Below are 56414 nucleotides of genomic sequence, written 5' to 3'. Positions count from 1 at the left end.
ACGGAGCCCACCAGGGAGACACTGGGGCACATCTGGGCTTATGTAGCCATACTAGGAAGCCTTAGCTTGCTGAGGCTCTGGGGATCCCAGAGATACGCAATTTAGCTATGGTGCAGCTGCCCCAGAAGTCATGAAGGGGTGGAACAGGAGTGAGGTAACCTCTACTCCTAAGAAAGGCATTTCCATGGTGAGGCACAGAAAGATAGGAGTATTATATTGTAAATTCTATAGCACAGTCCCTGCCCTTGGTTCTTACCTTTTGACCAGAATTGCTTCACACAGGAATTATTGGTGATTTTTTTTTTTTTTTTTTTTTTTTTGCTCGACAGCCTCACTGCCTGCTTCCGGCTATGGGCTAAAGGAGTTTTGCACTAGTTTTATAAATGGTGGGTCCACTCCCCTGCTTGGTGTCAGTCAGAGAAAGGCCTGGGTCTAGTGCGTACACAGACTCACACAAAGATGCCAACACACATCCTTTCACATAGTCTAGCTTGTATCTGAAAGACAAAGCAATCTACTCAGCTGCTAGAAGTGTCAATGGATAGCCACTTGCCACAGTGCTGTGTGATGACAGAGAACGTATCAATTCAAACACAGTTGTTAGCTTATAAACCCAAGAGGAAGTAAAAGCTGGCTGGGCAAGACTTCTGCCAAAAGAAGCTTTCATCTTTACCCTACATTACACAATTCTGGGGAACTTGAACCTCCCTTCCCAGCCCCATTTTTATAAAGCCCTTTTGCCCCTTGTGGCTGATTTGACAGGTGAGGAATGTGGACAAGGAAGCTGTTGCTGGGTTGGCCATTGGGCTCCAGTACTAGGGCAAAGATCCTGTTTGTAAATAGGGTGACTGGCAGGAAACAGATACCTTGTGAGGCACACGTAGGGTGGCCATCATAGAGGACATTCCAGTTTTCTGCTACTCTGTCCTCTATTGATACAAAACCAGACTCCTTTATGTCCTCTATTTTTCTTGTCAAGACCAACAGGATCATTACACATTCAAAAGAAACATAGAGGACATAAAGGTGCCTGGTTTTGTATCAGTAGAGGTGAGAGGACAACCAGACTGTCCTCTACGATGGTCACCCTCACTGGAATTAGGACCCTTTGTCTGTACCACAGCCCAGGAGCCTGTGCTGCTGTGTCTTCTTGCCAGCTTAATTGGAGCAGGAGTAAATCAGTAGGCATGAGGTGTGGCTGGAAAAGACAACCCCTGGAGTAGGTTGGGGGAGAGCTAGAGATCTGTGTCTGTAGCACCAGGGAGAGAGTGAAAGCAGGTGCTGCCCTGGCAGGAGAATTAAGGTAGTATAACTGCCCTATTTGAGAAACAGCTTTCCAAAGAAGACAAATGCACCAGCTCCAGTTGCTCCACAGGCTTGAAGGCAGAGGACTAGACAGCCTGTAGTGGTCCCTTCCAGCCATGCTTCTCCATGATTTGGATGTGCTGAAAGTCCCCAGGATCAACCCTGGAAGCAAACCTTCCAAGGCAAGCAGCTCTTCCAGCTGAGGGCTAACATCAAAGCAAGGTCTTTAGCCTCATTGCAAAGGACTCATTCAATTAGAGCAAATGTACCTTCTCTTTCTGGGTCATACTCCTTCCCCATCTGCACTGGAGGCCATTTCAAAAGTGAAAAGGGTAATCCATGGGTCTTGGGAGCCTGAGTGTTTTATCATCCCTGCCTAGGGGTAAACTGTAAGATGGCATATCTAAGATCCCTGCAGGACTGTCCTTGCTAATTTGCTCAGTCTAATGTTACCCTGAGAAGGGAGGAAAGAGTCCTGTTAGGTTCACACATGTATAATCTTTGCATTTGCTGGCCAATGAATGGTGCACACTTAGTAAATACTATGTTTCCCTCCAGGCAGTGATGCCCCTTTTATTATTATTTAATTGTATAATCCCACTTTACAATAGCAGCAGTTTACAATAAGAGGAGAACCACTGGCAAGATAACAAGCTGACACCCTGAAACTCCATGCAGACTCCTGCTTCCCTGCCTATTATACAAAGCAAACCCTTTCCCAACTGCCATTTACATTGACAGATATAGAAAGGTACTGCAAACCAAAACCCTCATTTCTTTCTGAAGTCAAAATTAATTTAAACAAAAATGGCTTTAAAATGCAGGCAGAAGGCAGGGTAGGCTATAGACTATAAACTAAGTAAATCAGAGATGTCCAGCATACAGTTTCATTATCAGATGGCTTGTTTCATAAGGTGCTGAAGTAAGCCCTCTGCTTATGAATGCTTATGCAATGCCTTTCTGATTTAGTTCTATAAGGTGCATCTGTCTTTTGCCTGACTTTAGACTAACATGGCTAAGTATAGAGGTACTGATTTTAGACTAACATGGCTATTTTAGAAGAACTATTTAGTTTTTAAAAGCACAGGTGAACCTTTGGGCAAATAATAGATTTTCCAATTTGGTAGCTGAAATACAAAAGGGAAAAATAGTTTGGCTTGAACTGAAAAAGATTGGGGTTTAAAAAAAAAAATCTCATTGAAATACAGTCAACATAAAAAATTCGGTTTGGGTCAATCCAGAAAGGTTTGTTTGGAAATGAAGGAATAGGCCTCATTTTACTTTTAGGGTTTTTTTTTTTTAAATCCTCTTATACAAACAAACACACAAACAAACCTTTCACTCCCCACAATCCCTCCCCTGAAATTTAGGGCAACTTTTAAATGAAAAAATGATATTCTGGAATATTTTCTAAATGAAAAGTTCTGGTATCTTCAAAATCTAGCTCTTCACTATCATGGGGTTTCCTCCCCTTAAAGTCAATTTTCCAGAATAGTTTCAGCTGATCTCATCAATAGCGTCAGACCTTCTGAAATACTATTCTGGTCCATCTGTCTCCATTTAGATTTTACTACAAAATCATGATTGAACAAATCATTGCACAAATAAGCAAATGGATATGTTAACTTCATGCCTTTGCAGTCATATATTTATAATATTAGGAGCAGCATAAAAATCAAATGCTGGATTATATTCACACATGAACAACAGCATAAACCCTGGAATCCTTTTTTACACTCAATTTATGATGAACAAAGCCATAAGAAGTGAAAGTTTTATTTAAAGTATTAGAATAATACCTGAAATACAAGATAACATTTCTGGAGATATTAGTTGAATCGTGAGCAGTTATAGCACAACATTTGGAAAGACAGTTTTATATCCTGGCCTAGTTAGTTTGTCATGGACAACCAAAAAGCAAAGACATATCACATCACCTATTTTGAATAACAAATGCTTTCTACAAATTGATTCCAAGCCGGCTGCAGAAAATAATTATTTGGTGGTAATGATGAAGAAAGGAATAAGGGAAGCATAAAATTAAGCAGAGAATCTGATTGCAGAGAAAACCTGGGTAAAAATGGAGGTGAAATTAATGGAATAAATTATTGGTCATGCATTAAATTCCCATGATCTTTTGATACCAAAGAAGCTACTACAAAGTAGGAGGTTCACACCTCTAAGGTGTTCTTGCTCTACTTAGATAAACTTGTGTTACATTGAATGCCAAGCTTCCTTCATTTATTAAACTCAGTGGCACAGGTGCAAGAGGAAGCAGACTCAAATCCCTTGTTTGTTTGTAGCAATAAGAAAATCAGTAGCTTGATAACCAGCCTTTCTCAAACCTTTTCTGATAACAAGGCCTGGCTGTAGTTTCCTTATCCACCTAGTCCTAACATACCGCTATTGTTAATAACAGATGATTAATCCACCTGGTTTCTTGGAAGCATCAGTGAGGCTAAGGCAGGTATTCAGTTGCCATCCACAACCTTTGAGCTCACACATACTACTTTGTGGAGTCTCTAGAAGTATGTAGGAAGTTGCATGAGTGGTCTGGATGTTACCCATCTCCTCCAGCCAAGTCCAGCATTTCCCAGGAGCATGTGGGATCACTTTCTGTGAAGGAGACATTAAGCCCTCTGTAAGCTCAGCACGGGGTTGGGGCAACGCACCTCATCCCTATGTGGACAAGGCCCTGATTCAATATGGACAGTGTCCCAGCACTTCATAGCCTGCTTTCTGTAACTAAGACAGTAGATGGACTTTGGGGGCTTTCAGGGCTGGGAATACACTTTAATTAGACACAGCAGGGGGCTATGCCTGAGGGAGTCTTTCTGCTTCTGTGGGCTCAAACTCAGCTGTAGCTCCCAGTGCAATTGGAGCAGCTCTGACTGTAGCCCCATGGCTCTCAATTGCTAGCTGGGGAAGGGAGACCACATGCCAGGGAGATGTACCAGAAGGAGAAGTCAAGGAGACTGGCCTTCTGGAGGGAGAAGCAGGTGCAAGGGAAAGCAACAGTCATCTGGGAAGACACAGAGGGGAGTTACTGGAAGAGTGATGTGCATGCGTGGTGGGGAAGACAAAGATACATCACCTCTTCCTGGTGCCCCAGTGAAAAATGGTCTCCATCCTGCATCAGGTAGGTTGGCAAATCCAAAAAAAAGCCCAGCAAGACAATCTGTAACAGGCAAATGCTTCCCTTCAGCTTCCAGGTAGCCTGCATGTTGTTCTACTATTACCCTATCTGCTCCATTCCCCAAGCAGCAGGCCAAGAAAGTCCAGCTGGGATGCCCAGCCAAATCTGCTGTAGAGTTTGATTGTCCTTCCTGACACCTGAAGTTACCCAGCAATAGCCAAGACCAGTAGATGGCATGATGGCACACTTGACCCCATGTGAAGGGATCAAGAGACGTACATTATTCTTGCTGGCATTTATTGGGATCTACCACCTTGGGAACTGTGGCTAGGAGTGAAATTTAGGAAGTATATTTGCAACATTCTTCCCATCTTGCAACGATTTCTGAAAAGTCACCACATTTATTTCCCTGTCCCAAATCTGGTTGAAAAGTTGATATCTCCTAAAATTGTAGCATAGAAACGTAGGACCAGAAAGGTCCCCAGGAGGCTGTCTGGTCCAGTTCCCTACCCAAGGCAGGATTATCCCTATCCAAACCATCCCATGCAAGTACTTATCTAACCTGTTCTTAAGGCCACACAATCAATCCTGTCACACAACTACTAGGTCCATTGCCCAAAAACAATAAGAACACCCGAACCACAGGCAAAGCAGGGGGATGAGGGCACTGTCACTGTCCTGCCTTTTTGTGAATGAGAAACTAAATGTTTATATAAATATTTATGTAATATAAGATACAAATTAAAGTTAGATCAAGTGAAATGTCTTGTCGCGTCATGTTGCCTTTTTTTAGTCTAAAGTTTTTGACCAACATTTCTACACAAAAAGGTTCAAAACGCCTCTCATTTTCTGAGTTGAAAAGTGAAAATAGAACTTTTTTTGTATAGAGGATGTTCCCAGTCTGGTGGGGAAGGGGGTTTTCATAAAGACAATAGGGTAGGTCTGCACCTTATAGACTAACCAAAGTTGATATATACAGCACAAGCTTCCGTGAGCTAAAAGCTCACTTTATCAGATGCATCCAATGCAGTAAGCTTCAGCTCACAAAAGCTTGTACTATATATCAACTTTAGTTGGTCCAGAAGGTGCAAATCTGCCCTGCCTTTTATTTGATTTCAGACTAACATGGCTAACTATGCATCTCCGCTTGTGAGTTTATCAAAAACCAGCCCTGATTCAGAAACCACTTTAGTTGAAATGACCTGGCTTTTTTCTGGTGAAAAATTGTTCCTCCAAAAAATCCTGTCCAGATTAATTGATCTCTGGCTTCTCCCTGGGAGTAATGGGCTGCCTTGCTGCCAGGACCCATCTGCACAACATTTTTCCTCACCTTGTAACGCTGTAATCTCCCCCTGGCAAAGAACTCCTGAGCCTTGATTGTGATGGTGAAGTGAGGAGAGCCTCAAGGGGGCGGCAGGGTCTAGCTTAGCTATTTCAGCATTGGCAGAGTTTGTCTGCAGGATCAGAGATGCAGCATTAGTGGGATGTGAATATGCAGAGACCACAGCAACTCTGGGAAGCTGATGGATTTCTCTTCTCCTGGCTTCAGGGGAGCTTCCCTTTCACTTCCAGACCTGCTTGACAATGAGTTTCTACAGCTTCCAGCCTAGCCACAGGGTTCCTCTACTTGGGGTCTGTGGGAGGTTGTTGGCTCAGTGAATCCAAAGTCAGGCTGTTTGCCTTTCCCCTGTGATGGGGAGCTGCCCCCTTGCCTTTTATCTGCTGCTGTTTCTTCACCTTTGCAGCACTTGTGGCTGGAGATTTCCCTTGGTCCTGCTCACAGCAGCTTTTGCAGATCCATCTCTCATTGACCAAGGCGTGTGCTATGACCTGCCTCAGGGCTTGCTGGCTGTTTGTAGTGACAGCAGCCTCCCCACAGGCTGATGTATAGCCCAGCCTGCCCTCAGCCTCCCCTTTCTACCCTGCTACTGCCCTCTTTGGCCCAACCTGCCACTAAGCTATCACACTCCAAGGCAAATCTACCTCTCTGCCCCTTCGTGGTTCTCTTTGCAGGGTTAACGACCAGCATAGCAAAGAAAGTTTGGAGAATGCATTTGGTTACATCTCACCTCTGGAGACAGGAGACCCTTGCCAGATCCCCCCACAAGTATATGAGGCAGCTTACCCATCATTCCAAGGAAGAAGAGATCCCCTTGTCATCGATCCCCAGACTTTGCTCACCCATGGCCCAGAATACTGAGCAGGTAATACACTGAGGGCAGCATTGTCTTGACAACTTCAGTTTCCATTCTTTAATTCCTGTGGCCACGTGCATTGTGGCAATCTTGCAAGCAATGTGTTACCAGCAAACCCTGGAGTGGAGCCCACTGCCCTAGCAACCTATAGATCACAAAGGTCCAATCTGGGGTGGCAGAGGGGATTCATGGCCTGCAGCTGTGATGTGCTACCCATACTCTTCACAGCATCCCCCCTGCTGCTTTCCCATGCCTGTGCTTATTCTTGCCATAGAATTTGTCCCTCTTCTTTGCCATCGGGTAGTAAGGGTGAGCACAGCTGGCCTGGGCACTCTGGAGGGTGGAGATTTGTGCCTTGTGGCACAGGCTGGGTTGCAAACTGTGGTATGTGGTGGCAAAAGTTTGCCAACCTCTGCCCAAGAGGAATTTTTTTGGTCGTCCCCATATCAGGTAGCAGTCCCCAGCCTCCCAGCAATTGCATACAGCAGTGGAGAAAAGAAAGGCTTCCCCATTTCAGATTCTTATAAATAAATGGCTGTCAAATTGTCTGGAGGCTGAACTTTGAAACGTAGTAATTTGTAGTGTGACAACAGGTTTACAGGACTAGGTCAGGATGCAGAAATTGAATTAAGGGCCCCTTGGCAGCTCTTGTTCTGGCACTGATATGTAATCTTAAAGTGCCTGAGTTGGCAACCTTTGTGTTCTTTCAATGTAGGTTTTTTCCAGTCATCAAATGTAGATGTGATTAAGGGGCACCCATGTAGGCTGTAGTGGACACAATGTTGATAGAGGTCCCATGATGCCAAACCCTTTTGAAGTGTTGGAGGGAATAACAATTTGGGATCAGAGAAATAGGACTGGAAGGGACCTTGTAGATCACTGTGTCCATACAAGCCCCTTCATCAATGTGTCAAGGTCCATTCTAAAAGTACTTAGGGTTTTTGCCCTCACTATTCCTATGGCAAGGATATTCTGGAACCACAATGTTGGTGGCTAGAAACTGTCTAGTTTCCAACCTAAATATACCCATGGCCAGTTTATAAGTATTTGTCTTGCACTATCTTTTAGTCTGAATGGCTCTTCTCTCCCCCTCTGGTGTTTGCCTCCTGGCGTACCTGTATCTAGAGAATATCTCCTCTCACACTTTTTTGCTAGGGAAAAAAAACCAATGTTCTTTAAGTCTCTTCTTGTATGACAGGATTTCTATGGCCGTTATTGTCGTAAAGGTTTTCTCTGTACTGTTCCAGTGTGAGTTCATCTTTCTCGGACATAGGTGACCAGAATTGTTCTCAGTGATCCAGGTAGAATTTCAATTGTGACCTGTACACGAGCACTAGGACTTCTCCAGCTCTGCCTTTTCCAGTGAATCCCAGGATTGTATTTGCTTTTGTCATAGGGGCATCACTTGGTGGGGGAGGGAGTGTGTGTCTCAGAGGTCTAGTGTGATAGTATGAGAACGCACCCAGGTCTTTCTCTCTGTTGGTCATTTCAAACTGAAGAGTTCCCATCTTATACCAGCAGTTCTTGTTGTTGGTTCCTAAGTACCTGTCCTTGCATTTTGTTCTATTTATTAGTACAATAATCCTGCAGGGCAGGACAGTGCACCAAGAGCTTGCAGAACCTTTGCTGGGATGTGTTTAGTGGTTATGTCCAGTGTCTGCTTGATGAGATCCTGAAGTCGGTAAAATCATCCAGTGAGGCAGACAGGGGGCACGTCCATACAAAATGTTTAGTGCAGCGCTGACTAATTAGCTCGGCAGTGAATGCCTCAGTGTCTACATGTGTGCCCCTATTAGGGCACAGGAAACTCATTAACTCCACAGCAGGGTAGTACCTGTAAGTACAAGTATTACTCTGCTGTGGTGCTTTTTTGTGAGCAGCAGCGCCTGTGTTTGACGCTGATGCAACTGGCTGGCGCACCAAGGTGTTTCAGTGCAGGGCCTGCTGGCTAGCCCCATGCTGAAGCACCCTCACACCCCAGCCAGTCCCCCCCCAGCACACTGAGCCTGGTTGGAGCAGCCCCGGGCTGGTGGGCTGACCTTTAGGAGCCCCTGCTAGCTGGGGTTGCTCTGACTGGGCTTCACATGGTGTGCATGAATAAACTCTAGAGTTGACTTCTCTGGAGTTAATTGCTTCCAGGCTCACATTCAAACAGCATGACTGGGAGCAAAAAAAATCTCTGGAGCAATAAGCTCGGGGTTTATTCATGTGCCTAGGGAGGGCTTTCTTGCCCCAGCACAAGAGGGGGTTTAGTCTGCAGCAGGAACACCCATTCTTCCCTTCGCAGTTGTTGCTCTTCAGCACTTTCCACATCTAGCCTGAGTAGGCTGGAGTGGCCCATGTGGCCTCTTAGAGAAGAGGCATAGGCCCTGGAGGCAGTGGGTAATGCAGGCATGTGTGGCAATGGCTGTATGCCCTAGTGTGTCCATCAGGACCAGGGCTGGAAACACTGAGGAGAGACTGGTGTCACCTACACTGACCCTTATCCAAGGAAAATGAAATGGTTGTTTTCAGCCAACAGGCAATCCATGAATGACTTAGTTGAGAGATGTAGTTAGGTTCTTTAGTCTGAAGTTAGGCAGAAGGCAGGGCAGGGTTGCACCTTATAGACTAACTCATTTGGAGAGGCATAAGCTTTCACAGATGACAAACTACTTTTAGATGCTCTGAATGGATTTGCAGAGAGCAAGGGGTAATAATAAGAATACAGTCTTTTAAATACAAAGTATAGGGAAAGGGGGAAGGAAATGTTGAGAGAGGGGAAGATTGGTCAAAGATCAAAAGAGATAAACAAAGCAGTTAACCCTTTGGGAGACATACGGGTTATAAAAGCTAGTCCAGGTAGCAGGATAAGAATCCAGAGTCTCTGAGACTGAACCATGTTAAGTATAGACTGAAATGCCCTCCAGTAAAATACCTCACACACAGGGCAGAGGTATTTCCATAGCTCTTCCCAGACCCCCAGCAGAGGCAGGATGGGTTTGAAATGAGCCCATTGCTAAGCTTTCTCCCCTGGCCCTTGGACAGTGATCGGGTTATTGTTTTATGACTTGCTATCAGAATCATGCCCAAGTCCACCTAGCCACTTAATAAGTGGAGTAAGATCTGGGCTGGGCAGCAATAACCTACCTTATTTTTGTTCGATAGGCCACAACTGTATGGGGCACTGTGGACCCCAGAGTAAGAACCCAGTCCCTGCCTGAGGAACGGTTAGTCCAAGTGAGACCTAGAAGAGCAGGTGATGGCACCTAATGGTGGGAAGTAGGAGAGGCAAGGAAGGGTCAAAGTTACAGCAAGCAAAAGGTGGGTCAGTGCCTAAGGGGGTCCTCAGTAAAATTGCTCAGGGTCCCTTTTGTACCAATTACCATTGCAGGTGGTGAGTAAGTTCCACTGCACCAATCTCCCTTGTTTGTTCAAAAGTCTCATCATAATAGTACATGTGGCCACCATTACCCTCGTGGCTGTGTACCAGGTACATCGGGGAACCCCACCACTTCCTTTTAGTATCCAGTTGCTGGCATAAGAAGGCAGCTAAAATTTGTCACTATGCCAGATCTTGGGCCATCCCACCCTGACAACCATTCACCTGGGCTTTTGATGTGGACTTAAACATGTTAAGGTCTCAGTGCCTCTGGACACCACCAAGAGTGTACCATGAGGACTGACCCACAGAGCAGGAAGGATTGCAGGTCAAAATGTGGACACAGTCCTTAAATTACAAAGTCCATAAGAACCAACAACCAAGTGTTCTAAGAAATAGTCTGTAATCAGGGAGCATTTCCAGCATCTTTTATTGTGAAAGTTTAGTACCAGTCTGAGAAATGGCTCTCAGGTGTCAGATAAGTTTCCTGCTTTCAGAATCAATGTCTTCCTAGGGAGCAAGGTGCAAGGTGCATCTTGGATCCATAAGAGACCTGTGTTAGTTGGTGGAATGGGCTGAGATTTCCCATGTGGATCTGGGAGAAGATTATGCTTCAAATCTGTTTAGTATATAAGTGGATCATATTTATGTGCATATAAACCTGTCAGTTTCCCTACCTGTAACCTTATCTCCTACAGTGTGCTCCACCCTTGTTATACAGTTATCTCATAACACAGTGTGACTACATCCTTGTTCCTCCAAGCATAACATTCCAGGTGATATAATGGGGGAGGAATACTATACTTTATTTCAAGGATTCTGATCGTTGGGGTCACACTTCAGCATGACTTTCACTCCCACACCCTTCTTGGTGGTCTCAAAGGCCTCTAGAGCCTGTTCCAAAGGGAAGCGATGTGTAACCAAGGGTTTAACATTCACTCTCTTGGATGCAAGCAAAGAAATTGCCATGGGCCACCTGGAAGAGAATGCAGAATGGAAAAAAAATGAGGTTAGCCCTTAGAGGTAGGGACCATGTATAGCAGCCAGAAAATCTTCGTACCTGCAGAGAAATCAAACATCCCTAAACTATACAGAAAGAGTTAATGAGAGGAAGGGAGGGCTTGGCAAAGTTGGTACATACCCTGTCTGAAAGCAGGGACTCTCAAACCTCTTCACAGCATGGGTCAAACCTTGATGAAATTGGATCCCTGCCCATCTCCCCACCCATTGTCCTGTGTACCAACTACAAGCAATTCCTCTCATGGAAACTTAGTATCAAGAAAGTTACTTGTGATAAACAGGCCATAAGCAATTTTTTAAGGCCCAGTCCTGTATGTCTTTCACATATGTACTGTCAGAGAATCACTATCTTCACCCCTCGGATGCTCAGTGGATCAGCTTTGAGAGCATTGGCAAGTGTTCTGTGCCATGCCTGATGGAAGTGGGAGATACAAGTTCAAGCCCTTCTAGAACCTGCGTCTTATGCTCCTTGGGTAAGTGCCTTAATCCTCAGTCCATGTATACTTGGGCACCTATATTACACCACAGCTGGCTCTAGAAGCTGGTTAAGTGCCAAAATTTGCACTTACAGAGCTATGTGAGCCACTAATACATGCAAAAATGAAATGGGACTTGGACTTGGCTCGAAAGCTCAACACAGAAGCTAAAGCCAGGCCTGTCAAATCAGTAAGGCCAAGAGACAGATGACAGTACAGGTCAGTCCATCCCACCTGTGTGACTGAACCGTATTTATGCATGTGCGAGGAAAATCACATTAGCAGGTCCATCAACATGATTTCATAGAACAAGACAGCGCTCCAAACTGGTTCATACACAATTTTAGCTCTAGCACAGATAAAGACTAACCGTTTATTCAGGTATTTGTTCAGACTGAAATAACCACGAATGACACAATTCTCTTGACAAACTCAAAAAGGAAAGCTGAATTATGAAACTGCAGCTCTGAGTAAGGGCAAAATCACCAGGGTGGCAGTCAGGATGCGGTGTGTTACAGAACACAAAGCATTAGAATCTTATCGCCATCCCTGGATTTAACCAGTGTGATAATTACCATCTCTCTCTCTGACTCAAGAGGTTACTAAGTGCAATGTAGCAGGATATGAATAGAGCTGGTGAATTCTGTGATCAAAGATTTATAGATATCTGAAGCTGTGGATGAGCATAACTTTTAAATGCTTTAAAAGGGGGAGGGGGAGTTTCATACTACAGGAACATACAGTAAGTGAGATAAATCACTGTAACTTTAATCGGGAAGGAAACCAATATAGGAATATGCCCATGTAACAATTACATTTTAACAGTTTATATCATTCAATCCTGACATGTGTTACATTGTCGTATAAGTGTTGACTGAAATGGTTTAGTCAGAAATGATCCTGCCTTAAGTAGGAGGCTGGACTAGATGACCTCATGAAGTCCCTTCTACACCTACATTCCTATGATCCTATCTATCTATACTGTTTGTTACGGCAGGGAGTCTAAAACTTCTTCACACCACTGGTCAGGCTGTAACAGACTGCCTCACTATGGCAGGGAGTTGCTCTGCTAGGGTGATGCTTTTCGCTGCCCTGTAACTTAATGGTCAGAGATGCAAACAGTGAAGGGGATTCTTCCAATTCCATCTTCACTTGTACAAGTGAATTCTTGGTCTCCTATGGAAGACTGCACTAGGGAGCAGTTTCGCTGGGAGTCCTGCACAGTACTCACGTGTTGCAGTAGCGAAATATTCCCCTGATATCCACCTCTCGCACAGCAGCATTCACAATAGGGACAGTGACCATTTCCTGCCCCAACCCTACCAGGACAAGGGTCCCTCCAGAACGAGTGGCCTGAGAAGGAATAAAAGAAATAAAATAAATACAAATGCCTTCTTACTGCTCTTAAGGCAGTGTCAGTTGTTACTGCAAAGCCCTATTGGCAGTCTATAAAAAGTATTAAATCCCTACAGCCATAAGAAACTCAGGGCAAAGAGGAATCATAGAATCAGAGAATCCATGAGGTGGAAGGGACCTGGACAGATCATCTAGTCCGACCCCCTGCCATTGGCAGGAAGGAGCACTGGGGATGGCAGGGGTCATAAGACCCCAGCCAGGTGCCTATCCAGTCTCCTCTTGAAGATTTCCAGGGAAGGTGAGAGCACCACCTCTCTGGAAAGTCTATTCCAGGCTCTGGCCACCCTTACAGTGAAGTAGTTCTTCCTAATATCTAACCTAAACCTCTCCTCCCTCAGCTTGTGGCCATTGTTCCTGGTGACTCCAAGGGGGGCCCTGGTGAACAGACTTTCCCCAAGTCCCTGCTGGTGGCCCCTGATAAAGTTGTAGGCAGCCACAAGATCCTCCCTCAGTCTCCTCTTGCGGAGACTGAAGAGATTCAGGTCCCTCAGCCTCTCCTCACAGGGCTGGCCACAGAGGCTCTCAACCATACGAGTGGCCTCTCCAGGTTCTCCACATCCTTCTTGAAGTGCAGCACCCAGAACTGGACACAGTACTCCAGCTGCGGCCTGACCAGCACTGCATAGAGGGGGAGCAAGACCTCTCGGGACCTGTTAGTGATGCCCCTGTTGATGCATGACAGGCTGCAGTTGGCTCTGCCTATTGCTTCGTCGCGTTGGCAACTCATATTCATCCTGGAGTCAATCCTGACTCCGAGATCCCTCTCTGCCTCTGTGCTGCTGAGAGGGTCAGCCCCTAACCTATAACCATAATGCTGGTTCCCTCTCCCCAGGTGCAGCACCCTGCACTTGTCCTTATTGAACTGCATCCTGTTCAGATCCGCCCACTTCTCTAACCTATCCAGGTCTGCCTGGATGCGGTCCCTGCCTGTCGGTGTATTCACTTTACCCCACAGCTTGGTGTCATCAGCGAACTTGAACTGGGTGCTCTCCATACCCTCGTCCAGGTCACTAATGAAGATGTTGAACAGTGCCGGCCCAAGGACCGAGCCCTGGGGGACTCCGCTGCCTACACCCTCCCAGGTCAACATCGACCCGTCCACCACCACCCTCCGGGTTTGCCCCTGGAGCCAGTTTGCCACCCATGTGATTGTGCATTCGTCAATGTCGCAGTCCCTCAGCTTGCCCACAGGAAGCACAGCCAAGAGCAAGAGGTGTTGCAATCAGAAGAAAATATGACAATCGCAGAACAAGACAATCACAATCTCAGAAACTCTTCAGCTACCAAGTGACCCATTTTCAAACCTGTAACAGGGGGCCTCCTCAGGACCAGTCTATCAACGGCCCACCCACCTGTTTCTGGGCCAACTGCCCACCTTCTCGCCTGCCATACCTTGTTATTTAATTAGGATGTTAATTAAGTGGGAGGCTGCCCATTTCTTACCCCAATGCCAGGGGGTGCTAGCTGTGGCTCTGTTCCTCCCCTACACTGCAGCCAAAGCCTCACAGATGGCATCCAGAGTTGTTAACATCACCAGCCCCACTCTGGGCCCCAGAATCCGCCAGTCCAGACCACAACTGGATCCCCCCACTCAGATGGCCTGCTCCACGTTAATTCTGGGCTAAGCTCCCTGAGCTGTTTCCCCTTACGGGTGTGGTCCCCCCCAGGACCTCTGGCTACACAGGCCCTGGCCTCACCTCCGGAACAGTCAGAAACCCAGGACCTCAGTTCTGGGTGTCCCTCGCAGTGGGCCCCTGGCCCTTTGACCCTTCTGGTCCTGGCCCCAGCATTGACCAGTCTAGGGATTTCAAGTCAGACTTCCAGGTCTATAGCCCCAACTCCCTCTCCTGGGTCCGCCTTCTGGACCCTACTAGGGGGTAACCCACCCGGTTGTGGAAGCTGGGGTTATTAAGGCACCCTGACCCAACTTTCAGGTGGTAACTGGCCTGGAATTTCCTGGGGGCTCCCACGCCACTGAGAGCACCACCAGGCCACCCACACATGGCAGGGTGGAGTTTTAGGTCATGCCCAGGACCAGGAATCTCCAAGCCATCCCCTACAGCTCCTGCTGTTCCCTCCAGGGTTCTAAGCAGCCTTGTAGCCAGGCAATGTGCCTGCCTGCCTGCCAGCAGTGGACTGTTCTGTTTATATAAGTAGTCAGGGTTCTAAAATGGCTGCTACAATCAAGCACCTGCTGGCTGCTTGGCAGGGCCCTTAAAGTGGCACACATGAACAGTGCCCTGTCACAAAACCCCGCTAAGAGAAGCAGGTGCCTAAGTCCCATTTTCAGTAGTGACTTGGGTCCTTCTGCGCATAAGTCCTATTGATTCTTGATATAATATGGTCTCTTAAATGCCTAGAGTCCAAATTTCTGGCATCTAGCAATGCAGATAGTTACTTAGAAAGACCAGATTTCAGATGAAAGAAAGGAAAAGTCTGAGAGCTGGATTTCACTGCAGAGTAAATGCAGGGAGACCATGCACAGACTACTTCTTTAGTTACCTGAGCTCAGGTGAGAGTGACTATGAACCATGGGCTGTTATGTCAACACTATGCTCGCCTGTGTCTGGCACAAAGCATTCTGGGAACACATCTGAGATGCTCAATGGATTCTTACCACTGAATTGTAGGAGAACTTGTCTGTCCCTTTCGGAAACATGGAGGGGAACTGTAAGAAAGGCCTGGAGGACAAACAGCTCTTGAGTGAGCCAGCCATACTGTAGAGTGGACCAGACTTATGTTAATGGGCTTTTTTTGAGGACGAGACTTAAATTAGGGACTATAGTTGACTATAATTCAAAGTTACAGTGAAGACAAGCTCTGAGAGGTAGCTGGAAAGAGGACAGTCACTAATGTGGGGCATGCTAAGAGGCAGGAGAATGCAGAGGGTAAAGAGCCATTGATGGGACCCTCAATAAGGCAGGAGGATAGAAAAGCACAGACAAGGGAGAAAGCCCATCCCAAGTGGCAGCTGAAGCAACACATTTTCTTTGGGCTGACAATCATCTCTCCTGTGGGGAAGCTGCTGACTCCTTGCCTATCTTCTCCAGGGCTGATACTTCAAGGGATGAAGAACTGCCTGCATCATCAAACTATTAGCATTGCCAGAAAGGGGGAAGGAGCAGTGGGGACAGGACACATTACACAGAGCACTCAAACCCTTTTGATGCTATATTCTGGCGCAGACCACTGCCAGCTTCTGCTAGTGCAGTACACCAGAGATCCCAGCTGGCCAGAAAACCCAAAGCCTGTTTTTCCAAAAATGCCTGTGTGATTTGAGGGCTCCAGCTTGGGGTGGTTCAAAAGGACAAGCTCTACAGAAAGGGTAGAGCTTCTGCTCTCTGAAAAGAAATCCCCTTTAACCTGTGTCCAGTTAGGCTCTCAGGCACAAATGCTGGTTTTGCAACGTGCAGGCCCAGTTCTCCTCTGTGGGGGAGCAAAGCACTTCCAGCCACTGCTAGCTCAGCAAAGACAAGGCTGCTTTAGCCCCAGGTACAGAACCCAGCATTCCTGCACCAGGGAGAAGAGCAAATCTCACAGTTTTGGCCTGTGCACAATGAACCAAATCCTGCTGGTATTCCTGCGCACACAAGTCTTGCTGAAGTCAGAGGGTGTTTCATTCCCATACAGCAATGGAGGCCTGCATTTGTCCTACCATTCACACTGCGTAGGAATACTGACAAGTCTTGATTTGGACATTGCCATAAGGTAAGGTCACCCACAAGACTGTACATGGCTGCCTGGAAGAAGTAGGCTGAAATTACTGTTGGTGTACTCTGACTTTGTTCTGCTGGGAAAGGAGTCTGGGCACTGAAATACTATTATCACACTGTTCAAACCTATTTGCATTCACTCCGATTAATCAACCAGAAAAGAGGGAAACAAACGCCAGCACTGGTGGATGCCCATGGTAGGAACTACTCACGTAAATGCCGGCCTGAATGCAGTCCTGTGCCCCAGTGCACTCCACAGTTATCTCCGGCATACAGCCAAGCAAACCTTGTACCTTGGAGGCCAGCTCCTGTGGTGTCTCTTTTTTCACTACAAGAGTGAAATCTGCCCCAATCTCCTTGGCTTTTTCCAGGCGAGAGGCAGTTAAATCTGGGGGAGAAAGAAACATGTGTCACAAAGCTGGAGCTGGCTGAGGAACATCATACAAAAAAGGAAATTATTGCAAAGGAGCCCTGAAGCAAGTGTGTTCCTGATGAGGGATAAGGGCTTCAAAGATATTGAGGAACAAATGTTGAGGCCTGGGCTAACAAACTGCAGCCATCACTGCTTCCTCCCTCTCTATCCTTTCTGGGCCCAGCCCAGGCATTGTCTTGGCCACCTGAAAGGAGGGAGAAGAACCTGGCTACAGGGGTGACGCGTAGGGGGTGCACCTCCCAAGCATGGCAGTGCACCCCCTACAAAGATTATATTAAGTTAGATCCTCAATCACTCACATTGAAAACAGACTTGTGAAAATTAGGAGATCTGCTATCTGCTGTGTGCTGTGATGCTGGGGCAGGTGGGAGGAGATCACAGAGGAGATAAGGTTTGGTAGTGAACTCAACCTTGTGTTCTTTCCCTCCTTTTTTTTCTGCTAGGTCCCCTTTGCTAGTCTGAGTTTAATAACATCCATTTCCATTTGAGTTGCATGGATGGTCTGGTTTGTCATTTAAGGAATTGTGAGGCAAGAGGTGAATTTGGCTGGAGTGGTTGATAAGTTAAATGGACAGTGATCAACTTACTCCCTCCTCTAAGCAACATTGCCAAAGGCTGTCTCAGCATAATCATTGCCATTTATTATCTGTGCTGCAGTTACAGTCAGGGTAGCCTATCAGTGCAGTACCCTAGCAGGACCTTGCACAGAAACACAAGCTTGCTCTGCACAAGCTAGCTAGGGTACCTGAGTAAACTACATCTGCATCAGTCCAGGCAGAGCACCATCCTAATGCAGCTATGGTGCGTCTAGTACTAAACACTGTTCACAGCTAGCTTGCGTTTTTCTGAATGTCACTGCCTTATGCTTTGAAGGCATATCTTTTGATGCTACAGTGTTAAGTGCTATACAAATATGCAACAAAGGAGCAGTCTCTGTTCCAAAGAGTTTATAGTCTACAGGGAAGTCTACACAGTAGTCAAGAGCTATGCCTGCAGTAGGTGTGAGCTAGTCGTAATCCACCCAGCTCAAGTGACAAGAGCTGTGAAGCCACCGCAGCAAGGAGCTCAAGGCACCTAAGCCACTCTAGTACATACCCAGACTTGCACAATTCTTGCTAATGTAGCTACACTATGTGATGGATTAAAGCTAGCCCAGATAAGTCTGCATCTGCAACTGGCACTTTGGTGGAGATACACCTGGAGTATAAAATGAGAAACCCAGGCACATTGGACAGATGGGGAAACATGATGCAAGAGTGAGACTGGTTAGAAGAATGCAGTACACACTGGTCACGGCATCACAGCCACCAGACCATGGGAGACAAGGACCATTAGCTGATCACCTTCACCATCTGACGTAAAACTGGCAAGTCAGTCAGCACAGCAGAAGTCCTCAACTTAGGAAAGCTGACTTTGACAAGCTCAGGAGGGTTGTTGGCGAGGCCCTAAGCGACCATGACCCAAAGGGGAGGGGAGTTCAGCAAGAGCGGTTGCTCCTCAAGGGAGTGATCCTGAAAGCACAAGCAATTTCTATCCCGTCTCAGAGGAAAGGCAGCAAAAGGGCACAGCAGCTCCCTTAGCTCTGCAGGGAACTAGTTGACCTCCTGTGCCTAAAAAGAAAGGCCTATAAAGGATGCAAAATTGGATCCACCCCAAAGGAGGAGTACTCTGCACTGGTCTGGACCTGTAGGGAGCAAACCAAGAAAGCCAAGGCTGCGACTGAATTCCAACTGGCTACATGTACCAAGGACAATAAAAAGTCCTTTTTTAGATATCCGGGGAGCCAGAGGAAAAACAAGGGTAACATTGGACCCCTGCTAAACTACACGGGTCAACTGACAACCAATGCCCAGGAAAAAGCCAACCTGCTCAACAGGTATTTTGCATCAGTTTTTCACCAGCCCCAAGGGACGGCCCGGCCCAATATAGTATGGGATGGCCAGGACGAGGAAGAATTATTACCCCACATCAAAGTTGACCACATGAAGGAACACCATAAGAGGTTGGACACCTTCAAGTCTTCTGGCCCAGACACCCCAGGGTACTTAAGGAGCTGGAAGCATCATAGCTCGGCCACTGGCATGGATCTTCAAGAACCTGTGGCACTCAGGTGAAGTGCCCGAGGACTGGAAGAAGGCCAATGTGGTGCCTATCTTCAAGAAAGGGAGGAAAGTAGATCTGGGGAACTACAGGCCCATCAGCCTGACCTCAATCCCTGGAAAGATCTTGGAGAAAATCATCAAAGAGACCATCCTTGATAAACTGGCTGAAGGTAACATCCTGAGGGATAGCCAGCACAGATTTGTTGCGGGTAGGTCTTGCCTGACCAATCTCATCTCCTTCTATAACCAGGTGACCTATCACCTGGATAAGGGAGAAAAGATTGATGTCATACATCTCGACTTTAAAAAAGCTTTTGATCTGGTATCCCATGATCGTCTTATAGAAAAACTGGCCAATTCCGGCCTCTGCTACATCACAGTCTGCTGGCTGGAGAATTGGCTTCAAGGTCAGACCCAGAGAGTGGTAGCTGACAGAAGTCAATCACTGTGGTGTGCTGTGACCAGTGGGGTCCCCCACGGCTCTGTCCTTGAGCCCATCCTTTTCAACGTCTTCATTAATGATGTGGACACTGATTGGTGTCAGAAGCAGACTGGTCAAGTTCGCTGATAACACCAAACTTTGGGGTAAAGCGTCCACACCTGAGTACAGGATGGTGATCCAGGCCGACCTTGACAGGCTTGTAAAATTGGTGGATGAAAACCTGATGGTCTTCAAGTCCAAAAAAATGCAACATACTCCACCTTGGGAAGAAAAACCCGCTGCATGCTTATAGGCTTGGCAGAGTGCTATGCTTGCTAGCACCATGGCCAAAAGGGACTTGGGGGTCATGATTGACCACAAGATGAATATGAGCCACCAATGTGATGTTGCAGCTGGCAAAGCGAGCAAAACTCTGGCTTGCATCCAGAGATGCTTCTCTAGCAAATCCCAGGATGTTATCTTCCCGCTGTACTTGGCCTTGGTGAGGATGCTGCTAGAGTACCACATCCAATTCTGGGCTCCACAATTTAAAAAGGATGTGGAGAAGCTTGAGAGAGTCCAAAGGAGAGCCATGTGCATGATCAGAGGGTGAGAGAATAGACCTTATGATGAACGGCTGAGAGCTATGGGACTCTTCAGCCTGGAAAAGCACAGACTCAGGGGGGACCTGGTGGCTGCCTATAAGTATATAAGGGGTGTACATCAGGATCTGGGGGAATGCCTGTTCACCAAAGCACCCCATGGGATGACAAGGTCAAACAGACACAAACTTCTCCAAGACCATTTCAGGCTGGACATAAGGAAGAACTTCTTTACTGTCTGAGCCCCCAAGACCTGGGAAAGACTGCCACCAGAGATGGGGCAAGCACCTACTCTGGATTCCTTTAAGAGTCAACTGGAAGTTTATCTTGCTGGGATCCTGTGATCCCGGCTGACTTCCTGCCCCTTGGGCAGGGGCCTGGACTCGATGATCTTCTGAGGTCCCTTCCAGCCCTAATGTCTATGAAATCTATGAAATCTGTCCATCTCTGCATCAACCAAGTGCATTTCCTACAAATGGCTCTTCCACCTAATACCAATGATTACCAGCAAGTCTTGCCATTCATTCACCCCTCCCCACCTCAGATATAGCTAGCCACCTGGAGGAAAAGCTGAGAAAAGCAAGAACATGTAACTACTGGAGGGCTAAAGTTAAAGGTAAGCTTATAACAGCAGCACAAAATAGACACACCTCAGAGACAGTATTAAGGAAGGAACCTGTAAACAACCTACAATTATGTGAGCAATAAGATTCTGCTTTCTTTTTGGGCTTCCTCCCAAGAAGTTCAAAACAATGTGCCTTACTTCTTTTTGTTCCCACTCCCTGCTATAGATGATTGCAATCCCCATGTCAGAGACACAGGGATGAAGTGATTTGACTATAGTTACACAGGAAACCTGTGACAGGACAAGGAAGGCCTTTTGATTCCTACTACTGTGTATCAGTGAGACAGTGATCAAAGGAGAGAAACTGATTAGAATGGTTCTAGGGAGCAAAACTAGGAGTGACGGGATGGGACTGAGCAAGGGAAACTTTGGGCTGAAGACATTGCTGAAAATGAAAGTGACAGATGAGAATGAGAAGTACTGTCAAGACAATATCCAAACTTTTCTGCCACTGCAGAGCAGATGGCATAAGTAAAGTAAGTCCGCACTAAGAGAGGTCAGAGAGACAGCTGAAGCCCGAACTGTTTGGGGATCTTGAATGATCCACAGAAACATCAAATAAAAGCTAGTATGGACACTTATGGATGTTCACTGATAAACTGGAGACAACCTAGAACTCTTCACGCTTTTAGTTAATTAAAAAAATGTGAACACCGGTGGTTGAGAAATGTGATCATTTTTTGGAACTTTTGATGAATTTCTAAGTGAAATCCACTGAGAATTACATGACGTTCCAATTATAATGTCCGAGTACTATTTCTCATGTAAAAATCTTTTTGATGGAATGCAAGCACTTCCCAATGGTGATTTTGAGACAGCTGAGAAATTGAAGAATGGTTAGAATGTATTGTGCACCACTCCCTCCAAAAACATTTTTGTTTGATTTTGTTAATCTAACAGGGATCATCTACAGTTCAGAGAAACCATCTTGGGGGAGATGGACAGCAGGTTCTGACAGCCCCATAATGCAGGGGTGTCAAGAACCTGGTCTATTGAGCTACTGGAAGATGTGGGGGCATCGCCAGGGTGCAGAGTTAAGGCTCCTAAGCCCTGTTGGACATGGCCATTGGCAGTAGAAGGATGAGCAGGGGCTGCACTGATGCAGCCCTGTTTCCCCTTCTGCTGCTGGCCTGGCCCTCTCCCTCCCCAGACTGCATGGTAGGACCCCTGGCCCAGTATTTTTCACACAAAGCAGCTTTTTTATTTTTTTTAATGTCATATCTTAAGTCAAATCAGACAAATCAGATCTGAATTCTATTGATTGAGCAGAGCTCAATCATTCAATTCCATGTGGTGCTACCACCAGCAAGTCTCCTACCTCCCAGACTCTTCAGCCTGGGTTTCAGATACTCCCAAATCCATGTCAGACATCCTCCGTGCAAGCCACAATTCTGGAGGCCTTGCTTGTCCCTAGCCAAAAGGCTGAAGGCACAAGCTAGAGAAAAAGCCCGAGAGCAATCTCCCATCACCATAAATTGTGTCGCTAAGATCCTTGCATTGGAGGCATTATAGAACCTTGCAGGGGTCAGCCTGCCGGTAGTGCAAGGGGCACGCTCTCACCCTCTAACTCTCCAGGCAGTCCTCAACTCAAGACGTTTTGAGTTACAATGAATGGCACTTACGACGTTTATAAATTGACACCCTGTTTTGACTTTCTGATGTGAGTTTCGACTTTACAACACTTGATTCGACACAATGCCACTCCAGTGAACAAGTTCACTGCATCACCCATCTCCCTGGAGAACGTCTATCCAAACTTGCTTGGACACTTTCTTTAAGAAAGCAGACAAAACTCCAGAAAAACCTGCAGCCAAGACCCCTTCAAAAAGTCCAAAGTCACCTCAAAGAAGTCCTTCCAAATCAATATGATTGCTATTTACAAATATAAATACATTAATGTAGCTATATTACTCATCTATATTTGAGGCCAAGAAAAGTACCCAGGATACATTTAAACAGAGCAACGCCTTTCCAGTTTGGGGAGTGGAACCTCTGCTTTGACTCATCTGAATCATTCTCAGCTTCCTCATGCTCAACGGTTAGAACAAGGCTACAAATGAATGCTACCTATACGCTTAGTCCACGTGTTAGGTCTGAGATCTATGCTTGTCCAGGGTAAGCACCTAAACATTGCACACAGTATGGTACAGTGATGACAGAGGCAGGACCCAGCGCATGGTAACCACATCAGCAAAGAGCTGCAGGATGGCAAAGTATACCTAGGTACTGTCTTTCACAGGAGGTCTGTATTTCTCTGGGGCAGGGTGGAGTCTCTTGGACTTTTCCCCCTCTCCAGCCGGCCCAGGAAAGCCTACAGGTCTGCTCCTCAGAAGCTCTGACAAATGTTTCCGAGTGATCAGGGAGCAGCCTTTAAAGACACTTAAGTGACCAAGTACATTCTAATCTACCCTGAAAATTTCAGTATAAAAGAGTCCTTCTGCTTGCTGGTTTTTGTGACTTAGTCTTAAGGCTAAGATGAATAGAAGTAGGTTCATTAACATTTTTACAGGGAATTGAGCAGGATGGAGGAAGCTGACACTTAGGGGATCTAATGAAGATCATAGAAACTGGACTCAGAGGTGTAGGAGAGCAAAACAATTTACCTGCTGAGAACATGAAGTCACATAAAGAGGCAGAATGATTTAGGGAGCAGAATGAAATAATCTGTCTTGGAATCTGACACAAACAATACTTGAAACGTATCTCAAATAGCAGAAGGGCGGAACCTTGTTTTTGAATTAATCTGAAGATTGAAGCATAGTCAATGTAATGCCCAAGGATATACATGATCATAGCTGTAAAAGGTATAGTTGGATTGGCCTGAAAGCTTCCTTGTAGGGCCACTAGCTAGGGAACATTTCTGTAAGTCTGAGCTCATTAAGTATAATTCTATTTATAGCAGTCTTTACCAGTCATTGTGATACATAAGGAACAAATGGAAGAAAAACAGTCAGCAAAAGGCTATTGTTGGCCCAATTCAGACAATAGAAACTTTGCATAGCAGAGCATTTGTATTTCATGAAGCATTTAGAACAGGAATTTTCACATGGACACTTTGCATACTGATGTCTTTACCACCAGCTACCTGTGCTGCTAATTTATTTCATAACCTGTCACATGGAAAAAGCAGTCTTCGCATGTGGACAGACAAAATTATACTGTGTTAAAGGAGGGAGACTTACTTATTGTAAGTCAATAGAACAGTTAATAAACTCTTGCAGTTCAGGTTTCATAGATTCATAGATTCATAGATGCTAGGGTCGGAAGGGACCTCAATAGATCATCGAGTCCGACCCCCTGCATAAGCAGGAAAGAGTGCTGGGCCTACATTACCCCAGCTAGATACACATCCAACCTTCTCTTGAATACCCCCAGGGTAGGGGAGAGCACCACCTCCCTTGGGAGCCCGTTCCAGACCTTGGCCACTCGAACTGTGAAGAAGTTCCTCCTAATATCCAATCTAAATCTGCTCTCCTCTAGCTTGTGGCCATTATTTCTTGTAACCCCCGGGGGCGCCTTGGTGAATAAATACTCACCAATTCCCTTCTGTGCCCCCCTGACGAACTTATAGGCAGCCACCAGGTCGCCTCTCAACCTTCTCTTGCGGAGGCTGAAAAGGTCCAGTTTCTCTAATCTCTCCTCGCAGGGCTTGGCCTGCAGGCCCTTAACCATACAAGTGGCCCTTCTCTGGACCCTCTGAATCTATGAATCTATGAATCTAAGATGGCACAAATGTTCACTGGGGAGTGCACACAGCAAAATCCAATACCAGTGCTAATTGGACAAGATGGTTACAGTGCTTTCCACATATCTCTGTGCATAAATAAACGCCACAATTTATTACTCCTGGGTGTGCTGTTTGAATGTGAGCAGCACATTGAGCTGGGTGGGAGTGCCTCCCCCCCGCCCCCCAAGGTATCCAGGGGGTCAGCCTGCCAGCCTGGGGCTGCTACCCCCCGCTCAACTTGTATTAGCACTAGTAGTGAGTACAACTTCCAGCATGCTTGTACGTGTGCTAGACCAACACCCTAATATGCTCCTTGGTGTCAGGAGTAAAGCACAACAGAAAGACAAAAATAAATGGATGATTCTATTGATCTGTAGCAGGCATATCCTCATTAGAAGAGTCCCTTTAAGAACACACTGTCTTTAAGCCTGCAGAGTTTCTAGAATGTGCTGTTCAAAACCAAGGCACTGCAAACTGACTTGCATGAGTTTAGTGTGTGGTAAATTTTGTAAGAATCTGACCATAACTACAATACGTAATTGGCTAATTTGTACTTAAAAAGTAGGCTACAAGTACTGGGGTCTTAAGAAAGAAGGATCAAATTTACACCTTCCAAACTGCTGCAATCACTGCAAAAAAGCCCACTTCTTAACACTGGTAACAAACTGATTTATGGCAGTGGTTCTCAAACTTCTTCAACTCAAAGCATCCCTTGTTAGACTTGAGACATCCTTGGAAAATGCCAGCTCTTAGTTTTCATTTGTTTTTTGACTATGGAGAATAATAGAGAAGTTTTTCGTTTGCAAAGAACTCAGAATGACCACAGCAAGTCAGAATGTTTTTAACACCATTAATTCCTATTTGAAGTCTCTGGGTTTATCTTCTGAATCACATCTGCACATCTCAGAGTGCTAACAATGTGTGGCATGCTGTGGCACCCTTGAAAGGATCTCAAGGCGAGGTTGAAAATCGCTGATTTATGGTATACTTGTTATAACTAACGACCTAACTCTTAGTCCATTTGATTTTTTGAATCTGTTCTTCAGCAGTTACAATGAAAGACTTAACACAGCTTTATCTATTTAGCTTATCAAAGAGAAAGCTAGGAGATGATTTGAGCATCATCTATAAGTAGCTACACAGGAAGAAGAAATATGACACCAGAGGTACTTTATCTGGCAACCAGGGTATAACATGATCCAACAGCTGGTAGTTGAAGTCAATAAAGTTCAAAGTGGAAACAAAATGCAAATGTAACTCATTAGATCTATTAAGGGATGTGGTAGAGACATTGTCACTTGGAGTCCTTACATGGAAGCTGGACGCCTCTTCTCTAAAGGCACATCCAAGCTCAGCCACAAGATACTAAACTTGATGGGAGTAATCAATTCATGAGATTCAGTGGCCCATGTTTTGGGAGGAACAGGTTATTTGGGTGTCAAAATCTATAACTAAATAAATACCCTGAGGATAATCTGGAAGATGGGGGCCACTTTTAACCTGCCTCCTCTTTATACAGCCCCAGACTGACTGAAAACTGAGAAGCCACCTGAACAGGAAGGTAGGTTATTTTCAGGTTGATTCCAGACAGGAACTCTACCCCATCCCCACTCACCAGGAGGTATAAACCTTCCCTTCCCTTCCCCTGGAACTGTTCCTCACTTTCATGAAGCATTTAGAAACTAGACAGTCTGTAAGGTGTTAAATATAGGAATTAGGCAGTATTTTAGAGATTAAAAGAAGAACTTACCAGTAATTATCACCTGCGCAGCACCCATAGCCTTAGCAATAAGCAAAGTAACCAGCCCAATGGGTCCTGAGCAAAAGGAGGAGAAACAGAAAATACAAGAATGAAGATAAACCATCAGCTATGGTATGAATGTAGATTAAAACCTGTACTGGTCAGGTTAGGGGAGAACCTGTAGTGCTCCAGGGAGGAATGGCAATGGGACTACGACAGTGCCATGACTGGCTGTAGAGTGCAGGACACATCTCCTGGCCCAGACGTTACTGCTCCAGGCTGGGGTCTTACTGTGAAGGAAATATCAACTAAGGTGAGTGTCTAGGAATGAGCCTTCCTGGTTGTTTAGCCTCAATGGATATGTCTATATGAGATGCTTTATCACCATCTCCACATGTGCAGCAATTACTATGCAGAATACTAGTCTAATGTGCTAGATACAGGTACTAGAAAAACAGCGCATTAACTAACGTGGCAAACCACATGTGTAGATGCTGACTGGGAGCAAATTGTTCCTGGTAAGCCTAGGCAACAGGGGGCCACAGAAGGAGGAGTGGGGGAATGGTTTTCCTGGCTCAGCAGGATGCTGCCTGCCCCACGGGTCCTAGTCTCCATGTGGCTGGGAGGTAGCTGCGCTCCTAGCCAGTAAAGCTCCCCCCTTCCCCCATCAGAGCTTGAGGCCAGTCCAATCATCCCCCAACTAGGACAGAGATGTCTGCTGAGCCAGAACAGCTTCCCCCCGAACCCTCTGGAGCTCGGGGCTAAGCCCCCATGTCCCCTGACAGCCTGAGGTTGGAACCCAGGGGAGCCTGGACTTGGCTGTTCCTGTTGGGCTCAATATGCTCCTGACAGGGGTGCACAAATAGATGTGCACTGGGGAGTTCTTTAATGAGCCTGAATTGTCTCACAGAAAATTCAAGTGCTTTAATTGCACATGTAGATGCACTCAGTGTGTATGATGAATATGGTTTGGAGAAGGCTGATCAAAATGTGATGAAGTAGAGCAATGCAGCTCCTATCCACCTTGAGCCTCATAAGAACATAAGAGCTGCCATGCTGGGTCAGACCATAGGTCCATCTAACCCAGTTGGATGCATTTTACAGTGGCCCAAAGCAGTTGCAAAGGGGAAGAGTAAATATGCAGGTATCCAGACTGATCTGTCCTTGCCTCTTTTCCCTTGCAGCATCCAGAAGCTTAGAAGTCCTAATTTGTAGGTGTCAGGCCTAAATATAATGCTTAATACCCACTGATGGACCTATTCTGAATAAATTTGAGCACAATTAAATGACTGTTGTTTGCACCTCTTGTGGTAATAAGTTCCACAAGTCAGTCACAAACTATGTGGAAAGAGCTTCTTGTTGTTTGTTTCAAACCTGCTTCCCCAATAATGTCATCGTGCATCCTCTAGTTCTTGTGTTATGAGAAATATGAAATAGCCTCACTATGGAAATGCAAGCTGTAAAGACTCAAATTCTCAGCATGGAATGCATTAGGCACCCTGTGATTCCCTTAACTAGAGCATTTACCACAAATGGAGAGCACAATGGCTGACATAGGCTATACCACACCTGCCCCACAGATGAAGACTTTGCTTCCCAGAGTGACTCCGGCCCTTCGACAGGCATGAATTCCCACAGAAAGGGGTTCAATAAGGGCCCCTTCTTCAAAAGTGATGTTATCTGGAAGCCTGCAACAACCACAAACACAGGTAGCATTTACAAAAAAGGCTGTAAACAGCTGTGGAGCAAAACGAATAGTTTAATGATTTTGACAATCAAGTTTGCAAATGGTTAGTGTCTAAATTATCCCAGCAAAATGTCCATTTGTCTTTGTCTAGAGACATATAGGGCGGGAGGGACTCAGAGATTATCTGGGCTATCCCTCTGCTCTGAGGCAGCAATAAAGATACCTAGGCCAGCTCTGACAGTTGTCTGTCTTCTTAACAACTCCTAATGAAGAAGATTCCAAGGCTTCCCTAAGTAATCTGCTCCACTGCTTTACTTGGTACATTTTCCCAAATATTTCACCTAAATCCCTTCATGCAAATTATCTCAAATAAAACCCACAGTGGGGCATACTCGAGTTATTCTATGAGGGTCCACCCTGCAGCTAATCAGCAGCTTCTACAATCCCGTTTTAGCCTCAGAAAAAATGACACTTGCTGTTTGCTGCAGATGTTAAACGATGAGCTGTAGGAAAGACCTATCCTGTCTTCAAGGGACATAGGTAAAGGGCTGTTCTTCATTCATCCTGTAGGCTCATGAAGGAGAAAAAATATGGTGACTACCATCCACTCTTGAATGCTTCTCTCTGAGGCACCCTTCATCAGACCCATAAATTAATAGTTGAAGAGCTGCCCACTTAGAAGCAAAGGGACTTGCAGCTCAGTAAACCCTTGCCTCATAGTGTATGACTGCTCATTAACATGTGGGCAGCATTTCAATAGTGTTTTGGATGCCTTGGCCTGAGACTCCTATAAAATGGGTGCTCTATTTGGTAAATATGTTCTAGAACTTACTTGCCCATGCAAAATCAAAAGGAAGCTCTTTGAAGGCCCAGGGGCGGCTGACACCTGGTACAGAGTGTGCATCAAATATGTCTGAATCAAAATGGCATCACCTTAGACTGGGGTAAATTATGCAGCAGTGGGGAGTCAGATCCTACTCCAGACCAGGCTCTTCAGAGCTGGTGCAAAAAAGATAAGCCCCAGCACCATGGTGATCAGTGCCGCCTTTCAGAGAGCCACAAGGCAATAAGGCACAACAGAGACTGGAAATAGGATTTGCCACAAAGGTGTTCCATAAATCAGGCCTTTGAAGGTTCAGCTATAGAGAGAAACACTGAAAATACTCTTCCTGCTGAAAAAACCCAAGGGCAGCTGGGAGTCAAAAGGTCTGATCTTATCATAAAGCCCCAGTCATCTGACTGACTCTGATGGCCACTGTGAAAAGCAGGGCACTTCTTTTCAGGCAGTCTGAATGTTAGTTCAGTGGTGAAGTACTGAAATGGGTTACCTACTAAGGTGGTGGCATCTCCATTCTTGGAGGCTTTTAAGGCCCAGCTCGACAAAGCCCTGGTGGGAATGATCTAGTTGGGGATGGTCCTGCTTTGAGCAGGGGGTTAGACTAGATGACCTCCTGAGGTACCTTCCTCCTCTAATTTTCAATTATTTTAGATTCTAAGGGGGAAATTTAGGCACCTATACTGGAAATGTTTAGCCAAAATAACTTTCATTCAGATACAAATGACTAAACCTTTGGCTCTGCCAGAGGAAAGCTGTACTAGACAACAACTGGCGCTGCTTCCTTCTCACAAGGGAACAACTGCCAGAATTTCCTTTTGTTTAAATCTAATAGAGCAGAAATACCATCTAGATCAGCACACATACTGAATACAAACACAGCTGAAGAATGCTCCAAGTGTGAGGGAAGATTTTCCTCCCCACCCTTTTACAAGGAAAATGTCTGATTTCTTACAGCAGTGATTTTTTAGAAAAATCATTCTACTATTCTATAGACAAAGGCTACTATGCACTCTGCTGGTTATGGGTCACGTCAAATCCTGCACTGGGTTTCTTGGGAATTTTGCCTGAGGAATGACCACAGGATTTTTGGTTCCAATCAAGTTGCTCTGATACTCTTTTTGTGCAGCCACCTCCACCAAGTGACACATTAGAAGTAAGCACCAATTTTAGACTGCAAGAAGCTTGGGGTTGTATGCACAGGTGGAGTGCAAGTCCTGGTGATCAAACTGAGTAGGTACCATAAGGATACCAGGCATTTTATGGGGTTAAGAAACGTGTGTGGGGGGGGCAGTAAGACAAGAACTAGGGGAGTTTGCTAGTCTAGTCTAGGATTGCATGGGCACAGCTACACAAGATGCTTTACTGACCATTGTTTGCTCAGTAAACTAGTTTGCTGCACAGTAAAGCATCACTGTCTACATGTGCCTGGCAATTAGGGTGTAGTAGACTAATTTATTGCACTGCCAGATAGTCCTGTCAGATACACCTGGTATCTGGCAGCACAACAAATTACTGTGCTTAAATGCATGTGTAGATGGTGACATCAGGATTAGTTCAAATTGAGCTGAAGTATATTCAGTTGCATTAATTGCATATATAGTTGTGTCCATGTGGCTGCTCAGCAGTCTGAAATGTAAGCACCAGGAATGTGCGATTGACCCAAGCAGATCACTGGTGAAGCTTTTGGCCTTCTTCAGGGGAAGCTCTGCTGGGAGCAATGGCGTCACAATATACAACCTTGCACTGAAGGGACATATAAATAGTTGACACTGGGGGCACTTACACATGCAATTAATGCAACTGAAGATACTCTGCCTCAAATTGAGCTGGAATAAACTAATCCCAATGTCACCATCTACACACATGTTTAAGTACAGTAGTTTACTGCACTGCTGGATGCCACTTGTATCTGACTGTGAAGGGAGAAACAGTGGGCATAAAGCAGTGCCTGGGGAATCACAATCACCCCCAATTTATCTCAGGTGAGAGAAGGAATAGAGCTGGAGACAGGAGCGCCCAACCACGTTTTTGCAGCAAGTGCTCCATCCGGACTGGTGATGAGGGAGCCTGATGACTCTGAAACTCATGCTAAGCTTAGGCCTACTGACAAAAGTTAAAATACAGAATACTGATGCTAACTACATAATGTAAGAGGATGCGAGTTCATAGCTAAGCCATCTGAGAAGAAATAACGAGGTATCTCTTCCAGCTTATCTTGCTATAATCAGGATGATTTCAGGCAGGCTCCTAGTTGTCTGGTGTGTAACTATGTGAAATGTCTATCCTTGATTAATTAGTATGGTAAATATTTCTTTTGTGATTAACTCGTATTTAGATGCAGGAAGAGACATTCTCCATATGTGACAGGTGTCTCCTCCTCCTGATTTGTTTTGTTTTTCTCTCATGATTTTTCCAAGGACATGTATGTTTTTCCTGGTTGTTAATTAGTTTCTTAACATGTTCCAAACTGGATAACCTCTTGTCACTGAAGAAAGTAACTCATTCAAATTAGAAATTTCTGATAAGCAATAATGAGCAGGTTGATTTGCAGGATTTTCCTGTCAATTACTGCTTGGGATTCTCTCTTGATTTACACAACTAAAAGAATGATTTGAAGATGCTAAGGTCAGGGTATAAAAAGGTAGTAAAACAGCAAACAGGGCACGCATGCTTCAAGAGTGAGAAATCTCTCCGACACCAGTTGCTGATACCCCCGACTTACTTGAGAAGTTGAAGAGAAACACACCACCTCTTCATCACGTGTTTGGTGAGAAATCATCACCTTATAGCTAATTACTGGACTTAGATTTGGTTTGGGCTCACTTGACTTGATTTTGAATAATTTGAATACTTGCATGACAAAAGGCATGAGTGGTCGGAGGACCACCAATGAACATGAGGATCGCTGACAGAATGCTGGGGCAGCTTGCCTGAAGAAGGATTGAAGCCCTGGGGTGATGTAGGTACTTGAGGAGATGGGTGCTGTGTGGCACAGGAGACTGAGCCCTCCATGAGTAGGGCAGTACAGCCAGCTGGGCTTAAATTCATCTCTTATGTTTATTTTCCGTTTAGGATGGTTAAATGAATTGATAGAGGGGGATAAACTCTGAATGAAGGACTTCAGCTGATGCACCTTCTGAGATGGTTAAGGAATTAATGGAATTGATTTAATTGATTTACTTTTGAAGGCTGTTAGTCAAATTAATAGCAGGGGATAAATCCTGAATGAGTGGTGGACCAGACAGGATTGAGCCATTTATGAACCTCTACGGAATGGATTACAAGGGCCTGACCAGGATCCCAGTGGCATAGGAAAGATTGCTATACTGGTTACAAGGGGTCATAGCTGAAAAGAAGAAATCAGATAACATCTAGAATGTAGTAAGGATGAGGTGTAAGGCGAGGTGGAACCCCACAAAGAAATGCCTCCAAGGGACAGGCCCGAACTTATCAGCCAGCAGAACTAGCTCCCAATTTTAAAGAAGATCAAAAATGTGGCAGGAAAGACAGATAACACAGGAGAGAGGTTGTGACAGCATTAATCCCCATCCTGATGTCATCCCCCAGTAAGATGTCGGACTGGAGAGGGCCTAAGCCATACAGCACCTAACCCCGATACTGACAGGACTTTCTGGCAGCACAATAAATTAGTCTACTGTAGATGGTGACACCTTACTGCACACCAAATTAATCTCCTGCAGAGAAAAGCATCTCATGTAGATGCATCCACTGTCAAGCACTTTGATCCCACTGGGATCCCTGGGAACAGAAACTAAGATTCAGCAGCAGATCAGACTGAGGGATTCCTAGCACCTAGTCCTCAGTCCTCCCCTATGTCAAGGGCAGATCAGGAAGGAACAGGGAACATTCTGTTTTAATAGAGCCCTCTCCTCCTTCAGCAGCTGGATATACTTGGAAACCAAGCAGTGAGTGTTTCCTTACCTTCCCTCCTCCAAGTAGGAAACACATTAACTTTCATATTGGATAACTAGCGTAACCGGTTAACTTGCCTATCAGATAATTCACCACTCTGGTTTAATTTGCTGTTGTTGTAATCCCTGTTGTTCCAATCCCCTGTCAGTGCCAATCCTGGTAATCAACTCCTATTAGTCGGTCATTGGTAATTGGTCATTGGTCATTGGTCATTAATTGGCCAAGAGCTCCCCTTGGAGTCACCAGGAACAATGGCCACAAGCTGAGGGAGGATAGGTTAAGGTTAGATATTAAGAAGAACTACTTCACTGTAAGGGTGGCCAGAGCCTGGAATAGGCTTCCCAGAGGGGTGGTGCTCTTACCTTCCCTAGAGATCTTCAAGAGGAGACTGGATAGGCACCTGGCTGGGGTCTTATGACCCTTCCCACCCCCACTGCTCCTTTCTGCCCATGGCACGGGGTCGGACTAGATGATCTGTCTAGGTCCCTTCCAACTCATTGATTCTATGATTCTATGACTGCTAATTCACCATTACTTGTATTCCCCTAGCAGTAGTAAATTGAACAGGGTTTCCCTTATGCATTGGGACCACATGACTAACTTGTAGCAGAAGCTGGCATTGTGCTTGTAATATCTGCACAGGTTCCCATCGTCAGGTGGTGTCGCACAGAAGAAGATCGTGGGAGACAGGTTATAGCGTCCAATCTTGCAGAATTCATCCACTTCCCGAGGGGCACCGGGCTCAATGGCTACTCGGTTGCCTGAGGGAGTGAAAGTAGGAGAGCATGAGACTGGTGTGGGAGGATGCATGCAAGTGTATGGCTACCAGAAAATCTGAACGTCCACACTGAGAAAGAGAGGGTCAGGCTGGCAAAGTAGGGGTTCCAGAAGCTGAGTTGTTATCCTAGAAACACAACCTGCAAGACAAATACAGACCTTGAGTTCATCTCCCTGATGCTATGCTCAGGAGCCTCAACACTGGCCAGATCAGCACAGGGTTAAGTACAGTATTCCAGATGCAGACAGACAATAACTGGATGAAGGCACAATCCATTCCCTATGCTCACTGAAATGGAGAAGCTGCTGGGGGTTATCGTGCAGTGACATCTTCTGTCATCAGAACAGGAGATGACATGGGGACTGCTGGTGAATGTTGGGTTTTATCAGCAGTTACTGTACTTGCTCCTCAGAACACATCTACTCCAGGAAGGAAGAAAAGACAGACTGTTGAGCCAGGGAAGTAGGCACAGGAATCAGATCAGGCCCCGAATCTCATGAAACATGAAACCCATTTGTCCCCATATGGGAGAGGTATACACTGCTAGATGGCTAAGAGTGGGACAAAGAACAGCTGTCTGGCTGCTCTATAGTCAGGTTGCTGGAGCCCTACAAGATGCTACTACAGACTTGAACAGTCGAGCAGACTCGAGCCTGAATGCTGTTTTCCTCAGCATTAGATGTCAACTGGTGAACACATTTCTCAGTGAAGCAGTAATCATCCCCCTGGCTCAGGAGTTCTGCGCAGGCTAACCATGCACACAGGTGACCCTCCAGTTTCATATCAGTGTTATTTGCTCAGTGCTATAAAGGCTTTTAGCACTGCACAGAGCATAGAGGAAAAACAAGTGCCTGCCCTTCAATGATCACAATTTACAGACCACGCTGCATCACACCTATGTAAACTGCAGTAACCTTCCTGAAGCCAGCAGAATCCCTTCAGATTTACAATGGTTTAAATGAGAAGTAATACACTACATGTTCCTGACTCAGCCAGTGCCTACATGGCAATACAAGATGGTTGCAACTACTGATATACGTGCAACAAAAGAAGGTTGATTATATTGGGTTATAAGGATTGACGAAAAGGCTTATCCTGGCTGCAAGGAGACATGCGTGATCATGTACTCACCTATCTGGCACACCTTAGCAGTACACATACATACACAGTGGGGCATGTGGGATATCACAGCTCAAGAGATCAGAGGAAAAAAGATTGCTGAGGAATACTGAAAGCAGTGGTTGAGTCATGGCACGTAGAGGGGGAGCTGTCAACCATACCACATCTGAGGCCAACTTGCCCAATGTACAGCTGGGTTGGAAGGCAAATGAACCAGGGGTTTTATATGAGCCTCTTACTTCAGAACCTGAGTTAGAAATGGAGCTGAAATGGATTGGGGTCAATTGGGAGTGTGTTGTACAACAGGCAGGGAGATCAGTGACCAAAGCAAACAAAAGAAAATTGCTGCCTGGATTTTAGGTAAATGCAGGCTCAGTCCATAATGCAAAGATTCTGAATCCCTCTACTCCACCCTTTCCCAGTGTCCCATGGTGCTGTTAAATGTACAACTGTTTAAACAAAATCATCTATGAAATCCAAACCAGGTATTCATCTACCTAAGATTCTCATCTAACCTGTATTACCATACTACCTCAAGACCTCACAAAACTTTAATGCACAGATCTCCACACTTCTCCTTCCCTCCATCCCAACCCCACCCCAGGAAGCAGGCTTGTGTTATCATGTCCGATTTATGGAAAAGAAATCAAGACATGAGCGGAGTAAGTGGCTTGTCCAAGGTCACCTCAGGAAGTCTACAGCATAACGTAAGATTGAAAATTGAAGTCCTGAGGCCAGGCCAGCATCTCCACTATGGAGCCACTCTTCTCACTGCCCCTCGGAATTTGGGTGTGAGGTTTTGGCTTTGACTTTCTCAGGTGTGCAGAATCCCCAGTGTTTCATCAAAGAACATGTTATGTGTCCCAGAGACGCAGCCACTCAGCCTCAACACAAAGGAGGAAGTATATATCAGGCAGGAGTCCAGACAGCTGTCACAAAGATTTTAGGAGGCTGCTCACCTGGCTTTAGATGGGTTACTGAGGAACCCACTTTGAGAACAGTTCCAGATGCCTCGTGTCCCAGTACCATTGGCTTCTTCACAACAAAGTCCCCAATTCGGCCATGCTGCCAGAAGTGGACATCGGATCCACAGATCCCAACAGAATGCATCTTCAGCAGCACCTCTGCCAGGGAAGAAGAAACAGAAGACTGAGAACAAATGCCAGGACTGACTGTCTCTCAAGAAGACAAGAAGATGCGGCATATGCCTGGGGAAGGCTTTAGGGACTAGCAAGTCCCCATCCTGCAGAGCAACACTCAACATGACTGGCAAAAGGGGAAGAAAAGAGTCTATACCCTTTCTTATCTTCTAATGCATATAAGCCCTACAGTGTGTAACGATGAAGCACAAAAAGCCCACTTCTTAATTTTTTTTGCAAAAATATTTATATAAATAAATATATACCTCTACAAATTTGTCTCATGACCATTCTGGTTCACTCAATAGTCCAAACCACACCTATGCAGTTACATTATTGTCTTTTCCATTAAAATAACCACACTGTGCACCCAGACACCCACGCATCTGTGTACCCATCACCATCACACAAAGGATGGCCCCAGTGTTTCCCTTCCCTCTCCATTCCCCCCACCTCCCTCCCAATTCCCAGCCTACTGCCACCACTTGGTGAACAAAGGGAAGAGCAGCCTAGAGCTGCTTGAGAAGTTCAAGGAGGAAGCCACTCTTTGCCAGCACTTACTGATGATGAACAAAGAGGAGAAAAAATGAATGACCTGGGTCTCATTTGCTTTTCAATTATGTGGCAGGTTTGGCATCTGGGTTAATCTGGAAGTAATAAAGCTCTGAATCAGGAAGTAATAAAGCTCAATTATCCCTAGTGAGTAACGAAAGAACAAAAAAATTGCACCAAATGTGCCCAGGGGAAGGCATCATCCCAATTTAAAGCTGTTATCACTTCAACTAGGGTAGGAGGTGTTAAGACTCTCAAGAGCAGTGTGTCTCTTAGGAGAGGGAGATGGACTTGCCCAAATGTTAAGACTCCATTTACCCTGAAGAACAAACTGAATGGGGTATCACAGAAAAAGATGGTGGCTAACTGCCTCATTACCTACTCATGACCATGAGGGGAGGACTTTTACTAAGACAACCTCAAAGGTGGGACTCTTATTGAAGATTGCTTATTTATTCACTGTTGGCTTTCCCAAGTCTATTCTGTGTCCCTCTTACCTTTCCCCACCAATTAAAGATTTTTCTTGTGAACCCTCATACTATGTTTCATGCACTAGTTCTATGTGCCATTTTCTAGTACCTGTATCTATCTGTACTAGAAAATGGTGCATTAGACTAATCTACTGAGCAGTAATTGCTGTGCATGTCTAGACAGAGATGCTTTACTGAGCATCTAATGTAGATGCATCCTGTGTATACCAGCCATAGGGTTGGAATAACAGACATTCATTGATGGAAATAAAGTTCTATCTAGAGCTACTGATCACACAGTAGTAACCACTGAAGTTAACTGGCATACGGTTCAGATATCAGCAGCAACTCCTAGCGGATAGATACAAAACATGACATGCTCTACTAGATGTTCTTTTCTGGATTATTTTATACTTTACTGTGAACACTATAGCTGATTTTGAGGTTGGCATCATCAAAGGGCACAAAGAAAATTCCCCCCAACACTTATAATCATAAAGTAAACCACAAGGAAGATGACAAGCAACTATACTCGAAACCTACCATTGGGACCTGGTTCTGGGATTGGGCGATTCTCCTATAAGAAAACAAAGCAGAAACATTCAGTTTACATGCAGCCTTGGGAAGTCACTGAGCTTCAGAAGCTTACGTCCATGTAAAAGGAACTCTAGGTAGACAAGCATGATATGCAGCTTGTTGAAAAGGTGAAGTTACTATAAAGGTGTATGTATAGGGCAGTAGCTTCTCCACACTAACTCCCTGTGTGGACACTCTGTAAGGCAGCTTCCTCCACTTTCACAGCAGAACATGAATGTCCACACAGGGAGTCAGTGGGCTTGTCTACATGTGCATGAATGTGCCTTTTCTAAAGCATATTACATTTAGTACCTCTAATGTGAGGTATTAAATTAATGAACATTAGGCTGTGCTACTGCGCAGCACAGCAGCACATTTGCATGCTTTTTTAGTGACATGTAATGCACAGTAGACTATTTTACTGCTCATTAACTTAATGTCATGTTTTTCACGTGATACTTCAATGCACAGTAAAATAGTCTACTGCATATTAAAGGGCATGTGTAGATATGCCCAGTGTGGAGTAGGTATAACTTCCACGTTTAGACAACCCCTCATGCAGCAACATTTTCCAACATGGAATGAGCTTGAGGTTTCAACCAAGTACATTAACCCATGACTTAAAATCAGACTCATCTTCAGGAACCGGAGGATAGCTTTGGAATTACGAATCTACAGTGTAAAGCAGCAACAGGTAAAACTGAGTCAGGATTAAATGCCCTGTTCTCAATGCCATTCTCACACCCCCTTCTTGTGCCGCTACTTGCCAAAACAGCAGCTCCTTGAGACTGTTCTATGAATGAGACATTATCACGTTGTAATGACTGGGCCAATCATGGGGGGGGTGAAGCACAGAAGGGGAAGATGACAAAATACTCGCAAAGTTGAATGCAAAGGAATCGTATTCTTTAAACATGAACACAATTAATGGGAGCGTGAAACCAGCAGGGAAAAGCAGCCATTCAGCTGTGTGTGTCAGGGCATCTCAATACTCTGCCATACATAGAATGGGTTTATTACAATCCCCAGTCACATGGGAACCCAAGAAAAGGTTATTCATATGTTTGCAAGGCCTCTATCCCTTTCTCCCTGTATTTAGATGCAGTTAAACACAGTGCCAAAATACAGATATATATACTGTGCTTTCAAACCCTCTCTCTCTACAGTACAGCTTACTGTCCAGGGCTGCTGGATAATGGGGAGGATACTTAGATTTCTGATTTCTAGACAGCCATGAAGTTTCTTCCTAACTTTAAGAACAAGTTAGAAGGGTTTTATTGTCTTTTTTAAATGATCGCTAGTTAGAGACCTGCCCAATTGAAAAAGTTTTACTGACTTCAGCTAGGAGATGGTTCAAACACACAGTTTTTGCTAACTTCAGTACTGTAGCTTCTAGAAAGAAGTGGACCATGACTGCTCATCTATCATACACTGCCTCCTAAGCCTAGTTAACTACACCCACAAAACCTTGTGTCCTTTGATCACATATTCTTTCTGTAAAGAATTTCCAGTTTAATCACTGTAACTATTACTGGTCATTTCATGTTACGTCTTGCAGCAGAAGAGTAAACAACCGTTACATGTAAAGAGCACAATTGTGCATTGGGTTTATTTCATTGCGCCATGCTAACTTTTTGCTATATTTCTTCCAGAGAACCCTAACTGAGTAGTTAATACACTTATCTAGATTTGAGAGACAGATGGTTTTATTTTGCTTCACAAAATATCAGCTATGATGGTCAGCATTTAGAAGTTACCATTAGAATTTTACAGCAATAAAAAGAACCATAGGAAAGTAAAGTTGGAAGGGACATCACAAGGTTATCTAGTCCAGCCCCACGCTCAAGTCCAGATCGTCCCTGACCTAATCATGCCAACCAAGTATCTGTCCAACCTGCTCTTGAAAATTGTCGGGATAGAGATCTCACAACTTCTCTAGGCAGCCTGTTTCAATGCTTGACCAACCTCAGTCAGAAAGTTTCTCCTAATCTCTAACATAACTGTCCCCTGCTGCAGTTTAAAGCCATTGTTCCCAGTCCTGTCCCCTATGGCGACAGAAAAACACACCTCCATCCTCTCTACAATCACTCTTCAGGTATTTGAAGACTGTTATCAAATCCCTCCTCAGTCTTCTCTTCTCCAGACTAAATAATCCTAGCTCATTCAGCCATTCCTCATTAACTCATGGCCCCCAGCTCCCCAGTCACAGATATGTCCACATCCTTCTTGAAGTGGAAGACCCAAAACTGGGCCTAGCACTCCAGGTGAGGCCTCACCAGTGCTGCAAAGAGTGGAAGAATCACTTCCCCTGATTTGCAAGCAACTCTCTAGCACCCATAGGGGTAAAACCACTACAGCCAAAAGGCACTGCTAGGATCTGAACCACAAATTCTGTGGCGAGGCAAGCAGCGGGAGCTGTGGCATTCATTCACCAACACAGCAAGTTTGGCAGCCATGGGGCTTAAGGCCACCATCACTTGTCCCACCACAGAATTTCTGGTCCTGCAGGCCATGAGTTAACCACCCACAAGCTCCATGTGATGTGCAAGTAGCCATTTGGATAGCTCCAGTCAATGGCAGGCAAAAGCTCTTGTGGGGGGGAAACTGCGGAGGCTAGAACTGTCCCCTTAGAAAGGTGATGGACCAGAATGGATATAATGAAGGCATATAAAATATCACAGGTGCTACTGGAACTTGCTCTGTTGGCTTTGTCTAATAATGCAAGAAGAAAAGGCAAGTTCAGGAAATTAAAAGGCAGCAAATTCTAGACCAATGCTAAATACTTTTTCATGTAACATGTAATTAGGCTGTGGTAATTGCTCCACCAGGATGTCAATGAAGGGAAGGACTTCTGCAAGCCTGAAAAACAGACTAGACACTGAGATTAGCAACAACGATACCTAGTTAGAAGCTAGTACTAACAACTTACTGAAGGCCCAATCAGAAACCTCATGTTTTCGAGGTTTGAGTCAGTTTCTAGTAAGAGACAGATGTCACCTGAAGCTGGGGCCACATAACCCCGCAGCCACTATTGCAGGTTTCTTACAACTCTTGCTGCAGCATGGGGTAATGCCCATTGTTGGAGTTGTGATACTGGACTGGATGAACCTCAGAGCTGATCCAGTACAGTAATTCCTAGTTTCCTGTAAAAGTAGCCGTATGTTAGACATGTGCCAGATGCAATCAATTAACAGATTTTATGTGTGCTTTTTAATACTTTTGGCTGATGTTACATATATCTCAGAGTTGGCTGCCAGCCACACAGGGATGTACATAACATGGCTTAGTGTGGTCATGCATTGTTTGCACTTCAAAGTTGTGGTAAAAATAGCTTGCTTCCCTGTGAATCATTATACTCAGGGCCTACTACAGGTGACTAAATCTGTGGTTAATCATTTACAGACATCAGATCAAAACTGTTTGTACACCTCAGTGTTTATCAAGTCTCATTAATACAAAAGATTTCTGAAGTTCCCTCTTACAAACTGTTAAATGCAAATAACTGTGGCTGCCCCAGGTGTTGAAATCAGGATCACGTACTCAACTATCTTCAACTGGAAATAGGAGCCCAAGTTGAAATACTTTAGAAACCAGGTTTTCCCTGGGTGAGCCTATTGCAATGCAAGCCCTGGTTGGATCAGATCTGTTGCTCTAACTTTAACCATCCTCTCTTTTAGCTGAGCAGCTTTTGACGTAGAGCTGAAGGTTTACTTAGGGGGATTGCAGAGGAAGGGGCAGAGGTCAGACAAACAGTGTTTCTTCATATACACTGCTGAGTAACATCTAGTTCTGTCATCCCCTCTTCCCCCCAAAAGAGCAGTGTTTGCAGGTCAGGTGTTGAGAAATAGGCATACAAGAAGGACAAGAAAGTTGATATCCTGTTACATAACTAGATATATACATTTCAACTGCTTTTACTTGCTCTGAACTACTTCACATGTTCACTGCCCCCTTCTTTAAGTGATCCTTTCATTTATATAATGGGGTGAAACAAAAGTAATCAATTGTTCTAGCAGCTGGTATTTAGCTTAGGGTGCATCTGCTTCTTTCTTAGAGCTGGAGAAGTGGATTTTGTACCCCAAAGCTGGTGTAATATCTTTCCCAAAAATGCAGCTGGTGCAATAAAAACTATCACCAAATACTTCTGGCAATGCTTTACTACCATTTCATGATGGAAACCTTTTCATTTCTTTCCCAGCAGGCCCTTTGTGCACAGGAACATATATAAACTTGTTTCCAAAGTTCGTTTGCTACTAACAGCAATATAAATACATAGGCTCTTAGATTCATTTTTGCCCATGGCTGTATAACAGAAATGCCTACATTTTGTCCAGCCAAGACTTTGAAGACTTCCCAGAATATGCATAAAACAAAGTTGCAGCTGCTTGTGTTGCAGTCCACAGACAACAAAGGTTATTACTCAGATCGGGAGCACTGAGTGTTGTAACTACAGGCTCCATGTAGTTGTGTAGTTGTGAAACTCAGTTGGCCACCACTATCCCAGGCAGTACCCAAGGAAATTCATATGCGTGTCCTTTTTCTATGGCTATTCTTGCAAAAGCTGCTTATTTTGGTGGAAGGTGGCAGGGCTAAGGCCTGTCATTCTGCAACATACATGAAGAAACTTGTCTTCTTCATGCCATTTCATCTACTCCTCTCTTGGCACTACCCCTCAATAATCCTTCAGCCCTACCAATGTCCAGCTTCCCCAAACAACTCTTTCAGCCCATTGATCCTCATTCTCCTCTCTCAGCCCTGTCTACGCTTAGGCCTTCCTTTTTATTCTGGTGAGGAGTTATATCAGGATGCACAAAGGCTCATCCTGAGCCGAGTGGCTCATCCAGCTCGCAGGGCTAAAGCGGGCCAGTTTCTGTAGCCAATGACACACAGGGGAGTAAGGTTTTGTACCACAGCAGTGATAACCAGTGGTTCAGTTGACTGGGGGCAGCCTTCAGCATCAGTCAGGAGCAAGCTTGTCCCCCCCGGCTCTGGGAGGAGACCCCAGCTTCTGGGTCCTGACCTTCCCTTCATTGGATGTCATCCCCTCATTCGAACCTCCATCACACATGTAACAAAAGGAAGCTCTGTTTCTCCCGTACAGTGGGTAATGAACACGTGAAGCTCCTTGCCACCAGACCCTGTGGGAGCAGATTCAAAAAGGGCCCGGCCGTGTCTTGGAGGAAAGGGACATGAGCAGCTATGGCGCCTGGGGGTGAGGGGCACGGCCCTTCACTCAGACCTGCTTAGGCCTTGAATGCTGGCGGCCGCGAGCGAGGGAGGAGCAGTGGGAACCCCAGGGCCGCCCTGTTCGCTCCCCTTGCAGCATCGCCCTCTGCCCTGGGACACAGGCGAGGGGCCCGACCTGGCCAATGGCCCTTCCAGCGCACCTGGGCGAAGCTGCCCTGTTCCAAGAGCGGCGCCCGGGGGCGGCAAGGCGGGCAGACCCGGGACACCTCCGCCGTGGGGAACCGTCTCAGGGGCCCGTCCGGGTCCCGGGCCGCAGGGGAGGGGAGCGGGGTGTGGAGAGCGGGGGAGAGGCCGTCACCCTGCACCGGGCCGGGCCGGGCGCGCCCTCCTCACCCCGGGCCCCGCCCGCCGGCCCACGCGCGGGAGCCGGGGGATGTCCCGCCCGCCCCGGCCCGGCCCGGCCCGGCCGTACCAGGCGCAGGTCGCCCGCGCGATGCACCACCACGGCCAGGTTGGGGCCCTGCGCCGCCGCCGCCGCCGCCGCCGCCATGGCTCCGCCGCCCGCTCCCGCCGCCGCGAGCCACCTGAGTCCGGCTCCCCCCCCCGCCCCGGCGTGGGACGGCCCGGGGCGACCCCTGCCCCGAGGGCCGCGGGAGGGCGGCGCTTCCCTCCGCACAGGCCGCCCGCGGGGATGAGGAGCCCCACAGGCTGCCGCGGGCACGGCCCGCCTGCCCGGCAAACGCGAGCGCCACAACGCGAGACCTTGCTCGCAAGGCAGGGCCGGGCCCGGGAAGTTGGCAGCGCAAAGCCCGTGTCACAATGGGCGACAGCACAACGGCCGGTTCTGGGTCAGGCTGCGGCTCCGTCTTGCCCAGTCTCCCGTGGGCGCGTTCCGTCCCTGGCCCGCTCCCACCGTCTGAGGGCCGGTGGGGCCGTGCAGCGCGCTGTGCTCGGTGCCCCCTCCTCGGCGCACTCGTGCTGGACGTTTGACCTCCGCTCCCCCCCGTGGTTTTCAGTTGCCCCAAGGAAAGAGTTATTATGTCAGGAGGGCTGATAGCATGACTTGGTAGGGCGAGGCCCGCGCCCAACGGCATCACAAAGAGGCCGGTGTCACAGCGGGGCAGAGAAGGGGCAGTGAACTGGGGATGGCCAGGGTGTTTTCCCACTGCTCCTCTCTCACTTGTGGCCGCCAGCATTTAAGGTCTAGGAATTTCTGATTCAGAGGCTGCGCCCCTGACTCCCAGGCTCAGTAGCAGCTGAGATCCTTTTCTTCCAAGAATTTGTCCAATCCATTTTGAATCTAGCTAAAAACACCAACAGCATCTTGCTACCAGATTTTGTGAGCTTCCGCAACATCTGGTGGCAATATGCTGTTGGGGTTTTTTTGCCTAATTGCAAAAAAAGAATCAGTGGCCTGTCTTCCCCGCCCTCTCCTGCCCACCAAACAGGATTGCCAGTTCCTAGCCTTAACAAAAGGCACACTGGGGTGTGTCTACACAAGATGTATAAAGGCTAATTCTGGTGCACATTCGTGCAGCGGGCAAAACCTGTGCTAATGCACTAATGCGCAGTAGATTAATATCACTACAGGTACTAAATTTACAGATACTAAAAATTACAGGTAAAATTGCAGGTACTAAACTTAATGCACCATAATTACGGCACATTAATGAATGTGTAGACGCATGCTGTGTTTCCCAAATTATGAGACTGGCTTAAAAATTAAATTTTTTTTCTTAGCTATTGTGTTGGTTTTTAATCATTATTTGATTATCTTTTCATCCCAGAGCACTTTACAGACCATGAACAAGTTAGCATTTCATGGTCAAAGGTTTTTAAGTGCTGCAAAACACTTGGCATTTTGGACACTGTTGCATGTTCAGATGTTCTGCCACAAGCAGAAAGGCTTGTGGAAAGGAAGAGGAGTCGTTCCTGCCATTGTATGTTTCCAGGAGCTGGAACTCTGAATGAGACTTCAAACAACATATAGCTCATGGTAAAATTGCAGAAGATATCAACAGTGAAAAAAATACCTGAAAAAATGTGTGTGTGTGGGGGGGGAGAGATGACTAACTCAGAAGTGGCAACTTTTATTTCATTATTGCATTGCAACTTTCTAAAAATCAATTTAGGGCTGAGATGAGAGATGAGAAGCTTCAGACGCAAATAAAAACAACAGAATTGCTGTAGAAAATTATAAGCAATCTAAAAATTGAGGGTTGAATCTGAAATGCCCTTTGATCTCTAGCGATGTCATTACTTCAGTGATGTAACAATGCAGATTATCTGTACAGTAGTTTGGTATTCTCTGCAGCAGAAAAAGTTTGCATGATTTGAATTCCAGAACAAGGTATTTCCTTTATTTCAAAAAGTGAGCATAGCAAATCTTACAGGCCATCAAGCTTTTGGGAATGTTTCTAGTCCTGAAGGACTCCAGCAAAAAGATCCTATGACCAGAGTCCTCCCCTCCCTGTAAGTAATTATTTTGAGACTGCTTGTATGAATAAGGATGAATTACATGTGTAAAGGCTGAAGGATCTGGCCTTTGGTCTTGTTAGTGCTCTCCTTAAAACTTCACCCCATGATTTCAAATCCAGCCATCTGTAGATGGCTGTAGATGGCTTTCATGGAGCTGGATCTCTTTGGCTTTATCTTGCCACCACTGATTTTTGATTTCCCAGATGCTCCTTAGAGCTTGGCTTTGAAGAGCTGATATGTTTCCTTCTTCTGCTGAGATAAGGTGTCATCTTGCCAAGCAGGCTGAGTCCTTCTCTTCCTCAGTTTTGTTCTCATTGAACCAATCTTGGTGTGGACAAGTGATATAGCCAATGGATTCAGCACATGCAATATGGACAGCGCTTTTAAACCCCTTCCAAACTTCATCAAAATTGCTTTCCATTTTGGACAGGGCAGAGAACTTTTCATGGAAACACTATTGGAGATCCTTGCAGACCTTTGGGTTTTGAAGGATTTGATGTTGACCTTCACATTGCTTTAGGTGTTTTTGGTGTTTTGGAGCAATCCAGATGTTCACCATGGTTCCAACAAGACAATGATCTATCCAGCAGTGATAAGTTCCTTGCATAGCTTGCACAATACAGACTTCCTTTCAATCCTGGGCTCTACCAATAACATACTCAAGGTGGTGCAACTGCTTAGAGCAGGGTGGGGAACCTCTGGGATGCTGGTTGGTTGGGGACTCCATTTCCCAGGCATCCCTGCCCACATGGCTTGTGCCAGACCTCAGCCGCACCGGCAGCACACATGGCAGAGCAGCACAGAGGGCTGCTCTGGAGCTGCCAGGAAAGTGGGACAGGGGCAGCTTGCTCTGGAGCCGCAATCTGTAGCCTGCATACTCCAGGCAGGGGCACACATGCAGGGGATCATGGCTCTGCCCCAGCTCCAGATAGGCTGTCACTGCTGCAAGGAGCTGGGGCAGAGCCATGGTCCCCTGCATGTGTGCCCCTGCTCGGAGCATGCAGGCTACAGATTGCAGCTCTGCCCCGGCTTCAGAGAAAGCTACCCATTTTCCACATTTCTAGCAGCTCTGGAGCAGCCCCCTGAGCTGCTGGTGTGGCTGAGACTGGGATCTCCATGGAGACCGGCACAAGCCATGCAGGCAGGAGTGGCTGGGAAATGGGGTCCCTGGCTGACTGGATCTGGCCCATGGGCCAGACATTCCCCATCTCTGGCTTAGAGTAAGTGTGTCTCTATGTGGTCTTGTATTTCTCACTCTGTCTGAAGATGGTGTTTGTGATGACAAGACCACACTCTGCATGTTTGCTCAGGAGAAGGATGCCATTTGAGTCAGCTTTCCCTACTTCCTGCCTGATGGTGCCACTTCACAGTTCCAAGTCACATTTGAGTCTAGTATTGAAGTCACCAAGGAGAATGATTTTGTCCTCCTTGTGAGTATCAGTATATGGCCAAGGCTGAAGCACAACTGTTCTTTGACATGATCAGCAGCATCAAACGTTGGGGTATACACACCGATGATGATGGCATACTGGTTGTTGCTGAGATGAAGACTAAAGGTCATAAGACATTCATTAATGGCCACAGAGAGCTCTATAAGTTGATTGATGAGCTAATTCTTGATGGTGAAGCTGACACCCTGAACACATCTGTCCTGGGCCAGTATCCCTTTTAGAAGAACGTGTAGCTTGCACCCTCCTTGAGTAGCTGGTCCACAGCAGATAGCCTACTTTTTTTTTGTCTCAAGCAGTGATTCTCAACCATGATGCCATGGTACCCTGGGATGCCTTGAGATCTTTTCAAGGGTGTCGTGAAGTGCCACACAATGTTAGCACCATTAGGTGTGCAAACATGATTCAGAAGATAAACTCAGAAATTTCAGATAGGAATCCATAGTGGTAAAACCACTGTGATTTGCTGTGGTCTTTCTGAGTTCTTTGTATCAGAAGAATTGCTCTCTTAGTTTTCTGTAGTAGAAAATCAAGTGAAAACTAGGAGCTGGCATTTTCTGAGGGGTGTGTTGAGTCTATCAAGGGGTGCTTTGAGCCTAAAAAGGTTAAGAACCACTGGGCCAAAGTAACCAATGTCTATGTTACAGTGTTTAAAGTCCAGGGTTTAAAGTCCCTTCTGCTTGTGAAGAAGAAAAAATGCTCACATTTGTTTTTCTTTAAAAAGTATCTAGGAAATTAGACATTAAAAACAACATTAAAAGAATGGTGTTAAGAATGCAAAGACAGGCACATAAAAGTTAATAAATGTCACAGCTGAAGTTGACCATTCACCCTATAATTCAGCCACCTTGTGATCATGCATTATGCTAGAGCCTTTAATTGAACAGTCACAGGTTTTTTTTCAGGAGGGCCTTACTGTATTCTGCCTGCAGGTTGCTATCTGGGTAATGCAGATCTCTGCTTAACCAAAAGTATTCAATGCTAAATTCTGCTCTCAATCCCCATGGTATATCAGACAAGACAGAAAGCAGAATTTGTCCAGTGGTGTGAAAGCCCTGTCTGCATACAAGCTCGGAGCTAGTAGTTTATTTTGCATTAACTTTTCAGTTTGTCATAGTTCCAGTTCAAGGTGTAAGTAAACATTTGAAATAAGGCAAAGTAAATACCCTCCCATATTAAAAATACCACAGCCTGAATTTCCAAAGCAGCCCAAACCTTTCTTTTTTTGGCACAGGTGAACCACTAATTAGTGAGAATAAAAAGAAATGTTGCCTGACAGGTTATTCCAACATGGCCAGGTTTTTTGTATCTTCTTCTTAAGCAAGTAATGCCACAGTTGTTGGAGACTGGGTACAGGGCACAGACAACTCTTACACTCCTGTCTAATATGTGAAGTTAATCGAGTGTATGTTGATTGAAAAGTTCTTATCAAGTTCAAAATACTGGTTGCCCATACTAAAAGAATGTAATACTGCTCAAACTAACCAAAAGATTTCCTCATACATGAAAAAGTTAATCTCTATCTGGGTTCATTTGTGAAACTTGTAGGCTAAAAGAAAACAACCTATGACTCTTTCAACCTTAATTTCAGTGTTGTTACTAGAATATGGTACTTGTAAAGTTGAAGAAACAAAATTGTGATTATAAGGAAGGAGGAAGAGAGTCAGCTGGTCCTCAAAATTCAGAAAATGTTATTGCCTCAGTATTTAAAGCTCCATGGTGCTGAGTGCAAGGGAATTACTGCCTTTCCAAACAAAACTATCATGGCTGCTGTAGTGGGAACAGAGATCAGTTGTAAAGGCAGATAAACAAGAGACTTAGAGTCAGATCCTATACCTATAAGGCACCTAAGTGAACTTCAGCACCTAAGTACAGTTTTGTTCTACCCTGTTTGAGTCCCTGAAAATCCATCTGCATTTTTGCATTTGCATTTTTCAATTCATTTTTGTAACATGCTGCTATCTTAGCCTTAAAAACAAGTCACAGCCAGCAAAAGAAAGGAAGACTTCCTCCTTCCTCATCCTTTGTATTAACTGATTCAAGCAGTGTGGTGGTGGAGTAGAACTACATGGCAGGCCTAAGTCCATTTAGGCATCTAATATGCAGTCTAGGTCTAGGATCTGCTGCTTAGGGCCAGCGCAACAATTGGGTAAATCACTGTCAGTACTGGCATGATGATTGATACCTGTTGATGATCACTTGCGGAGTGAAATGCATCCCTGTGCAGAGAGTCAATGCAAGACCTCTGAACCCTTGTTTAAATAAAAGGGCTTTGGTGCTAGCCTCCATATAGACTTGAATTTCATTGCTGGTGGCATCAGCAATGATATCCAGACTACTGTAGCCCTTATGTGAACAGACTGGCTGCAGAGAAACAGAGGTGAATTGCACAACTTCCTATAGGAACCGATCAACATTTTCACTGTAGAAGAAACATTACCAAAATATACACAGACAGGATGATACCATAACACAACCTAGTATCAAAATACCAGCACAAGTGATAGATCTTGCCTGATGACAAGGTGGGGAGCATGAATTAGTTCACTTAGCAGGTTTGCTTTTTTGTATAGTGTATGGGTTTGCAATTACAGTACATACAGTATGTATGTGTGCTCTGTATTTGAAGGTATTTAATAAGACAATAAAATAGGTATGGCAATTCTAGCAGAAGATCCGGGGATACTTGAAACATATGGACATCTCCAAATGCTGGATGCAACAACAGAATTAGTGACCTGCTAAAAGTAGGAAAGATTTTGGTACAATGGTGGGTCAACTCCAACCATTATGTATGTCCTATATAATCTGGTGCTTTTGGAAGCCCAGATGCTGGAATCTGGTGGCCAACTGCAGGAGAAATTTATCTTTAGTTTTTCTAAGTAAGTTTCTAGCCCTCATAGTTGTGGGAAATGTTTGAAAACATGATGTGAGCATGCCTTAAAGGCACAGAAATCAGAAAGCAAATAAAAAGAGCCCAGATCTTATTGTATACATAATGAGACATCTTATTCCAGTTTAAACAGATATACTTAGAAGAAGGCCTTATCAGTTATCGTCTGGATCTGGAAGCTGGATGATGATCAATACCTAACCCCCAGAGTAGTCTGATTCTTTCCAGTTTGGATGCAGAGGTTTCTTGTTCTGACCTCTCCTGGACAGCAGCTATTATGGGATTTCCCATAATATAATACAGTGCTGTATAGTAAAAATAATCAATCCCCAGGAATGGTTCTGGTGTTTTCTGTCAGTATGTGTTAATATGGCTGGAGTGAGTACCAAAGTATGCCAGAGGGTTTTCACGGGCTCTAGAAATCCCCTATTTATCAGCACAATAAGCCTGCCAAGTATGGAGGTAGGTAAAATGTCCAAGAGGTTATGGGTGTCTTCTGAATTATATCCAGTGGTGTACTGGGGTGTCTGCCATGCTTCTGATGGCTTCTTGAAAGGCTTGGAGGTAATAAAAGGAAACTAATTTTATTGTGATCTCAGCATTTCAAGCACACATCATAAATCTGTTTGTGGGCTGATTAATGATTTTTCAGTGTTTGCCAGGGGCAATATTGTCATTGCTAAGTGAAATAACACTATTCAGGTCAAATGAAGAGCTGCTCTTGGAAAACAATATGCAAATGATCTATGTCATTTACCCTCACCCCTAACGCTGCAGTATCAGAGTACCTCACAGTCTGTACCCAAATGACACAACCTCTCTAGAGACCACAGACTGAATTCAGAATTGAATCACTTCCATATTAGAAAACAATATTCCTCTGCCTGTTAATGGGTGGGACAAAATGAAATGACATTTCTCATCCCCAAGAGCTGTGGTCATTCCCTGGAGGACATCTCCTGAAAAAGGAGTGCCTGCGTTGTAGTAATAGATAAGCTAGAGGAAATGTTCTTGTTTTGTTTTCATTTTACTATAACATCTAATCCACACCTGCACATTTCATCAATGCATTCAGCATCAGCAATATAAAAGGGTTCCATAAAAGGCTAGTCACTGTCTTAAATATAGAATCAAGTAATTAAGCACTAGAGCATGAGCCAGGAATAATGCTCACTTATCATACAAGGAAGCTCAGCAAGGCAGAAACCTTGGGCTCAAAATAGAGTCAGAAGGGCTGAAGAGGAAAAGAACACCATCTTAACTCAAAGATCCAATTCCTTCACATCCTGTTAAAGACCAGTTTAGGAAGTTTTCAAATATGTTATTGTTACTTTTGCCCTAGTTCATGGGTTAGGGTGCTGAAGGGGAGTTTATAAAACGATTAAATGTAGAACACTTTCAAAAAGTGACCTAAAATAGCTTTTCTAGCCCTAAAATTATCACGACTCTGAAGTCCATTCGGGAGGTGCATCTATACATACCATTAGTGGGCAGGAATAAACTGCAGAGCTTATTGCTCCACAGTTTATTGCCTCCAGGGAGTTCTTGGGCATGAGGTTTATACATGCTCCTGGACCGCAGCACATTGAGCCCAGTCATAGCAGCCCCAGCTAGCAGGGAGTCCAGGGGCCAGTCTGCCAGTCCGGGGTTGCTCCAACTGGGTTTATGTGCTGCAGAGGGGCTGGCTGGGGCACAAGGCTGCTTCAGTGAGGAGGTAGCCAGCAGGCAGCCCTGGCACTGAAGCACCCTCGTGCCCCAGTGAGCTGGCTCAGTGTTTACATGTGTGCTGCTGCGCATGAAAAAACTCCGCATTTGTATTTACAAGTATTACCCAGCTGCAGAGTTTAGTAGTTTTGTGCACCCTAATAGGGCCATCTGTAGGCACTGAGACATTTACTGCATGGTTGATTAGTCATTTGCACAGTAAATGTCTCGTGTAGTTGCACTTAGGGTATCTCAGAGCCAAAACTTAGGTTTGGGTCCCATTAAGTTGACAGTTGCCTGGTCCCTGTGTGATCAAGGCCTCCACTTCCAGGCCAGTGTGACCATGAGACCTAAGCCAAGTGTATGTTCAGAAAAAAGGGCACTGTCCCAGGGTTGAGTTTGGATATTCTGGGCTTCAGACAGGTATAAATGGCAGGATATTTGTCATGTGAGAGAGAAGAAAAATGACGTCTCCAGTTGCTTGAGACTGCTAAAAATAGGATGGGAATGCCAAAGTGCCTCCTGTTGAAGGGAGTTGGGAGAAGGGGGTAAGTGTTAGCAGAAGGCAGATGTCTTGGCTAAAGGTGAGTGGAACTTGCAGCTACTACATGCTTTAAAGCTTATTCCATGGATTAAGTGATCTCCAGGTATAGTGATTCACCTATACATCACCACTCAGACACGGGGAGTTGATCCTGCTACACTGGATTCCATGGAAGCTCCCTGGGGGTTCAGCAGGAGCTGGGTCACACACAGGAGAGACACCTGGACTGGTAAGCTGCAGTGCTCACCTGAGCTAAGCAAGGAAGACAGGAAATCTATCAGCACTCCTGCCATTCACTTCCCATCTCTACCACCTATAATTAGAGTAAGGAGAAACAATTAGTAAGTGTGATTCCTAGAAATGTCCAGCTTGAGTTTCCTGTTCCTGTTCAATCGAGACCTAGAAATCAATAGTTCCATATCTTCTCTCTCTCTCTGGGGTTCACATGGGCACAGCAGTAAGGCAATGCAGATGGGAAGGGCTAGCTGATATCATTCAGGGCATTTGAAGGTGGGCATCAAAAGACAGTTATGGACATACCACCTGAAGAGGCTGTAGGCATCTTAGCTTTCCTGCAAAAACGTACTAAGTGTGCTAAAGTTCAGCTACACTGCACATGCCCAGAACTGCCTATAGTTAACTGAGCTGAATATTTTGGTGTCTTTACCATGCCTAAAGCTATCTGGAATTTAGAAAAGTGGTGTGACTTCACTAGAGTCCCTGGTGGGGGTGGGGGTGGGGGAGGGCAGACTGACTGGTATGCTCTGAGCATGCCCTGACAGTCCTGAGTTCAGCAAGCAGGACCACTTTTATTCCTGAATGACAGCTTTTGCTTAACAGCTGTGATCAGAGTACTCCTCTAGGAAGTAGGAGACCTCAGTTCTAGGCCCTCCTCAGCCTAATGGGATTTAACCCACATCTCTCATTTCCCAGAAGAGTACCCTGATCACCAGGCTAGAGGCTTGGCTGGGCCGTATGTCCCCTTCAGCACTCCTGTTAAAGCAGTGATGCTGTGCAGGAACACATGATTCATGGGGTCAGCGAGAAAGAGAACAAAGAGGTGGACCTAACTCAGCATCTCAGTGGTGAAGACACTCCCCATGGAAAAGTGGAGCCCTGGTTTCTGGTTCTTGATCATGCATTTTTCTTTTGTAACCCTTCTGCTAAGCACCTGTCAGCAGCAACAAGGGCTGGGTTCAGTTCTGGAGTACTAAATATATTTCACCTGGGCTTGAGCCCCTACCCAGACTACCTGGGAAACACTAAATGAATCACTAGGTTTCCCAATAAAACCAACAACCCTTTCCTCGCAAGCAGTGGAAACACAACATCCAAATTTATTACAAAGAATAAAGAAAAATCAACAGTAAACACTAACTATAATTTTAAAACACTATAAACTACAACACAAGGTCTATAGGCGGCACCCTCTTGGGGAGGGTTCACTCATACCCAGGCAGTCAGGGGCTTGGGGCTCCCCAGTGGGTAGTTGTGTGGCCTGCACCCCTATACCTGCCCTGCAGCAATGAGCTGGAGACGGGGCCCACACCAGTGTCCTATGAGCTGCTCCACAGGTCCATTGAGCTGCAGGGAGCTACTAGATAGCATAGGTCCTTCTGCATTGTAAAGGGCCCCTTGTTGCTCCCTGCAAAGCTCTAGCACTGATCTACGTGGTGACTTTGAGGATTTCACTGCAATTTTCATCAGCATATCACAACCCAAAGTTTCTAGTCTTACTCCCAGCTCTGCTGGGGCAGGGAACTACAAGAGAACTCAAAGAAAAACCAGTCAAGCAGCAAAAGAGCCTGAACTACAACCAGCGCCAACCATGCTGCTTGGTCAGGACACATTGCTACAAAAGCAACAACATGTGCCAGACCCAAATCATGCCAGGCCCCAAGCCAGGCCCAGACATGCCCTAAACGTACAGCAGGGCTCAGCAATACGGCTATGCTGAGACACAACATCTGTAAAACCATAAAAGCGGGACTCAGGCCTGTCCTGCACTGGGGCCTGAACACACAACAAAAGAGTGCCAGGTCTATTTGGCTGTGGCCTGAACATTTAAACTCAGCTCTGCTGTTATGCTGAGACCTAACAGCTATGAAACAACAAAAGCACTGCCCCCCCACACCCCATCCCAATCATCCCACTCAAAATGTAGAAAAACAAAAGGGGACAGAAAAGGGAAAAACCAGAGGTCTCCAGCTCTGAGACAGACTTTCTCTCCCTGTATCTGAGGCTTTCCCTTCACATAGCTTCAGTTTGCTTCTCCAATGAAGAGAGGGGAGACCCCCACCATGAGGAAAAGATATTTTGGCTCCCTGTTCAGCATTTTTTTTGTTTTTTTAAGGAAAATTTTTCATGTTCCAAGTCAAATCAGCCAAATCAATTCCAAATCCATGAGTCATTCAAGAACCAAATGTGGCCCTACTACCAGCAAACATCCTCCACCTCCGCCTGGAGCTTCAGATGTTTCCAAATCCTTTGGCAGGCATCCTATGTGAAGGCCCAAGCCTGGAGGCTTAGGGTTCAGATGCCCCCAAGTTTCACTTGCCCTCAGCCATATGGCTGCAGGAGGAAGCTAGGAGTCTCTCATTTCCATAAAGTGCATGTAAAGCCAAGATCTTCCCACTGGAAATGAAAGTGGGAGGTTAACTATACATTACCTCTACCTAGGTACTACCCTGTGCCAGAACTGCAGTTATCCCCTTTCCCTGGGAAAACTGCCTTAGTGGTCACAGTATTTCCCCTGCCAGGTTTCAGCTTTCAGGTTTCAGCAGCCAGAGGAAAGAAAAAAAAGAGTGCCAGGAAAGAAAAAAAAGAGTGCCAGCCCAGGTGGTCCAAACCTTAAATCGCTTTTCTGACATCACCTGGTCCCAATCGAAAGCAGTATCATTTGAACACTGCAAATACAGACCAATTAATTCAACCATGGTCAGTACTCCAGGTGAAGTGGCCAAAGTCGCCACTGGTCCCACAGACAGGTCCCTTGGAGAGAATCTTAAAACAATGGTCTGGACTCAATGAGGAGGAGGGGATGTGATCTTCTTCCAGTCCCAGAAAAGGCACAATATATAGCAGAAACAAGATGCACAGCAACATGAAACAAAAACACACTTTACCACAAACAACCCCAAGTGTGTGTGGGTGTTGCCCATTTAATAGTCATTGGATAAAAGGCACAAAGGCTGTTGGGAGCAGAGGTTGGAATCCAGGATCCCTCTCTCCTAGCAGAGTGCCCATGTCAGGCTATCAAATCAGGCTACCTCTCCCTTACATTTTTGGCCTGAGGAATCCTACATTCTCTCGTCAAAGTGGCCCCACTTCCAGAGTGGTAGAAAATATCCTCAGCACAGTGTAGCCTGGTGGTTAGGGCAGTCTCCTGGGAGGTGTGGGTTTGAAGTCCCTCAGAGTGATGAGGGCCTAGGACCCAGGTCTTCAACATCTATCCACTAACCTATGGTATAGAAGGTGGACAGTGGTGGCACCACACTCATCTTAAAAGAAAAAAGCAAGGCAGCCACCTATATACAAAATAACAATATAGGCACTTAAATCTAGGTGGGGTTTCAAGCTGGGAATGGAGAACCTACTTGCAGGCCTGAGTTAGTGTCAAAATGTTGGGAGGAGGGCAAGATTTCAGCATGCCACCCTCTCTGGGATTTCCTGTTGCCTGGCTTAGATATCCTCCACCTCCACAAGGTGACTAATGCCAACACCCAGTGCCTCTCTCTCCCCATTTATAATGCAGGAAATTTAGGGATTTAATTTATGGTTGTGAATTCCCTTCCTGGAGCCATGTGCCTAAAAGTTAGGTGTGGGGTGGCCCAGTACCAAAAGGCCTGACTTCCTTTTAGGATCAGGCTATCAGTATGTAACCAATTCACAACCACTACCTCACCCTGCCCTTGGACTCAACTTTCTCCAGAAATCTGGGGCCCCTTGTTTCATATTTAACTTCATGGGGAAGGGAACCTGCCCTTCATGGTTTCAAGTTGTATGCTAGCAGCTGGGAATGCAAGCTGGACCGCTGTATGTTGTGCCACCTTTGTGATGGGGGTGCCCTGATCTTGAACCCAGTGGTGCTGGGATTCAGTGGAAGATATTTTCAGTGGCTTTTCCCCCTACTCTGTTTATTCTTCTACAAAATCTCCATGAGCACAGACATAAATACTTCTGTGCTTTACATTTCACTCTTAAAAATGTATCACAAAGGTAAACAGAACATAGTTCATCATAATCACCCAAAGCAAATACCTACAGTCATGATTCTCCCAAGGAAATAGCTTATCAGTAAACCAAACTTAGCAGCAAATACACACCTTTGAAGTAACTGATGCCACTGTAAAAAAAAAGATCTAACAACAGACTTGAATAAATCATCATTGTCCTCAGTGCAAATTAGTAGTGCTGCCAATTTTGTGCTTTTCTTGGTAGGGTTAATGACGTTTTGCTGTTCCTAGGAATAAAATATTGTCAAAATTGCACAATGTATGTTTTAAGGATCAAGGGTCAGCTTCCTAGAAGCAACGCTACATACATTGTCTAGTGACATGTTTATGGCAGCTGGACTTGGGGCTATCCAGACCAATGAATTTCATTTCATGCTCCTGTATGCACAGAAAAAGTCTGGGAAAATAAGTCCCAGAAGTGAGGACTCAGAGACTTTGGTATGTGTAGCCTGCAGGAAAGGTGTCCATGGCAAAATGTGAGAACTCTATAAATATGGGCTGGGAAGATGCTATGGAGAGGTAAGAAGCTAATAACTCTCACTCCCCCTCAGGCAGCAGTG

At 45.6% G+C, this 56414-nt stretch overlaps 1 protein-coding gene across 1 annotated transcript; it reads right to left on the bottom strand.

Annotated features, from left to right (window-relative positions):
- Positions 1–10410: 10410 nt before the first annotated feature.
- On the bottom strand, positions 10411–43277 carry SORD (sorbitol dehydrogenase). Its single transcript, XM_090028871.1, has 9 exons — positions 43025–43277; positions 37333–37366; positions 35588–35752; positions 33333–33492; positions 27843–27961; positions 26283–26348; positions 16835–17010; positions 12725–12846; positions 10411–10973 (listed from the first exon to the last, which is right to left on the bottom strand). The coding sequence occupies exons 1-9, from the start codon at positions 43100–43102 to the stop codon at positions 10808–10810; spliced, it is 1086 nt and encodes a 361-aa protein (XP_089884997.1). The 5' UTR covers positions 43103–43277; the 3' UTR covers positions 10411–10807.
- Positions 43278–56414: the final 13137 nt, after the last annotated feature.

The sequence above is a fragment of the Crocodylus siamensis genome, chromosome 15 (genome assembly GCF_052110815.1).
Source record: "Crocodylus siamensis isolate JL-2025a chromosome 15, ASM5211081v1, whole genome shotgun sequence".
Taxonomy (NCBI): domain Eukaryota; kingdom Metazoa; phylum Chordata; order Crocodylia; family Crocodylidae; genus Crocodylus; species Crocodylus siamensis.
The sequence above is the reverse complement of the archived record's forward strand: the minus strand, read 5'-3'. Positions and strand labels throughout refer to the sequence as shown.

Bases quoted from the DNA above. Each gene is read 5' to 3' on its own strand.
- SORD (XM_090028871.1), bottom strand. From the start codon at position 43,102: ATGGCGGCGGCGGCGGCGGCGGCGGCGCAGGGCCCCAACCTGGCCGTG. The intron at 17,011-26,282 runs GTAAGTTCTTCT...TTTCTCCCCCAG, and splicing joins TGCGCAGGTGATAATTACTG to ATTTAACTGCCTCTCGCCTG. The intron at 12,847-16,834 runs GTGAGTAGTTCC...ATTCCTTCTCAG, and splicing joins GCATTCAGGCCGGCATTTAC to GCCACTCGTTCTGGAGGGAC.